Source organism: Callionymus lyra, chromosome 9 (genome assembly GCF_982586985.1).
Source record: "Callionymus lyra chromosome 9, fCalLyr1.hap1.1, whole genome shotgun sequence".
Classification (NCBI taxonomy): Eukaryota; Metazoa; Chordata; class Actinopteri; order Syngnathiformes; family Callionymidae; genus Callionymus; species Callionymus lyra.
The window spans coordinates 6385281-6457369 of record NC_141826.1 but is presented as its reverse complement, the minus strand read 5'-3'; the positions used below and the strand labels follow the sequence as shown (position 1 = coordinate 6457369).

At 38.1% G+C, this 72089-nt stretch overlaps 1 protein-coding gene and 1 non-coding gene across 2 annotated transcripts; one reads left to right on the top strand and one right to left on the bottom strand.

Moving 5' to 3' along the window:
* Positions 1-20927: 20927 nt before the first annotated feature.
* On the top strand, positions 20928-21009 carry trnas-cga (transfer RNA serine (anticodon CGA)). The gene has a single exon. It is a non-coding gene; the product is annotated as a tRNA-Ser (tRNA).
* An 8280-nt stretch (positions 21010-29289) lies between these two features.
* On the bottom strand, positions 29290-63754 carry gfra3 (GDNF family receptor alpha 3). Its single transcript, XM_087798924.1, has 8 exons — positions 63453-63754; positions 47322-47612; positions 44102-44173; positions 42185-42539; positions 41690-41799; positions 39645-39779; positions 38192-38328; positions 29290-30603 (listed from the first exon to the last, which is right to left on the bottom strand). Exons 1-8 carry the CDS (start codon positions 63490-63492, stop codon positions 30388-30390), a joined length of 1356 nt encoding a protein of 451 aa, XP_087655050.1. The 5' UTR covers positions 63493-63754; the 3' UTR covers positions 29290-30387.
* Positions 63755-72089: the final 8335 nt, after the last annotated feature.

Sequence of the window (72089 nt, the reverse complement as noted above, 5' to 3'; positions counted from 1 at the left end):
GATCTAGTTGCCTGTCGTAGAACCTGTCTGTGGATAGCAAGGTCTTTTAGCAGTATGATGGTAGAATGAGACAAAAAAAACCTCTAGATCCCATTTCAACTGGTTAGACTTTGGCCTTCTAGTGTCATTGTTACGCGTCTAATGCCAGTTCTGTGAAGCCCAATTTCTTGCACTGATAAGCCTCTTCGGTAAAACTTTCCCACGGGACTGTGAGTTCAATGAGGGAGGGAGGCCAGAGTACCAAGTCTGGCCTGAGAGTATTAGCTGCAATCTTAGGTGGAAAGATTAGTTGTTGGACGATATACACTTGCATCTCCCGATCTCAGGCCATGGCTAGCTGACCAGTTTCTGAATTGGTACTGGGCTTGTTTGGCTTTATCTGTCCCTCTCTGATAAAAATGGGTGTTGTAATGAAGTTGGCTGGTCTCAGGAGTTGTTGGTGTTCCTCTTGCTCTCAATTTTGCCTCCAGGTGTAGCGGCCTTGTGTGACGCTGCTGTTGACGCTGGAGTTCTCGCCATACCCCACTGGCAGGTTTTTGGAAGAAGGGAGCATATCATACGTAGCTCTGATGATGAAGCTGATGTTACGTGCCTCCATTTCCCAGAGCTGCATCCAGGTGAGCTTTCTCCTTTTCAGGCATTCCCACCTCATCCTTTGTCCCTGTTTGGCAAGAGAGACAGCCTTTGCGCTTCTTTCAGTCACCTCCTGATGGCGCACCTCTTCCACCACCATTGTCCTCCTCTCTGAAGTTGAGGCCTTACGCCAAGTTGCAAGTTGGATAGCTTTCTGTGAGGCCAGACCTCCTCTCCCCAGCTAGACATTCCCCAGAATATGCTTGAGCTTCAGAGCTGACGTGGCATGCTGGACCGCATCGGATGGTGTCCATTTGTGACAAGTTAAGATGGGTGGTGCAGCTTTGCAGATGGACTGGCCTTTGGAGTCCTACAACGTCATCAGGAGTCTCACTTTGTAGCACTTGAACGCTTCGGTGAGTCTCATGGTGGGTAGTTTAAGGAACCCTTTCCTGTATAGACTGATGTTAGTCATAGTCATAAAAGACTATTGAACCTCATGTTCTTTCTCTCATCTGGATTGGTATCCCCCAAGTCCCCGCTTGCATATGATACAATTTCTTTGTACCTTCTTTTTTATTGATTTTCAGGAATTAAGACAGACATTTTTAAGAAAAAAGTAAACTACAAAGAAAGATTCCACCCTCCACCCCTGTAAAAAAAACACTATGAAACAATTTTAACAAAAAAAGCACTATTTCAGTTCCTTTTTGAAATACACCAGAAAGATTAGTTCTGAAAGTGGTTTAACATTACAAGTCTAATCAGGACTATATTAGGGTAACATTTATTCCTTTAATTAGGACAAAGATTATACATTTAAATGAATTTATTCAATAGTATGCATTGACAGGAAATCAGTAGATTTATTTAACACAGAGCAAATAAATCAACAGAGATCAAGGGTCATATCAAGGACCAAAAACATTTTACTTCAGTAAGAAAGCACATGGAGACAGACTAATTCAAATGAATAACATAATAAATAATGCCAATGAACACATCCTAAACTAAATTACCTGGTATTCCAGGGTTAGTTCTGGGTCTGTTTATGATATAAACCCTACTCCATGAGATCTCCAAATCTGCCTCTGTGATGTTTCTGGTGGTTCTTGCTCCTATTGCGATGCCGCCACAAATAAAGTACCGTAAATACCATAAGAACCGTTCCAACCCTTCTGACAACTAAACCAAAAGTTTGTGCTTCTTGTGTTTGTCCAGCTAACTAGTTACGCGCTATCAACCACATTATCCTGGTAGGTGACTCTAATTTCTCTCACAGTGTTACGTATTATTAAATATTCCAATCCTGAAACACTCACGAATTGCTTGAATAAATATCAAAGGAAGATATTGCAGCCATGGATGAATAGTTACAAACTGTCAATTCAGTCCAGTCCTAGCTACCAATAGTTTGGAATATCCACTACACGCAACAGAAAATAGACTATCAGCTGCTGTGATATTTGTGAGTCTTTGAATTTGGGGAACCAGAAATTCTTTCAATGTCCATTGCTCTAAAGACAACTTCCCAATCATTTTGACAGCAATGGATCAATTATTGAGAAGTTCAAGAAATTCTTATAATCGTGGATTTGTTTTTCTTATAATTTCCCCCAAAACTAAAGAGTAGATGCTGGTAAAGATAACAGTTTTTAACTGAGCTACTAAGGTGGGATATGTTAGGAACACAGAGCAGTTAAGAGGACTTTTAAACTGCTCAGGAGTTTTCTAAGCAGCAGACAAAACAGTGGACTGAAGAGAGAGGAGCGATATTTTCCAAACACTGGATGACAGTGAATTAATGAAACGCTACTAATTGGATTGTGTATGAATTATATTTGTGGTTGAACTCATTAGAGATAGAGTAACCCAACCCCACTATGTAATACCTGGGGCAAATACAAAATCCCAAACTATTATCCATTATGAAACTGTAAATTATAATTTTGTGCAGTTACTATTGATTTAATATATATTTTAGTGCATTTTAATCATTATTTACAAGTACAGAGTCTTCAAAAGATCAGATGCTATGGTTTCATTTGTCAATTTATCTATCTTTTGCACATAATCACCAAAATTATGGCTTTTAGGATCAGCCAATCACAGCTTTAGAAATGAGGCATGACTAGCAACAGGGGTCAACCATTCTTCCTTCCTAATCTGCCTATCCCCTGCTCAGAGTTCTCTGAGATTGTTCTGGAATCACTTCCAAGATAAGACTTCTTGCTATGATTTTAAGGATAAGTAAGAAGCTCTCTAAGAGGTATCCCAATAATATTTAGCAATATGGCCTCAGGTGTTTTAGATGTTTTACATCAAGGGTGGGCCATCACGGCCATCAAGGCCTTCTCTGCTGACCTAAACATAATCAGAAATAAATGTATGTATTTAATATATATATATTTATTTTTATTTTTTATTTAATAATATTTGAGCAGCCGGTCATGTGTTACCCGTGGCCTTCAGTCGTTTCAGAGGTGGCCGTTGTCCATTGAAATCAATTGCATTTTTTTCTTAATGATATTGCGCTTTATGAGATCAATAGTGGTGCTTGTGTGTGTGTGTGTGTTGCCTCAGTTTGTGTGTGTTTGACGCTGAAGCGCATGTGTGTTTGTCGCTGAAGCGCGTAGTGTATGTGTGGGGGGGTTGGGGGGAGCAATGCAGGGCGTGTGTGTGGTGACCATGGAAACCACACAGACTGTAGTCGGAGTGATATTTTGATATTATGCACTGATGTTGTGTGATCGGATGATGATCTACACGTCTTGTTGAGGTGGATTCATTCAAACGTGCGCCAGTGAAGGCCTATGTGTGAAATGCACGGCCCGCCACTGCATCAAGGTGTATAAATAAATTCTCTTTTGTTAATTACCTCAGTCACATTCTTATTGTTTTCATTTAGGACACACACAGCCAATAACTTAAGTAAACATTTTTTTAAGAGAACATAGATGATGGAAACATAATGTACCAAATGTATATTTAAAAAGAGGCATGATCTGAAATTGAGCCTTCATTTATAATATGTGTTCCTCACGGCTTAATGCAGACACTACTGTCAAACATCTAATAAAGAGTTTATTGGAGGAAAAATGATTGCAATAAAGCTGAGGTAGCTGCATCAACAAGAAATCAAAAACCCATTGTGTCTTTGATAAGGTTTAAGGTCGCTGTCAGCTTGTGACAAAGACTCCACCTGCAGAGAAAACACTGCTAATGATGGATAGAAAACAGACTTAAAATTGCCTTTCCACCTGACTGACTCTTCCAGATGGTTTCTGTGTGTGCGCTGCAAATATAAAGCTCACTTTAATTGTCCATTTTGTTTCTAGACAACACATTTGCTGGCGTGGATTACATATTAATCGCTAGCTAAAACTTCCTCACAACTTTTCTTCTGGTGTATATCTCGGGGCTCACACACAGTAGGCCATCAGCCCTTTAATGATGGAAGACAAAACCCTCCACTGTGCACTTGAGCTACTGCTATATTGGTTCGAGACCGTAATGAGACTGAACGTGCAGTGAGTGAGTGTGTGTTGTATTAGCGTTGTGTAATGGTTAGACTTGAGGGCTCAGATGAAGATTCAATTACTGTGGCCTGTTGTTCACAGCCCATGGCTACGCACACACACACACAAATCTATACACCGTCACTTGATTGCCCACACACTTCAGATAGTACCCATAGTTCATTGACTCGGTGAAATTTGAATGCCCTCGACACGTAGATAAACAAGTGCAAGAGCTAGCATCCACACCCCTCTCAACAACAGTCTAGCGAGGACCCTGAAGGAGCAATATCCAAATCTGCCAAAGAGAAAAGAATGATAATTCTATTGAGAGTCAATCTCCGGGCGCTTTGTGATTATGGTTATTTATTTGGAGCCGCGCGGTACAGTCAGCGTCAGAATGAATGCAAATATCGATCTCTTTTAGGATATGAAAACACCTGCAGGCTCCAAATCATTTCTCTCTGTCTCTCTCCACAACACTCATCATTGGCTCTGTCTCAATGACCCCCCACCTCCCCCATCCCCAAACACCACCACTCTAGTTTCTGTTTAGTGCCTTCTCATCTCCTCTTGAGAGGCTAATCTTCAGAACAAAAGAATCCTTGGCACTTGCTTCCGAGGAGCTATTTGCAAAGTATGCATGCACTCTATAGAACCAGCTCTACATTTTCAATTTAATGCCAGGAAGGTGGAAAATTGTAAAAAATTACGATAGAAGGTTGTGGGTTGGATGCCCTTATAAGCCATGGATCCATATTTAATGTGATTTGCCAGATCCAGGTAACTTGCTTCCTCCCACTTCTGCTTATGCCGGTATTGTTTTCTATTCTTAAAGTCAAGCTGTACAATTATTGAAAGTTGTTCTATATTTCTCACAATAGTTACTACATTGAAGAACAAAAAACAGATGGTGAATCCCTTTTTCAGTCAAATGCTTACGTCGGTTTTCTTTACAATTTAAACCACACATCCTCGTTCTGGATGTTCCTGCATTCGATTCTTATCATTATTTAATGAAATATGTTCAAGAAAAATGCTGTGTTTCCTTATTTTTTGAACATTGAAGGGAAAAAAGGGCAGTAAGAATGTGGAGTGATAATATGAACTAAAGTCGTTTTTTTCTCACCACATTTCCTTTTTCTGTTTGTGACAGTTCGACACAATTGGAGTCGTAATTAAATCTACTTTTACCTTTGTCAAATATAAGTGTGTATGTAGTCTTGTCTTTCAACCCACAACAAATAAAGTTTTTTTTCATGACAGAAGAAGTTCAAAGATAAGATAATAAATGTAGCACAAAAGGAAGCTGTATTGCCAGTCGTGGAAGGCCTTTCCTGTAGTGATTATCTGATGAAGCTTCATGAAGCAGTGTCATTATTTTCAGACTCCACTAGATGGCGGTCTTAGCACTATTTTCCTTTGTTTTGAACAACTGTTCTAATGAACCACCACATTAAACTGATGGCACCACTTCTGACCTCTTAACAATAAGACACTGATTCACGAAGCTTTGTCAGCACATCACTAATTTTCACATTGATATATATTTTTTAAATTGGTATGAATCATAACCCTTATTCTACAAATGCTTGCAACACCCTTTGAAAGGGCTTTCTATTTTAACACGCTCAAGGGTTAATAAACATTTTGAAAACTGACTGTTTCAAAGTGTGGAGGCAGAAATATTTTAGTCCTGTCTGCCCTATTTCTGTAACTCTGCATCAATGCAGTCCTTTGCTGAATTTCACATAAATCACAGCCTCGTCACATCAAATGTAAACGACAAACCATCATCATTTTGATCTATCTGTGGCTGTATAATTGTTTTTTTTTTGTTTTTTTTAAAATAATTACCATACATTTATAAGATAGTATTTGAACATTATAATTGTATTTATATTTCTGTATATTTTCTTTTTATTATTTAAATATTAATTACATTGTTTTCTGGTCAGTTATTGTCTTATTTTTGTTTGCCTTCCTTCTTCTTTAGATGCGAAGTGCTGTCCCATTCCTATGTGAAGCATGTTAAACCTATGCAGCCTCGAACACTCAGTCACTTTCACAGGTGACGTCATTTTAATTGTCCGGGTCTCGCAGCTTAAGCCTACTGCTGATCCGAGATTTATGCATTCCCCGCCAAGCAGGGGTCAGTGTGCCGTTACCCCTTTCAAAATGGCTTCCACTTAAGCTCAGATTCTCATGCATCAGACTCAGCCTGCCAGCACTTTTATTTTTATTTCCACCTCCCTTGTGCTTCTCCTTCCAGCAGGCTTTGCTTTAGGGTTATATTAAGCAAAAGGCTTGTGGGATAGATGTACTTCCAGCTGACTGCGATATTGAGAAAACAGGCTCAAAGGGGCAACTGATCAACCTGTTGAATTTCCTGTCGACTCATTGCTAAGCATTGCAGTGTTAGCCTGCTTTAGCATGCTTCTCAGTTTGGCCAACATACGAATATAGGTACGTTTCTGCACCTGGCACATCACAGGAAGATGAGTCGTAGCCCCGGAGAATTATTACAACAGATCTTGACATCCAGCAACATACAGTGAAGGGTGGAGGGCAATCATGGCATTTTGGCCAGCAGGAGGGTCACCTTAAAAAACAACTTGTCAAATGTGGCCTGATCCAGGGGCTCATAATGGGGCCCCTTTGGTGTAGCTGGAGATCTATCTGGGGACAAACTGATCGGACAATTTCAAGTAGTAAAATTAACCTTAACAGCTGGAACTGACTAAATACTGGGTAAAACATGTACAAAATACACAAACACCTACTTATTTCGATATGTAATGATAGGTTACTTTGCAAACTGATCTCATTTGATTTCACTACTTCTACTCCCTATATCTTCACTAGACTTCCATCCTTCCTCTCTTTCAGGAACAACTATCCTCTCTTGTGGTTACTGATCCATATTCCTCTGCACACATCATGGTCCGCTAAGAATTCTCTCTAACTTCTTCAGCCTGTCCATCAAAACACAGCAACAGGAGCTGATTTAATTCCACTGTCACTTATGTGCTCTGCAACCCTCACTCTAGTTCTCGCGACTCTGTTATGGTTCAACTCCTTCTACACTTCAAGGAACGTCTCTATGAATACTTGGATCCTTTGCCTCGAGGCACTCGCTGATAGTGATCTCTCAGCCAAAGTAATGAAATAAAAGTGAATGAAACGTTTAATACTCGAATGTCTCGAAGAATTACTACTGATGTCTTGACTGCATGGAATGACTTGTTTTATCGTCATCTTCAAAATGTTTTGTTGTTCTAACTTAGATAAACGTGTCAGCATGAGTGAAGCAAACTAAACTTTTCATGTAACACCATTGTAAGTGATCAATCTGTTTCCTTTTTAATACTTTCTCTGAAGCCTGCTCTTAGTTTCTACGATGGTCAGAGATGGATCTTGATTAATGTAACTGGCGACTCGTCATGATGGCAGCGCAGTGAATGAGCTTTCTGCTGCAACTGAAAAAAACTAAAAAAAAAAGTTTCTGGTTAAGTTGACCCAGGGTGGCCAAGTTTCAGAAAATGACAAGAGTGTCATGAATCGCTTGTGCGTTTGGGGAATGTAAATTTAGCAAGAACACTCCAGATTGGCAGTGCGGCTCATGAGCACGAACTACGGATAACTTGACAGCAGAATGATGTCGGTGCTGTTGTTTTAAAGTGTTGTTAAGTTAAGCGTTAACATTGTGCAAGACCATTAATTTGAGCAGAAGTTTTCCTAATTGGCTTAAAGAGAGTTTAAGGAAGCAGAGTAAAGACAAAGAAAAATAAAGGTTTGGCGTTTTCGTACATAGGGTGTGTAAATATCTGGTATCAACTGCATAACTCAAGACCATCTTTGTTTAAAGCTCAGGCAGACAGTGAGTTGATGTTAGTAGTAAAATGAAAATAATTATGAGCATGGAAAGTGGTGTCTATGAATTATTTAGAGGTTGGAAGGATTTACAGTATCTGGCTGCTGACTTAGCTAAGGACCGGCTTCCTCCCTCCTCACCATCACGTTATTTACTCATTCCATCTTTCTCTCTATGGATCCAACTCTTTTACAAACACACTTTCTCTGAAAAGTCTTAGAGATAACTGGCCGATCCACAAGTGTCATCAGATTTACTTAAACCAAACTGAATAACACATTTGAGTAAAAGTAACTCTCAGATTTTCTTAAGGAATCCTTGAGAGTAAATTAAAAAAATATTTTAAATATTCATTTGTATATACGGTAGATGTTATATTATGTTTTGAATTCCATGAGGAAAGGAAGCAGCACATGGCATTTAATATTAATTTGATAATTATTTATTTATTGTCACTTGTGATGATGCAATGTTTCAGAACACTGCATTCGCCTCACCATTAGCTGCTTTACATGATATTAAATATGATAATCTATTTATTTACAGACCTTTAAATCAGCAGTGTAGGGCTCATTTAGATTTCCTATAGTTTAAAGGGGCCTTTAAGTTACAGAAGATCCTAATGGTCATCCGAACTACATAATGTTGATTTTCATATAACAGCTATAATCTTTATGACAGCTCAAGTTATCATAAAGAAATTTCACGTTTCTTGGAGCTGACGCCATCAGTTGCTGGCGTCCGTATACAAGAACAGGCTGCTTGTCCTACATTTCACCTTTTGTAGGGTGATGATTATTGTACACCTGGCTACACTTAAGGCAGACTTATCTTTAGACTTATCTTATTCCTTTTTTGTCTCTCAGCCTTGACAGGTTTGACTGATTGAAACCAGTTGTTAATTATCACCCCTGCAGCGGGTATTTAGGCTTAATGGTTCCAGTCTGGGGTGTCTGTTCACCCTTGTTCCTGTGCTGGTAAAATTAATCTCTCTATTGTTCTCCTTTTTTTTTTTAGATATATCTCCCTAGCGCTTTTGGGTTTTGTTAGTATTTTCTCCCTAATAGTTTTCCTTTCTGCCACACAATGCATTGACAGCTCATTACTTTTTGTTATTCTTGAGTGTTTTACTCTGCGACTATTCTAAATTTTTAAGGTGTCCTGGTTTATATTTTCCTGTCTTTGATTTATGTTTTTTTTCCCTATTTGATGAGTTTTGTTGTCATTTTCATAAAACATACTCAAAATAAAATTCTTACATTGTTTTTATTTAAGATAGATTTCTGTCTTTTCAAACAATCCAAATGCTAACCACAATGCTAATGTTAATTACAATTATTTATTTAAGTCATCATGAAAACACAAAACGAAACAGAAGTTGTGTTAGAATATAACTATAATACTTAATTTTAGGAAAACACCAAGCATTATAACAAAAGCAGACTTTTATCAGAGCAAACAAACAAAGCAATTATTAAGTAGCGAAGTGTTTCGTCTGTTGTGAGCTCAATCCCACAGTGATCCCGTCACACTGCTCCATGATTTAAGACGAAGCGAGTACACACCAGATGCTTTCCTGCAGGGAAAAAAATCCGCAGTGGGAGAGCTGTGGCATCAAAGGAATCAGCAAACTTGGGATTAAATAATACATTTCTGCATGTAACTTTAAACAATGACAATATGGCTGATATTGAATTTCTGTCCTCAGTTTGAGAGAAACTTCATTGCCTATCAGTTTGGGAAGAAGTTTGACTCAAACAACAAACTATCTGTACAAGTTGTAGACAGAAACAAGTTTTTTTTTGCTCTCTAAACCCTGTTGCTTTCCAATAATAGATCCAAATTACCTTAAATCATATGGAACATTTGTGCATCCTTTTTATTAGTACTCAAATACACCTTGTTTTTTCTGAGTAATCCATTCCTTCTTAAGAGTTATAGACAATAATGTACATTCATTTTCATGAAGGGACTGAGCGACCAGGGATGAACTTCCACCAAAGGCACTTAAAAACATTGATTTTCCCTCCACACCTCTCGTATGTAAAGTTTATCTTGTATTGAAGCCTTGGTAAGAAGAATTGTTCAGGAAAGAAAAAAATAACAAGTCCATATTTTATGCTTGTGATGTTTTGCAAATGTTAATCTCAAAAGCTTTTTCCTCGCATTTTATGCCCTCTCAAGGAAATGAAGCAGTTCCGCATAAAAGGTTTTTAAAACTTTTATTGATTTTGGAGTCTCGAAACACTTTTACAGGTGTGATTGTTTATCAGGAGTCTCAAGTGCCAAACGACTTTGACACGACTCAAGACACATCTGGCATATTTTTTTCTATCATTAATGCACTCACACTCAATTGTTTTTAAAGCCTGTAGCTACACAGAATTACATCCTGTAGATATATAAAACTGTAATTAGGAAGTAGCCAATGTGGTCAGAAGTATGTTTGTTAGCTGGAGTGTGTTGAATATCATAAAACTCCTTATATTGGCTCATTATACTCATGAGCTTACAATAGCTTACAGGCAACATGCCTACAGAAACTCCAGACACACACACACACACACACACACACACACACACACACACACACACGCACACACAAGGACAGTTTGCTGGTTAATGGAGCCGTCCCCATCTTTAATGAGCGTTTGAGTCGTTCTTCTCTCTGCTGTTCCCTTCATTAACTCTTCTCTATCACCCTCATCCTGCCTCTACCCTTTCTGGCCTTTTGTACCTGTGTCTCACTTCCTTTCCTTTTATTCAGATCTCTCAATCCTCTTTACTTTTACTGGCTTGCTTCCATCTGTCCCTATCTATGAAGAAGAAAATAGCTCCTTCTTTTGATCACCTGCTCCCAAACTTGTATCCCGTTGGATACTTTAAAAATAAATTGTATTTGGATCAAAACCTGCTGTAAACAATTTGTGGTATGATTTGTCATTTTTTTTACACAGTAAAGTCGCTCAGTAGTGTTTTCAGAGGAGAGCAGCTCGAGAAAATGTGATCTCGATGAACAATTTAAGAACGTGTTGATTTATTCATGAACTCAAGGTGTCAAAGAAAAAAGAAGCCAATGTGTTCCCTTCTCTGATATCACTCAAGAGTGTGAGTGAGCATACATCTTCGAATGTTTCAGCTGTGCTATGCGAGCGAATCTTAACTTTCCGAATGCAGTGTTTTTCATGGTTACACATTCAGCAGACATGCTGTGAATCAGCTTAATAACAATAACGTGTCCTTATAAATAATAATATATATATATATATATATATATATATATAATAAGTGTCATTTTCAAAGATCCTTTCCTAGATGCAGACCTCATATCCATATTATATTTGCAGGTTGGCTGTTCGGCCGGCCTTTTAAAAGCTGCAGATCAGCGCAATTGAGTTGCATCTCTGAAAATCTATTAGTTATGGAGAATTTCCACTGAATATGTGAATATAGGCGACACTATCAGCCGGCTGCACACCTGGAGAGAGAGGGGGTTGGAGTGAGCACACTGGGATGATGTCTAATGTGGTGTGTAATGTTGTTTTTCTATCTGTGATTGGCTCCATTTAACCCTGAGCAACCCACTGCATCGTCTTCACCCATCGTCTTCATATATATAAATATATATGAAGAATTGAGCTCTCTGCCTCTAACAAGCAATACATATGGAGGAAATTCCTCCTTATCTATCGCGGAAGACTTGCTTCCACCTGAGCGTGCTATCCTGCTAACATCTACAATGAATCAGCACATGATATAGTCACACAGAAGGGACAAGTAAAACGATGGAAATTGAGCAAGAACTGAGATTACCACCAAGATTCTGCTGCCACCAAGAAATCTTTATCAGACATATCTTTAGCCTTCGAGCATGGACTTGGATTTTACAGGAAAAAGCATAATGAGGTTTGATGCAAAGTCAGAAAGGCTGGTATTTTATGAAGAAATATAAAAAAGTCAGTCCAATTTTATTGTCATTACACTCAACGTCAATGACTGGAAATCAGTTCCCAGTACGAGGCCTGACAATGACAGAAGTACAACAGCACCAAAAACAATATAAAACATCAAAATAATGGAGTTGGGTGGTACATTAGAGACTCTTCTGTTTGACTCAAATGAACTCACTTTTTATTTCTAAACTACGACGGGCCACTAGTCCCCAGAACATTTTGTCTACCATATTGACCTCATAGCTACATAAACTTTTGTCTTAGAATATCTTTTCCACAAGAGTGGTCTTAAAGGTGGGAAACAATCAGGTGAATCATGGAAAGTTAAATGAGTCTGGTTATGCTCAAGGTTTCTGCCTGTTAAAAGGAAGGTTTCCTTCTCCACTGTTGCTCAATGTGGGCATTGGAACTGTTTCTGTCTTGTCTTATGCACTTATTTAATCTATTAAGGGATTAGACACTTTGAATACAATTGAACAAGATCATTAAAGGAAGTAACATGGCCGTCAGGTAACATCCAGAGTCATCTTAGCACTTTAAAACAAGTGAAGCCAATTAAAGTAAACGCAGAATGATTCTAGAAAATCCACAACAGCATTTCTTTATCATCGTCTCTATGCTACTTCTTGCTGTCTACTGTTCTCGACAAAATCTCTCATCTCCCTGGCCCTTCCCTCTTCCGAGTAGAGACCTCTAACCATCAGTGATTTGATTACTCTGCAGGGCCGCGGTACTTCTTTGTTATCAGCCTTCATAAATGTTTAAGGAGCATTAAGGAGACGCAAAGAGAGCGGACAGACCGAGTGGATATCTTAATGTCTTAATGACCATTACTCCTCTCCATTTACAGATTAAAAGCTTTACTTTGTTTCCCCCCCTTCTGCTGGGCCTGCCAGTGATTATTATTGTGATAAGTGCTACATCCAACAAAGAAGAACACTGTGACTATATTAGGAAATACAATGACATCATGATATAATTGTGTCTCTATTGATTTTAACATCAGTTACAATAAATGTTTAATTCACTTGTGATGTTTACCTGAAAGAAAAAAGCTTGAGAGCAGGATCCAATAATAATGTATGTACGTGCTACAACAGTTTTGCTTACACCTATTATTAAATGCTGTTATTAAAGAATGACACCAAGCAATATATCCGGACTTTATCATGTGACTTGATGCTTCAGCCTCACAGCAAGAAGGTACAGCTTCAATCAATTCTGTGTTTAACCTTTCTTAGTGGCTTTTGTTTATTTCCTCCCACGTTCCAAAAACATTTATAGACAGCACATGATTAACAATAAGGTGAATTGTCACAGAAATAAATTGATTTTGTTCCTGATTTGATAAATGAATATAAGTTTGATTTTTAATTAAAATCAACTATAATTGATGAGTTTTGCTGCTGAAAATACCTTGAATAGTTCATTCTGGAGCTCCTCCTCAGAGACAGCAGCACTTCAAACACAAATACACAAAAAACACACTCACAACCTTACAGACGCAGCAGTCGGCTGAGCAGCGGTCAATAGCTCCTGATTTTTGTCAGTGGGGGAGAAGCTGCTTTGATTATTTAGTCAGCCTCAAAATGGACCTCACATGGCTCTCTCTCTCCCCCTCTGTGTGTGTGTGTGTGCGCTCACACATATGTGCTTGGCATGTCACAGGTACCACTGTATGTTCGGATGCTGTAGATCAAAGCCATTCCAGACATAGTAAATAATCAGTGACATAAATGATCACACACACCTCCGGACCGCTGCGACTCGTGCATCGATAATTTATGGCAGACTACGCTCACCTGCGGCACCATCGCCTTGAATCAGTGGTGCACAGCACAAGATCATGGAGTGTGCCAAGTGATTTGTGGTAATTTTTGTGGCCTGAGGTGAAAAGTGTAACTGCATCAGCACGACCAACCAACGCTTTATTCAGAATATGTATTCTTTAGTGGAGCGAAGACCGACTGCGGTGATGCAGACTCAGCAATGGACAAGAGTTTTGATGTGGGCAGATAATTAGAATCTGAATAATTATATATTCTTTAAACATGGGAACCATCTTAGACTTGTGACTATAGTGTTTGTCTAATATCAAGACAGAAGTATTTTTACAAGGCATCACAAGCTGACATGAGTAATCTGGTTTGTAGTGCTAATTTAGGTTAAAGTTCAACTAATGTCTTGATATAAATTTCCCTTCATAGATCTTGGACCTCTATTGTACTTATCAGTATGTGTCTGTTTGCACAAAACTCTCTAAAAATGGATATATTTATATTAGAAAATGTGCTCAAGTCCCGCCCATTGAAAAAAAAAAAATCTGGAGATTAAATCTTGTTTACCATAACCACATCCACTCTGCTTTTATTGGTCAAGCATCAAGGATTGTCACCACGCTTCATGAATCCGGTGTATCTCCACCTTTAAGGGACTCATTGTATAAACAAAGTGGAGAATTATTATTATTATGTCATAATGTGAACATGACGGCTCAGGTAACCTCCCGTGACAGATTCAGGAAGACATCAACATTTGAAATATGTGAGTAAATCACGTGAGTAAGGTTTTCACATTAGTTTAGAACATTTAATAGCTTGTTCAACTATCAAAGTGTCACGTGTAGTCAGATATGTCAACTTTAGTTTTTTCCTCTTCATTTTTTAAATTTCTTTGTAGTTCAGATTTAAGATTCCTGAAACTTTCCAGTCGTCATTTGGTTGATTGTCATCAGGGCCTTAATTTACTGTATTATTTTTCTTGGAATTTGCCAAAAACGTCGTTTTTTTACATTGTATGGTTTTAGTTTTATTATATGCCTTATTGACTTTTTTGGACTGAAATGAAATATCCTTAATTAATGTGGCTTGTGTGCTAAACACTAAAACAAAGCTGCTAAACATCAAACAAGTATCTTAATTGACATATACAGGTGTCATCCATCAAAGCTACTGGAGACCAACATGGAACTCTTAGAATGATGCAGATAAGAAATATGTTGTTTTGTATTTTTTTGTTTTAACCATTTTCTTTTACAATACATGCTAACCATTTATGTTAGCATCTGCTTATTTATATCCCATAACTGTGTAATGATTTTTGCCCTTATGAAAAGGGTTTACTTTCAGAATAACTAAGTTCTGGTCGATTTAACTTTAAAATTGCCTATAGGTAAGAATACCTTAAGTGACCTATGAGTCTCCTATGAGAAACTATTAAATTTACCTGGATAATAATTAATTAATTGGCCTTATTAATTCATTATGGAACACTAGTTTGAATCAATTTCATTAACTGAAGTCACTACTTGTTGTCATGATTAATGATCTTTACTGAAAAAGAGGCTCTTAAATTGATAAAACAAAAATCCTAAAAATTGTAAAGGCAACTAACATTCTTTTTATAGGATTTATTGAAACGGACGTTGGGTCTTTTTAGGTCCGGTCCTGGCCCTTTGTTGCAGGCTAGCAAATGTCCCTTTTTCATCCAGAGTTCACTTTTTCAGGCCCATTTGCAATCGAATCTGTACTTGAAAAATGTCAATCTACTATTGTAATTTCGCTGTATGTATCATGTCTATGCATTCGTTTTACTATCACCTTGTTGCTGCAAACACTGTCAGACATGTAAAGGTACAACTGAAAGGTAACAACCCTTAGCTCACTTCAAAAAGGATTCTGTGCTTGAAGGTTTAAAGGATAATTGTTTTTTTTATTTAAGAGCGAGATTAACAAAGCAGGGAGGACATGAGATGATCAAACAGGTGAAGGGGTATATACAGAAATGTACTGTACATGATAGATAGCTAAGTTAATTGGATCTCTGATAGAACTAGCATATACATCTATCTTTAGAAAGAGTCGTTACAAAAATAGAGTCTAGAAAATAAGTAGAGAATTCTGCAACTCTATCGATTTACTAACTTTTAAAAAAATTATCTGGATGTCAAAAGTGTATATTTTTGAATGGGAACAAATACATTTTATTTCGAAGTAAATGTCAATCAAGATGATTGACACTTAGATGTTGATCAAGTCTAAACTACTATTAGCTTTGGTGGCAGCAGGACACAGCGTCTTGTTCAGACAGGTGTGTTTGTGTAAATTACAGAGTCGTTGCACCTGTAGAGTTCAGTCATCTGCACCACTGCATCCAAACATCCTCATCATCAGCCACCTTTCACTCCTCACGGTTTTGAAACACAAATTTCCCTTTTCGAACCAAACATTTTGCTGATTGAAAACATTTCTTGATTTGCCGGAAAAATAGTAACAAACACCCTACTGGTCTGCTTAATGTTATTTTTCGCTCTGGTGCTCCTTTATCCACTCCCACTGACATTGTAACTACACCACATTGTCTAGACACTGAACTTTGGTTATAAAGGGATAAACTAAATTTCACTATGGGGAGTACTGTAATTACCAGAAGAGTGAAGAGGAGTTGTGCTGTGCAGCAACTAACTCTTTCATCAATTGTGATTAAAATTTGGGGTAGCATACAATGCTACTCAAACATTTGAATGAACTTTGACCGCAATGCCTTCAGATCCAGTGTCAGGACACTAATAAGTAGTCGGTGATCATAACCAGAAAGATTTACAACCAGCAAGTTGACTTCATTTGGGTTACTTGTGGCGTTTGGCTCAACTGTGTCCTGTAGCGCAGTGGACCCCAACCTTTTTTGCACCACAGACCGGTTTGTTGTCATAAAATTTACCATAGACTGGTCTTTGGTGCTTCCAGACAATGAAAGCTCTTTAACTCAGACAAAGTTGTTATAGACTTGTTTTTCCATCTTAATGCTGTCATAGACATATCTTGACAGCAGTTTCAACTTGAATTTGACAATAGAACTTGGTGGAAGGGAATAATAATCCAACGTTATTTATAAATGGTGCCCACAGAACTGCAACCTCCCATGATGCATCCCTGCACATTAGCGAAAGCTTGATTGATCCCTACAACACTTTTAAGGGCACCGTCACTTACGATCTCCAGTAAATTGTGCACGCATAAAAAGACTGAAGCAATGAACTTGAATAATTTCGTTATATTATAAAAACATTCTAATTCCTTATATATATGTGTTTTGGTTTTTGATCAGTATTGTAGGTACAAATCAGCTTTTGGAGGTTGCAGTTCTGTGTGCACCATTAAAGGTTGGCTAATTATTGCCATCTTACAATAGACAGTGTTCTCTAGTCATGGTCTGACTTAGCTTCATGAAGCAGTGTCATTATTTTCAGAGTCCACTAGATGGTGGTCTCTGCACTATTTTCCTTTCTTTTCAACAACTGTTCTAATGAAACATCATTTTTAAACTGATGGCACCACCTACTGACCTCTAAACAACACGGTACTACTTCAAGAAGCTTCAACATGAACTCAAACCCACTCTCAAACCTCCTCGCTGTGTACAAGTTCTAATTGAAATTACTTTTAGGGCACTTTACAAATAGAAATGACTTTCCTACTTACTTACATGTCCCTTCATACACCCTTTAATTGAAGCCAAAATATTTGGCCTCATATGAGTTTTTGAAAAGCACATTTCTGATTAAAACAGTTTGAAAATGAAAAAAGGATCTGCAAGTGTACTTCAATACCTAGATGGTTAGGACAAAATGTTCTGTTTATATAAAGGAAGCAAGCCCTTGTCTAGAGTCACTGTAAATCCCAGCTGTGAAACCTAGAAAATCATAGAGTTGAAACATACAAAGCCAGTTCATTTCTTATCAAGGTAGGTCGCTACGGTGACTTTGAGCGGCCCCGGAGAAGGCTAATAAAGACAGATGATGGTGCCCAGACTAAAATATTGGATTCGTTAATTGTCCGCGCGAGTTGCAGGGATGGTGCACTGGCGGTCTCATAGACATCAATGTCCTTTTAACACCGGGTGGCGAACATCTGGAGGCATAAGCGCTATATAAATAAATATTACTTACTTACTTACTTACTTATAAGATGATCATATGGTGTTTCATGAGAATCACAGGTTTCACATTGAGGTATTGATAACCTATGCATTCACACAGTCAGCTGTTCGTTGCCAGGAATTTTGCCTGCGATTGGCTGCTGCCAAAGTGTTGCCCTTCTCTTTGATGATGGCTTTTGAGTTGCCATGTTAATAACACACATGTCATGCCACTTACTATCCATATTGCCAATGTTGTAGGTAGGTAAAAATTTGGCAAAAATAACATAGCAATGGCTTGAGGAAAAGTGTGTGAAAGTCGTAGTGTGGCCCTGTCTTGAACTGACTTGAACTCTATTGAGCATCTCTGGAAAGAACCTCAAAATCGTTATGTAGCGCTACCTCCATCCAACCTTGGAGATCAGGAGAGGATCTGCAGAGAAGAATGGGAAAAATACCCGAAATCTACGTATGCCAAGCTTGTGGCATCAAACAGCCCCAAATACAGACAAATGTGCCTTAACCAAGTACTAAATTAATAGTGTGAGTACTTACATACATACATTTTGTTTTGTTTTTTAATTATCAAAATAGGGCGAAAATCATTTTACATTATATTGTGTGTAGATTAATGAGGAAAAAAAGGCAAATGTAATACATTTTCTGTTGAATCTGTAGCAAAACTTATTGAGACATTTTATTTTTAAAAAGCCATTGTAACCATGTAATGGTGAGAATATTTGTTTTTAAATATGGTCAGGACTGGCACCTGCTCTTGGGCAACAGAATTATTCTATTATCCAGAATCATTTCTAACACCATTGTGTCTGACAATTCCTTTTGTCTGAACATTTGGTTTCATCACCAGACCTCAACTCTTGAAACCTCATCCAATTCTTTGTAAATACAGGCAAATAGCTAATATTCATATATCGTTTAAAAAAAAAAAGGAAATCCAGCTGCTACATTGACTGTTGAACAGAGGGGAGGTTTTCAGTGTTTGATCCCCCCTGTGAGAAACAATACAAACAAAATGTCAGCCAGCGATCAGAAATACAGCTCCTGCATGCTGGGACACATATATGCCTCCTGGAGATATTTTGTTCTGATTTTCTCTGAAAAATCTATGAGCAAATTCCATCAACTAATGTGAATGTTTATTAATTTGCATGAACCGTGATGGAAAGTGGAGTCTTGAAGCAGTCGGGATGGTATTGACAAAAAAAGTTAGATTGGGACTTTCATGTTAAATGTATGTGTTCCTTGACCACTATTTACCATCATAGAGGATTTGCTACAGTACTATTTGTTAACAGTAATATTCAAAGCTACATGTTCATTTGTTTGTCTCATATTATCTCTAGCTCATTAGATAATATGTGCGGAGCAAGAAAATCTTTCTTCTAATTTCAAATCCGGGGGTAAATAAAAGATCAATGCAGTGGTTCACAACCAATGCAGCATACAATTGTATTGACTAGAAATATTTCACATTAACATTTAAACATTCTATCGTAACTGTATACTAATACTATAAGTATTTTCTTGGATTAGAATTAGAGAAAAATAAGTGCTTTAACCAATGATTCCCAATTCCAACAGCAATCTAAGTGATGTATTCAACATTGCTAGAGGAGATTTTGATATGCAATGAAAAGTGTCCAACTTGCAAGTGAATCATATAAACAAGTTAGAAGTTAAACAAAGTTTGGTTTGGTTAAAGTACATCAACGCATATCAGCTCAGCAGCACAGATTAAAGTTGAGTTTTTTAGATTTCGAGAACATCTTTTTGCCATCAAAGTCCATCAGAACGTCTCTCATGAACTCAAGTTCCAACCGATGCTTTTCCAGAGAGCAGGTGATTGTATGGATCATATGAGAGAGGCTTTACTGGAACTCTTTGGCTGCTTGGGTTATGACCATTTCTGGTTTATCTTTGAAGTTGCTCGGACAGAAATGATGCAGTGACCATAACATCAAGATGTATAAGTTGTCTTGTTTTTTTGATGCATTTAAATAAAGAATTAAGAAATGAAAATGCATCAGAAAGTTTGGAATTTGGATTCTTGGTCACGACACGGTAACTCTACTGTTTGGATGCAGAGGTCCAGTATTTACCAGCTGCCGCCAGCAAAATTCATGAAATGAAAAACATAACAAAAATGTGTTTGCTAGGTGAGGTTGTGTGTGTGCAAGCACATGTGTTTTTGTGTATGTGTGCATGCATGTTTTTTGTTTCTTAAGAATTTGAACCTGGAGACATTGTTCAGATTAATTTACCTCATCCTGGGATCACCCAGGGTGCCACCTTGGGTTTCCATGACAACATGGTCTCCTTTAATATCCCGTAGCAAAACTAAATCATGGACCTGAATGCACAACATTTTTAGAATCCTTTTCTTCTACATGAATTCTCCTGTTCAGAGATATCCAGACTCCCTCCTGGTTCTCCAGTTTGAATCAACATTTGAAAGTTGGTTCTAATCATCAGTAAGATGTCAGACCTCCAACATACGTCACTGTGACTGATAATGCTAGATCGATGTGGAAGAAAGATCTTTCCAACACAAAACTTGTTCCCCATTTGGACAAGAATGTATTTTGCTGATTCAATAACGATTGTGAATCAAGACTGGACTCCCTCCAAACCACCATCTCATTTTAATCACCGCAACACCTGTAGACAAATTAAACCTCTTCTGCATGTTATTCTTCACCTGACTGATTTGGACAAATATAAGTTTGACTCAAAAGTCACTCAGTTATTATTGATGTGGAAGATCTGCTCAACTACCTCCTCTGTCTCTATCTTTAGTTGATGGTGATGGCAAAAACAAAAGCACAAAATCAGAAAGAAAACTGTAAAACAAAAAGAGACCAATATTAAAAACAAAATCACTACTAGAAGACAAGAGCTACAACTTTAAAGCCACATCAACTGCCTCAGACCAAAAAAGGGGTGTGTACCGATGAGTCAAGAATAATTTAAATGTTATTTTATTTCAGTGTTATGGAAGTTGCAGGTCTCAACGTTGTGGACAGCACGCATCACTCGCTTGTGACAACTCGGGTCTAGTTTCTTTTGCTCGCTGTTGTCGTGGCCGAGAGGTTAAGGCGATGGACTCGAAATCCATTGGGGTATCCCCGCGCAGGTTCGAATCCTGCCGACAACGCATTTTGTGCAATCATGAAGTTTAGTTCATGGGGTGTCAATGAAGAAGAATTTAAGCACATTCTAAAGAACCCTCTAATTTTGGCATAAGTAACGTTCTCAGCAGGATTCAAACCTGCACAAGGAGACTGCAATGGATTTCCATTCCATCGCCTTAACCACTCGGCCACGACAACTGTTTTTCTACAGCATATCTCGGATTATTTCTAACTTAACCTTCCAGCAAGATATTTAGCCGGCACAATGTCTGGAGTTGGCTAATAATAATAATACTAATAATAATAATCTCTATTTATATAGCGCCTTTCTAGACCAGGGTTACAAAGCTAATGGAAGTGTTAGTCAGAAAGTTCTCAGTCATGTTGCATCTTGTACTGTTGTTGTGGCCGAGCGGTTAAGGGACTTGATATCCATTGGGGTCTCCCCTTGCAGGTTCGATTATACCACATTATATCAGAATTAGCTTCATTTATTTTAGACAGATTCTTAAAACATAAAATTCATCCCAAAATGCACAGCACTCCGACCAAACATGTTTGTACAAATAGTTACTGTATTTTCCAGACTATAAGACACACTTAAAAGCATTTATAAAAACAACACAGTGTGTTTTATTACATTCGCAGCACTTTAAATATGGACGAGTGTCAGCTTTTTTTGTGTGAAAGACTCAAGAAGTAGACAGAGTTACAATGATTGTTCTTGGCTGTAGATCACCATCAAAACAAACCGAATCCGGAAGCTCAACTTTGACATCGCCATTCTCGTGATACAAACCATTAACAACGTGAACGTGAAACATTCTTGCCATCATTCTGGATGAATTAACTAAAGAGCTCCAGCTAATTTGCGAGACATGATGGATGCCATAATCGCCCAACTTTTATATTCACATAAGATGAAGAATTTGGATGAGGAATGAACTGAAAAAAAAAATAGTGTATTGGTTTGTATGTTATAACTGAACAATTTTGAAAGTTATTTTGATAACGCTATAACTTGAGTTAGCAGTATCAGACAGTTGTTGTTTTTTTTGTTACAAATGAACGAGGTTGAAAATAGTTAAAGTTTGTTGTAAAGTATGTTGTCAAAGTTCTTCTTTCAGTACGTTCACTACTTTATTGAAAATACATCCGCCCAGTGTTTGCAAAGATCCAGCTGATTCAACCATATACCCACGAGTTAAAAAACAAATCGATGGGCTTTCTTTGTCATAAAAAGTTAAATCACAATAATAGTTCCCTCGACTTATCGTGTGAGTTCTCTGCATTGGTTCTATTTTCGACCGCTTTTGAGTCCAGGGGGTAAGTGCTGTGTGACCTGTGGAATGGGGACCATCCAGGCACTGGAGAGTTTGGTGATGGATTTTCTCAAGTCCACCCTCACCTCTTATTTTCTGTGATGGATTTTCCTTCCGAGTTTTTTATGTAGGTTGATTACAAGAGCTTGCGGAGGATGAAAGAGCAAAAGGCAGCATCTTCTCTACAAAGTGCAGTTAATGTGTCTCTTAAATTGATCTTGTACTCATCAGTATGTGTCTGTTTGCACAAAGCTGTATTTTAATTGAAATATTTACATTAGAAGATGTTCTTAAGTCCCACCTACTTAGAACTGTTCATTTTCTTGTGGAGATGAAATCATGTTTATTATAACCACACCCACTCTGCTGTGATTGGTCAAACCTGGAAGTCTCCACCTCCAAGGGACTTATTGCATAAACAAAGCAAAGTGTGATTGCAGCTGGTTTGAGGAGGAGAGAAACCCATTATTACATCATAAAACACTTTCAGTTTAATAATGCTCTCGTAACCCCTGTTCGCTGAGATTTTTGACAGGGAAGAAATTTATAATGTAATAACTTCAAAACATCGTCATGATGAGGAACTTACTACATCTTGGAGAGGAAGACTTCAACATTTGAAACATGTGAATCAGGAGAGTTGGGTTCTCATGAGTTGCTCTTTAGAGAGACACATCTGATGCGTCTCTTTCCACCAATTCTAGCTCCTCTTCATCTCATGCAGGCTTGCACTCTATCGTTTAGAATTGATATCTCGGGATGAGGCTCTTCCTACTGTGCTGTTTGTTTTTCTCTCAGTGCAGCCTTTATCTTGTTTTTTGTTGGCATGGTTGTGCTGAGCCACAGAGACACATGAGCTGAGAGGAGAGAGAGAGAATCCTCATGTCAGGCCAATGATGGATTAGGATTCTAAAATAGTGGAAAGGAAAATACTCAAATCAGACAGTCTGTATGCCTTCATCTGTGTGGGTGTGTGTGTGTGGGTGTGTGGGTGGGTGTGTGTGGGTGTGTGTGTGTGTTTCCCCCAATCTAGATCTGTTTAGAATAAAAGCAAACACAATACCCCCCTCCTTCTAAGATCTCCCTCAATCTTGCTTTCTTTGTGTTTTCTTGATTTAATGCATTCCTTCTCTGTTTGTTTTTATTTCACTGTGTGTTCATGTAGATCACCCCCTGTAGATCACCCTCCACACACACTCTCTCTCTCTTGCACACAATCTGTCCATCTGTCTTGTCATCCTGCCACCAGGTGTCGAAGCCGGTGACAAACAGCCCAGATAACAATTAAAAAGAACAACAGGTCCAATAAAGGGGCTGTCACTCCGGCCTTGTTCTTCCCCGTCACTCAGACCACCATTCTTCCCTGCTGCTCTCAATTAACCCCGTAAGTGTCTGTGTGTGTGTGTGTAGGTTTTGACCTACCTAATTATTGGTGTGTAACATCCAATACTCCCCATTGTGTGCATGTTGTCTCCTGCAGAGCCAGGTTACATCATAGCTGCCTTCAGTAAATAAGTAAGTAAGTAAGTAAGTAAAGTAAGTAAAGGTTATTTGTAAAGTACCTTTCTAGACCAGGGTCACAAAGAGCTTTAACAATCACAAACAATACACAGTTAAAATATAAACTTGAAAAGGCCAAGACACATAATACAGACACAGGAGTCCCAGAAAAACATGAAAAAGGTGGAGACACAAAAGGGGAGGGATTTTCTAAGTCTGTAGACTTTCCTGACAGCAGTCTGGGTGAGGTGGCCTGAGAGCTGCATGTTTTTTATTGCATATTTGTTCGTATTTTCCTAGTGACTTTTTCCTTTTGAGTCACTGGGTTCCATAAAAACTGGTTGTCGTGTTATGTTAGTATGTGGATGTGAAGAACACAAAAGGGTTATAAACTGTGTGTGTGTGTGTGTGTGTGTGTGTGTGTGTGTGTGTGTGTGTGTGTGTGTGTGTGTGTGTGTGTGGGGGGGGGGGGGGTTTAGTTGCGAGGTCCACACAATCAGGTAAAGGGAATGGGGGCAAAAGGAAGTAGAAGACCAAAATAAACCTAAATATGTCCAACAATGTTTGATACATATTAAATAAAGGATGATTTATATAATACACTGTTTCTCCACCTCCTCCAGAGCCCCTGTGCTCCACCTTCTTTCAAAGTACCTCGGAGGCCGTCTACACTGAGTCTGGTTCTGTTCAAGGTTTCTGCCTGTTCAAAGGAAGATTATCCTTAGCAGTGTCACTCATTGTGATTCACTGGGACATGTTTTTCCTATTCTCTATTAAAATGTGTTATTTTAAATATAAAGTGTCTTTGTATTACTTTAAATAAAATTCAATTCAATTATAAATTCAATAATTACCATAATCCGCCAGAACTTACTCTCTTCTCTCCTCGCCCTCTTTTTTCAAATTAGTTTTTTAAAGCCAAGTATTTAAGCTAGCATTGTAGTCAAATTATAATTGATAAATAAATATGTTTTGACAGATAACAGATGGAATAAATGCTATGTATAGAGACAACAACACACACTATTGTGATGAGTTATTTTGTTGTTCTCTGTTATCGGTCAGTTCTGCGTTTATGCATAAATCTAAAGATATTAAATTTCTATTTTGGATAGATTTGAACCAGTCCAGGTACTGCTATTTTTGGCACAGATTGGCACACACAACTGAGATTTACAGCTGAAAGAAAGATTAAAAATAAAGGTTAGTTCAATAATAATAATATTAATCAATGGTGTGAAACATGTTCAGTTATACTGCTAAGGATGTAAATATTTTTTTGTCAAGCATTGGGGAGGGCTTTTGTCTGTTTTTTTCTTTTTGTTTTGCATATCTTTGGTCCAAACTTGATTTATACTTGGATGTTTTGTGGTTATGTATGTGAATAAGTCCTTAAACACCTGTCAGGATGGAGCCCCTTGCTGACCATACACTCATAGAAGCCGAGAAAACAAATCAAGGACTACAGACAATCATATTATTGGCTGCAGATGGCCCATGGGCCTCAAGTCAGTGACTCCAGATCTTCCCTGTACATTTAGAAGAACTGGCAATTATATCGTTTTATTTGAAATATTTAATCTAAATGTAATGATTTGTATTTTCAAGCGACGTAAAATGGGAGATCTACAATTTATCGTTTGACTGTTTTCATGTTTACTCAGACAACTCTAACCACTTTCTGCATTAATTAAATCGTAACAATTGCTTTTATTATAATTTATAAACATCAAAGAAGCTCCTCAGAAGAAGAAAAGGACTCGACTGCTGCAAAAACTTAATAACAATAAGAAAGTAAAAATGTTTTAAAGTGATATTGTTAATGGTTATCTTTGTTCTTCTAGACATGGAAAATATGGAAAAGAAGAAAAGAAAATATGTGCAGCGTCTGACTCAAAGTCTAAGACGATAAAACTCCAATGATTCAGTAATGTAAAAATTTTTTTATTATATTTAAGACCAGTTGGACTCTGATGAAACCATCCAAGAGACTCCAGCTCCCACAGACTCACAAGACCAGATGTCTGTTCTCAAGACAGAGTCTGATTGGAAACAAAAGGTATTTGATCTATATTTTATCTTCTATTTTATTAAAGTGGCACATCAAATTATGATTCTGACTTTCTTGGCAGAGTTTCAACACACTTTTGGTTCAGTGGTTTCTCTGGGACTTCTCGTGTTGTGTTTTTTTAAATTGAGAATGCTCCAACATCATAGTAAAATATATGTTTAGCTGTAAACAATGTAACATTTAAATGCTGCGAGGACCAGGTATTTATATTGACGTATCCTCCTTCTTTCTTTCCTTCCTCTCCTGATGCCCTCCACCGTCACCTCGTCCCCGTAGATGGAAGTTCATTTTACGCTCTGTGCAGCAATGTGGAGAAAAACGAGTGGAAAAATAGTGTCAGCGAAAGATTTATAAGATGTGAAAAATCAAGAACCTGCAATTCTCTCTGCTATTGTTCTGCTCCAGGCTCGGTTCAGTTCTCACTTTACACACAGACACACACACACACACACCAATAGTCTGTCAGATGATAAAGAGATGCTGTCAGGAACTGATTATCAGTCTCCCAAATAAAAACAAGTAAAACATCAAACACACAAAGACCACAAAGGGACTTGGCCTTATTTTTACCCCATTTTTCCTCTTCTCTGCTTCTCTCAGACTCAAACTTTTAATTTTATCTATGTCTCTGTCAGAAGTGCTGTGTGTTTCGCGCCTGCTGGGGAGCTATTTGATTTGTTCTGTCGTTTTAGAGCTCATTTTTCTGCTGTGTTGTTTTTATTATGACAGCTTTATTCATATCAGCGCCACTGGCAGCCCAGAGTCAGACCGGAGAGGAGGGAGGAAGAAGGACATGGGGATGGAGACCATATGTAAGAAAGCAATGCTGTTCAATGCGCAGCAGTCAACACTGAGTGAAACATCAATCGCAGAATTCCCTTCATAGTGACGAGGTGAACAACACCCTTTTGTAACATCTCTGTCAGCTCATGTTTGAACACACAACACCAAGACATAAATTATCGTAACATTCATTGAACAATGACAGATGTGTGTGTTGTTCTTCTTGTCTCACAATGGCGTCTGCATTTGTCACTGTGATTAAGCTCAGAGCCTTTACTTGTCGCTGGTGGAGTGATGACACAATCAACACCTACATGGTAACAAATTCATGTTATTCCTACTGTAAACAATTACAGTAGCTTCTTGTTCTGGGATTTTTCAAAGTGTTATTGTATGTTGCAGTGTATTATGGGCACAAATATACAATTTAAAGAAACTTGAAGTAATATATCATATAGGATGTTTATGTTTTCACTTGGATTTAACTGTACAACTGTACATTACTGTTAAACACTGATTATTTATTTGGTGATTAAGTATGACATTAATGGTAGATGCAGATGAGTGCAAGTAAATTATTAACCTAAAACCTTAAAATCTGATTCAAGTAATAACCGCATGGAACATAATTTGACCATGACAGGGATGAGCGGGGGGGAAAAGAAAGCTGCCAAACAAGCATTTAGAGTAACGTTTGTTTTTCTTGTATTCGACTTTTTTATTCATCTAAATTGTGTTTTATACAAATAGTTATGTGCTCAACTGCTTTGCTAATGTAAGTAATGCTAGCAGTTAAGTTTTGTTAACGGCAGCGATCTTTATTAGCTTTCCCTCTAAATGATTTTCTGTAAAACGACACGGCTAAAAAGTTGCCAATAAAGTGCTGTAAAAGTACTGAAAATAAAAGTTCACATTTCATTAAAATGAATTGCTTGTTAAAATAACCATACATAGCTGGAAAAAATGCAGTTAACTGTAATACATGTTTTTAATTACTATACTTATATATACACGACTTTATTTGCCACTTTTTATTTTGCATGGTATTTTCTGTAACTTTCATCTTCTGTAACTATAACTGGAAATGTATTAGCATGTGAGTTACAAAGCCTTTTCTATCACATTGGAATTCTTACTGTAGTTGCTGTTAGTTATAGTTGCCATTTTTCTAACTTTGGCCACGACCAACCATTGATAAAAATAATTATTGATTGATCGTTTGTTGCTTCAATCGTATGTCACTTGGCTTTTAAAGTCATTTAAATGTATAATTAGCAGGACATAATTACTAGAAGTGAACTCAAAGAAAGTGACTAATAAATAGTGATGTCTAAGCAACATATTCCAACTAGTTTTTTTTTCCAAAAATTCAGATTTAAAATATTAAATATCATGTTGACCTAACTTTTTTTTAACTGTTGCAAGCGATCGTGATCTAACGTTATCTTGAATCCAATCATCTGTGCTCACAGGGTCGACAATTGTAAGGTTTCCATGGAAGGTGCAACAGTGAAATAAGTGCGATTTGTTGTATGTATAATTTAAAACAGAGGGGAAAGAGACAGGGAAGGACAAACACCCGTGAAACCACCTGGTACAAACAGACGACCAGGGAGATTTGACAAGGAGTTTTTAACAAAACTTCCATGTAAAGCTTTATGATGCATCCCAAAGTCGGACAGTCATTATAGGCAGATAATTGAATTCGACTCAGTTCATTGAATCATAATGATCAAAAATAAGTCATTTTGGTGATTTCAGTCATCAATCATGTTTTTCTAATAAACAATTATTAAAAATGGTTCTACGTTTTGCATTCTCTGACATAGACAAATCATTAATTTCTGTAAATGAGTTATGGAACATGACACCTGAACAGAATTTTATAATGAGTCTGAACAAATGAACATCTAAACCAATATTTTTCCCATTTTTATGAAAAGAGAAAAAAACAACAGAGCAATCGATTCTCAGGAATCAATTAATGTTTCACTGACAATGTCTCTTTTATCGGCCAAATTAAAAATATATATACATATCCTAAATCATAAACATTCATACTTACTTTTCAGCTTGTGTATGTTGAGATGACAAGTCTATTAAATCATTGCAAGACACAAATCACATGTGCTAAACCAGTTAGCAGATGTTTCTTTGCCTTTTCTATCCTGCTTCTTTCATACACGTTTTTTCTCCATCGCGACTTGCTCATGTGGGTAGATACCCTGAGATACTTTCCACAAAAATATCTCTAAGCTCTTTTGGAAGATTCCTGAGGTGCAACAGATTGTACCTCAAATACAACTGTCAAATGCCTTCTCCAAGTACGAAAGACACATGAAAACATTCTGCTGATTGTAAAGAGGCTGGTCTACTGTTTCAAGACCAGGAAGAAACAGCTCAAACACAATCAGAGTTTTCGGAGGGTCAGTAGTTTGGAACACATGCACATCACAACTTTGTTCATGTTGGTAAAGCTGATCACAAACCCAATTTAAAAGAAGGCATGAACAAGAGGATAAAGGGATTCTCAAACCTTATTGTTTCAGATTTCATTTTTTATTGCTGATAATCGGCAGAAGAAGATACATTTTCTGTTCCAGTAAAAGGCTGCCAGTCATGAAATTAATTCAATTGTGTGCAGTTGAGCAATAGTTGCCTTTCTATTTGAAAAGAAGCACTTTCAGCTGAATATCTCTATCCATTTTGTTTACCAACCACTGGGATTGCTTTCATGCCCTAAAGCACCGTCTGCTGTTGATATAGGGATTGGATTCTGGCCACAGCACAAGAATAAGAGATACAAACAAGAAGCATGTTTATAGAGAATTGTCCGCCAACGTTTATGATGATTGCTCTTCCTGCCCTTTCTTCTAGCTCCGACCCCTCCTGCTGAGGCAGCTCCAGAGGTTCCTTTCGGGACGTTGATGTCCAGATGCTTCGCTCTGGCGCTTCAGACAACATATTCCAGAGTGTTCTGTTGATTCCAAAGATTCTCACCAGCGACATGTGAACCATAATCCATGCCTTGTGTAAATACATCAAGACTTAATTGACCAAAGATACGAGAGTAGAACCACATTGTATTTCAGCTGGACTTTAATGTTGACTGTTATGTTGAGGAATGATATTCTAGCAGATGAACAGGATCTGCCTTATTTTATTACATCAGTGTGTAGAGTTCAATCACTGCTTCAATTTTGCACAATTCCAATGTTGAAATTGGTAAATAAAAACATTTTGAAGGAATTCAGTTTGACCGTAAACAAAGAGGTCCAAAATAAATGCATTTATAATGAGAGGGCTGTAAATCAGATGTTTAATACTTCCAGTTACCATATGTACAGAATGACATGAACCACACAATCAGCCACAAACCATTATAGTACAGTAACATCGGTGTGTGCTAGTATTAATGTACTGACCAAGCAAGCCACTCAGACGAACACGGGTCTCTTGATGAATAACAGGAGCAGCGACATCACTCACTGGTCGATGGTGGATTCACACCACAGTGACTGCAGTAAGCATCGACAAAGTGCTGTTTGAAAAAGAGAAGGGACGGACATAGCGATGGGCATTCAGGGGACGTCACTGACAAAAGACGAAGTCCATTTCTTCTCATTTTTACATCAGTCTGTCCACAGGTGAGGCAGGTCCAGTTTGTGTGTGCATGTGTGTGTGTGAGTGTGTGCAGATTTGTGAGTCCTCCCATAATCTTTGCTCTATCCCCGGGTGAGCGCCGCAGATAGGAGCAGCAGGAGGAGCAGGAGGGCAGGTACAGGGGCGGCAGTGATAAGGGCGGTCGCCCCTCCGGCCACAGAGGAGCCCAAGTTGGAGACGGTGGCTTTCTCCGAGTACAGAGGGATGACGTCGAACTGGTCGGTTTCTTCCGTGTCCACCTCCGTTTGCATGAGCCTCTCCTCTTCCTCACTCACCACCTGGGAAGGAGTCGACAAGAAGAAATTACATTTCTTTCATTAAGTTTCTCACTTCAACTTGACCCTTTGGTTATAACAATACCACAGTTATTGACAAAAGAATATGTTATAAACAACAACAAAAAAAGTCTAATAATAGAAATGTAATGTGCCAGAGGTGACTGAGGATCTTTCTACACAAGCAAAGATGATTCCCGGAGCAAAGAAGCACCATTTCTGTGACTCTGTTCTGCACTTCTTTCAACTGTCAACTGAGTTTATTTTGGTGACGGGGAAGCCGGGGCTGCCAGAAGATCCACTGGTTTGTCCTCGGGGGTTTAATTAACATCTGGAGACGCCCGAGGCCTTCACAATGTGATCACAGCTACTCTGGTGATAATGACATGCCAATCTTTCTGATTAGTTTTATGCAGCATTAAATCTTCTACTCTGACAGATAGACAGAAGGTAAAAACAAAGCAATTATCCAGATTTGCTTTGGTCACGTAAGAAGCAGTCACACTGAACACTGCTCTGACGTTTGTCTCGAGTTGTTTCATTCAAACACACAAGATGTGTCACTTTTATTTCAGTGTTTTCAAGCTTAAGGTTAGAATCAACCTAATTTTCATTCTGTAGCATCAGATGTTGCAGTACAGCCAACTATTATGACATTATTTATTAATATTTACAGCCATTTTGATTAACAAAGTGTTAGCTTTTAATGCCTACAAATCTAGAACTGAATGCATTTAAATGTGTGATTATGAAACACAATTTTCAGAAATTCCATCTGGAAACATCTTGCATTTCTGCAGCTCTGTAGAAAAACAAACTTGTTATTGCAATCATTTCAACGTAGAGCATATAGTCATCTTAGATGAGCCCCCACTGTATATTGTGTGTGGCCGGAGTTATTATAGTCCCAAACATACTGATTTAAATGCTAAATACTATTTCTATTCATCTCTTGTGCACAAAACAAGTTTTTTTTTGTTTTTTTTTATTGTAATTACTAATAGTAATTTGATTTTTTTTTTTTCCATGAGTATTTAATGTGTATATTTACATTCTTATTTGATTTGATCTGTCTGGTTTATTTTCAACGATATCATGCTGCTCTGGGAGAGGGATACCACAAACACATTCAGTCCGTGTAGGTTGAATGGATAAGGGGCTCCGGGAGATTTTATTTTGATATCGATTTTTTTTTTAAATTCTAATATCTCTTTATGTCGAATTAAAGTTGTATTGAAAATATATATATATATATATATATATATATATATATATATATATATATATATATATATATATATATACTGTATATATATATGTAGTAATGTAGTATATTGAACATTATGTTCATGTTTCTGTGTACAAATAAAAAGGTACTGTCTCAAGGAGTGCTGTTATTAGTACGAGTACAACAATATATTCATACCAGATAATGACATCAGATTTCGCAGAGACTGATCCAATTTCCAAAGGGATGAATAATTGAACTAATTGTTTCTGTCAATAAACCATGCTAATGTTATCAAATATACATTGCCTGGGTGTGTAGCAGTGCGGCTATGTTTTGTATACACAAGGACAAAACAATGAGTGAAGTTAACTTTTACACCACATCTACCAGCGTCAAACAAACTTACGACTCCAGAAGAATGTTATTCATGTACCAAAGAAACCTTGCTGCTTTCTTCTTGTTCAAATTCGTCCATTATTAGGAATTTAAACATGGAAACAACAGCCCGAGGCAAATCACATATACAAACTCTTCCAGGTAACGTTAATAGCAACAGTGTTGAATGATCCCAAAACTTTGTTTTAGCTTGCGGCATTTTTTGCTACAATCTTTCTTTTTTCGGCTGTTTTCTGGTTGTGATGACTCACACACAAAGCAATGATGTCACCAACTAATAACACTTTGTTATTTCACAATAGACCTTACAATAAGTATGTGTGTCTTGGTGAATCACAACAAGATCTGTATTTGTTTGGCCCATGGATCCATTTGAGACAGTGAGTGGGACAGTTGCAAGCTGTAGAAATGCTTTGACTCTAGAGATCAGTTACAAAATGTGAATCTTAATCTTAATGTACCTAAATTCTGGACACATTAATTAGCAAAAAGAAAAGTATACAGCAGTCTGCTTTTGTCCACACACGTGAATCTACTTCAGAATCTCTATAATCTTGACAAAACCTTTTGGGACATATTTAGTGTGAAGCTTGGAACACTCGTGGAGAATAAGGAGGTGAGCGTGAACGAAAAAGAATTGAACGACTCCTGCAAACTGGGGAAAAAGGATTAACTGTGACTCTACAGCCAGCGAGCAATCACAACTTTTACTTTTCACTACAAATAAATGTTTGATGCTCCATCTCCTTGTTTCTACAAATATATATATCTATATATATATATAGATATATATAGATATATATATATAGTTAACCGTAGGTATGAGTGTGTTTGAAAAGTTGTTTGTCTTTGTGTGTCATGCGATGGACCAGAGTCCTGTCCAGTGTGTCCCCCCGCCCCACGCCCGATGAAACTGGGATAGGACCCAAAATTTGTTTTGTCTAAAATATTTTTGATATCGTGGTACTTTGTATTTTTTATGGGGTTGCAAAAATGTCCATGCTTTTTAGTTACAAAGGTTTCCAAACATTAACCTTTGTGTTATCTTAGGGTCAAGGTGACCCAAAGGTCAGAAAAAAATGTGTTTGTGGTATCCCTTGTGTTGTCCCTGGGTTACGGTGAATGACCTCCACTACTTCATATGTATATAGATATTTATATATATATATAGACATCTGTTTTCAGGCCTTCAGGTCACCTTGACCCAGAGATTATACAAGGGTTATAAAACATAATATAACATTTAACTCATGTGAGAGAAATATAAAAAAAATACAAAACTCTCCTGCACGAGTGACGTGTCATTTATTTATTTTAAAGGTTTAATATCCAAATGAATTATCTGGTTCATAAATATAAAGTGATCTTAAGCCCCACTAGAATCCTTGTTTTTAAACAGCATTTCCACCATTAGAGCATGCGTCTAAATATTCCCTCTTCTGTACAGATCATACAGTCCCAGGATGAATCTTTTTATTTTTAACAAGCAGAAAATCTCATTGAACCAGACAGCAGTGTTGGATGGTTGAGGAAAAGGTCTGAAGAGAGAGGATTAAGCAAGAGAAAGCACAAGTGCTCACAGGAGAAAAGAATAAAGTGAGCAGAACCCTAAAGGAAGGAAGCACGGAGTAAGAAAAGAAGGAAGTAAGGGATTTGTTTGAAAGAGAAAGAGTGAGAGGCATATGGGCATGAATAAATTCATGTTAATGAAGCCTGACTGATGCTCTGCATCCAACCAACACCTCATCTAATCCACTCACTGGAAGAGACTCGCACAGGGGGACAGAGGAAGAGAAAGCTGGAATCCCCTCTCGGCCAGCAGACCAGAACATTTCTGGCACTCAGGCATGCCGGATCCCGGGACTGTGGCCTGCTGAGGTGTCTGCCGCCAGAACCGTGATTGGATTGGACCATACTTAATAGTCAGGAGTTTACAGGGCCAGCAGAGAGCAGGACTATTCTCTTAGCATATCTCATCTCTGAACATCGCTGCAGAGTTTGCGGAGGCTTCAGCGCTGGGACAAAAAACAAACTGGTCTAGAAATCTCTTTATGTTTGGCTGCGGTGACCCAACTGTACTGTGTCCTTGTCCTGTTAATTTTTTTTAACAATAAAACTGTAAAACTGAACAGATTATTTTGTCTTTTTCCCTAACAGGACTGAGATCTTCTCCATTGGGTTTGATTCTCAATAACAGAAAGCAGGTCGGCTGTAAAGACAAACAGTAACTTCTGACAAACAACATGTCAGATCTGAACAATCCTTTCACTCTAAGCTTTTTCATTTAGTTTTTCAGAAGATGCAGATATAGAGGGGTCATCAAGTTGATGCTTCATAATGGACGTGAGATTCTCTGGTACAATGACTCAAAACTTCCATCTGCGGCTTGTTTTCAGGCTTGTTTTCACAACTTCCAGAGTACGAGTTTTGCAGTCAGTGACTGGTAAAATCTGTGGCTAAGTTGGGAAATCAACAAAAGAACAAGGCAGCTGGTCAATCCTTCTACATGCATTATCATAGTCGTGGAAAACGGAGATTATAACCAGCATTTTACAAACCATGTGATTATCAATCTGATTTTCATTCAAATCAGACCTTCACTCCACATGCAACACTTGAAGTTTCTCTCTTTTATATTTACTCAATCAACACTGTTTTTATTTTTTTAAGGATAATAAAATGTGTTCCTTTTTGCTTAAATCTGGCCAACCACAAAAGGCACCACACAACATCAACCAATCAGTAGGAACATAAGGTTGTCTTGTCGTCGCTACCAATTTTTCATTTAACACAACACCAATCGGAATTTTAACTAAACAGCACCAACATCGTACTGGGCTCAAGCTATAAGTCGTTCGGGTTTCTGCTGTCATTAGCTGAATAATCTGGAGATTTCCGCTTAACTTTGCGTGAAATTCCCCAAACGCCATTCAGAAGGAGGAATTAAACTTCTGGCTTTGAAACTACGAGCTTTGAATCAGATGGATCTGCCATGTAATCCTTTATTATCACAGATATACTCGTGCTGTTTAAAATGCACGTTTGTTATTCATTCATTGTTTTTGTTGTTATTCATTATTTTGTGTCATATCTGTTGATTGTTTGGAACAGATTTAGATTTTCACTAGCTTATAGGTTCAGACCATTAAAAAATGGCAAGTTTAAGATGCGAAATAATAACATTTAATAGCATTTAAATGTAGTATTCACTAGAGATTAATCATTAAAACAATTTGTTCTATATGTTCAATATGTATCTTTGTGAGTTGTGACAGGTTTATGATGCTTTAAATCGATCATTATCCCACAAGATGTAGACTGCTATCTCACAAAATATCTAAATTTGAATGTAAACTTTTGGATAAATTAATCATTTAATCATCATGTTTGAATCATTTTAGTCAAATGACATTGTCACGCATGACGCAAAAGCTGTCATGAAGGGAAGGACTCCAGCCTTATTAATCGTATACATCCACTTTAAAAGAGGTTGTTTTTTTTTGCCAAGCACGTTATGACACTCAATTCTCAATTTTGTCATTTAGTGAAACTTGGCAGCCCTGTTAACATAATAACATTAAAACATATTTTTATAATTTTGCCTTTTTTTGTAAGTCTGTAAAGGAGAAAACACTGAAAAGCAGATGTAACCTTGAGCTAGAGCCCAGTCATTGCGGACACAAGTGAAGTGTGGAACAGCATGCTCGGTGTTTGTGTTGTGCAGACATTGATTCATTCTCCTCATAACTGGCAGCAACTGTTGAGTTGACTTGCCCACATGCCAGGATCCAAAGTGCTGTCTCAGCTCCAACTTTTAGCAGAACTTTTTGTGGATGGATGTGGACGAGACACTCACCATGTGCTTGGTTTGGTCACACTCCAGAGCAATCGCTGGGTTTTACATTTGCGCCAACTCATCAAGATCAGAAAAGAAAAGAAATGATTCCAGCAACAACATAGCTCAGGTCTGACGATGAATGATGTTGGCGTCCTACTGCGATCACTTGGCCAGACTTCATTTTAGACTCTAATCCTTAAAGTCACCGCAATAACAAAACTACTTTCAGCTAGTGAGCTCATCTTAGTTTTCCAACTGCTTCTTAATTTGTCACTTAAAGAAAAACATTTTTTTTGTGTACTTTAGTCATTGAAAATAATTCTAATTATATGTTGAGGACGACTCTATACAGGGGTTCGGTTTATTTATATATACAATTTCGAAAAGTATATTCACCCCAAAAACATTTCCTGAGTTGCTATATAGTCAATAGATGGTTGTAATGGAGGAGCAGAAGCCAGGGACTCTAAACATTGAGTCGGTAAATGGAATCCTTGTTCATTAGCATAACACCAAGCTGTCTCAGTACACACAGGTACCCACTCTCCCCTCACCTGAACTCAGCCCTCGAGGCCCCTTTGTCAATGCTCACGCTGAACGACACACATTCAATTTCACACCTACTGTCGGTAACAAAGGAAACTGATTCAAAGCACAGTGGATCAAAACAGTTTCCAAAAACCTTTAGAAATAAAATAAATCAAACATATTTGTGCAATGAAAAATGTTCCCACAATTCCATGTCAGTGCCAGCTTGAACACTCTAGTATACATAGGAGTGTGTTTCAACTACAGGTGAATAAAACGACCCCAGTCAGGTCAGTTCAGAGGAACTCTCGAGTAGTTCTATTTATATAGACAGAATCTGGTGTGGTTGTAAGGCGGGGGGGAATCTACCATTAAATGTGAAGTGGCCAGGATGAGTATCAGCAACTCTTAATCTAAGACCATGGTCCTTGGTCTGCAAAAAGGTTTTATGTCCAGGTTGGAGGAAGGAGTGCATCAGCGTTCCTCAGTCATGAGGTCTCTGTGTCAGTCTGCTGTAGTGAAGAAAGAGCTGAGCCAAGAGGTGAAGTTCTCAATGTACCAGTCGATATATTTTCCAACTCCCATCTAATATCTGTCTATGATTTTAGTAGTGACCGAAATAACAATACTGTGCATATAAGTAGTCGTGACAAGCTCGGTCATTCAGAAAAAAATTGTCTTTTACATAAAAGTGGAAGAACAAGAGGTGAGTCTTTTTGTTTAAATTCTGCAGATCACAACAACAAGGGATATCGACAACGGAGCAGCTTTGACTCGGAATGTTGTACTTGCGATGACCTAAAGACTTAAAGCTTCTTGCATTAGAATAGTATGTACTCTAGTGGATCGTCAACAGCAGGTGTGGGAAGTTCAATATCCACATTATATACTGTGACTGTTTTAAGAAATCTTTAAAACAATTAAAAAGAAGACATCATTGTGCCTTTTATTCTATGCTTAAAAGCTAAACAAACTGAAATATTAAGTAAGCAGTTCGTTTTCTAAACTTCTATTTTTTTTCAATTTACTACAAAATTATTTTTAGGAAAAACAAAATACTCAAAAAAAGCACTAATAAAGAGAGTGAAAAGAAACGAAAAACAAGTTGTGGTGTTGTTATATGGTGAAAATAAATACAAAATTAAATTGTTAGTTAGTTCTTAAAGGAATTGTAATGTGATAATAATTAACCTCATGAGGGCTGCATAAATACATCTGCTCAAAGCAGTTTCAAACAATACAGCCTTGCCGATTGTAGGAGGACCCTCAGCTGTGAGTAGACGTGAGCAGCACTTTAAAAGAGCATCCCTACTGTCAAACATGATCACCACTACCAGAGGGTTAAAACACGAGAAGATGAAGACTCTCAGAGAAACGAGCCAGTGTTCCTCAGAGCGTGACGTACTAACATCAAGATGAACAGCCTTATTGCACACACAATGCATTAGCTATTTAAAACATGCTTGTAATTGTTATCTATGTGTAATGATGTCATCAGTGAGGAAGTGGTCCGGGGTCAGCAGCTAATGAAATCTCTGTATCTGACGTTAAGATAAGATATAGTCGGGAGGATTAATGAGCACGAAGGAGGCGCTCACCATGTTGTTGTGCTCGGGAAGATGGTTGTTGCTCAGCAGCTCATCCTCCTGGACCAGTGCGGAGGGTCTGGGCGCTGGGGGGGGCTCCACATCTGCGCCCAGCAACCCAGGATCCCCCATCCAACTGATAGAGTTGCCTGCACAGAAGCAAATCCCCATAACTCCAGGTGTAAGTGTGAGTGTGTCACTGTGGGTGTGAACCAACATATCTGTTAGGCAGCTTTATTGTTTAAGCTGTCGGTGCCTTGATAAATCCTGGAGCTTTATGGGAAGTGTATTGATTAGTCGATCCTGGCTTTAGTGTTTGGACATGTGGGCTCACTGTGTATTGATAGTCTTATTGACAGCTGCTGTGATGAACTGACAGCTGGAAGGCTCTGTCCTCCGGCACTTCTCGCTTCACTTGGCCCAGCAGCTGATGTCAAGGCCTGAGATGTTCCTGCTGTGAACATCAACGTGGGAGCCAAACACAAAGAGTCCTACAGCACACAAGTGCGCAGGCATTTGCTTTAAATTGGTGGGGATTAAATTGGCCGCATCAAGATAATTCGCCTGTCATCTTGCAATTTCACTAAGACTTTCTCTAAAACACCTTCAAAACATTTTCTAAGTACTTGTACATAAATGGTTGTTTTTGCAATTTCGCAGGGCACTTTTGGTACTTCATTAAAGTGCAACTAATGTGTTGATTTACTGATTTTAATGTGTCTCTTAAACTGATCTTGGACCTCAATTGTACTCATCAGCATGTGTCTGTTATTGTCATTAGTTAAGGCACATAAGCCCCGCCCACTGAAAACAGTTGTTTATTCTGGACAAGAAATCTTGTTTACCATAATCACACCCACTCTGCTGTTATTGGTCAAGGTTTGTCACTGCACATAATCATTCCCATGGGGCTCCATCTCCAAGGATTTGTTGTATAAACAAAGCGGCCCGAGATTAAAGCTGGCTGGAGGAGTAGTAAAGCCACTGTTACGCCATAATGGTCTTCGCTCTCGTAACCTCTTGTTCCCTGAGATTTCAGACGCCGGAGAACTTTATGAATATCATCATGATCAGGGACTTGCTTCTCAGAGAGGAAGACTTCCCTCAGTCATGAGGTCAATATATCTGAACTTGGCCAAAAGGCCCCACTCACCTCTATGCCCACCAACTTTGGATAGTGACTGATAAAAGTGGGCCAACGGTTTTCTTTTCTTTTCACAGGGTGTCTTAACTTACCCTTAGAGACAAGCATTTAGGAGAGACTCAAAGTAGAACCTCTGTTCCTCACAAAAAGTGACCATTAACTGTAACCATCACCAGAGTTGGTGGTTCGACTATATTGATAAGTGTTAATACACAGACAGAGGAAAATGCTTCAAAATGCTCTATATCTTATTATTGCTGTTGTTGTCATTATTAAAATAACTGCCGACATGAAGTTGAGAGTGTTTTGTTGTCAACTTACGTAGGCAGCTGTTCTGGGTGAACATGCGTTGCAGTCTCAGGCACTCCTGCCACTGGTTGCCACTTCCTTCACAGTTGCACCAAAGCGAAACATCCGACGAGCTGTTGCTGATGTAGTTCGGTGTCATGATGGTTCCTGCCGGAGAATAAAGTATTTTAGCCAGCAGAACACAATCTTAGGACATGAGAAAAAAAACACATTTTACACACATTTTACATCTGCAGCAGCAAACATTGGAATTTAACTACGATGCTTTAGAATATATTGCTGTTGATTCTGTTGCAGTTGCTCGTTGAAGTGCTGATCCAACTGCTTTTACTGCACTTAGAAGGATCAAGACATGCTTTGTTCTGTTGGTTTTACGCGTGTGTGTTTCTAAGTTGCGGTTTGGGTTTTCCAAGGGGGGTGGATGTGTGTTATTTTGTGTAGAGGTAGAGTGTATTTCTATGTTGAGGTGTGTGTGTTTCTGTTTTGAGGTGTGTGCTACCGTTCTTAGGTGGAGTGTGTCTGTGTTAAAGGGATGTTTGTGTTTCTGTCTCAAGGTATGTGTGTGTGGAGGTTTGATTGTGTGTGGGTATAAGTTGGGGTGTGTGTTGAGGTGTTTTTTTCTATGTCGGGGTTGGGATGTTTTCTTATCAGGAGACAATTTCATTTCCTCAGAAAGTCACTTTTAGAGCGAGCAGACAAACAAAAATGTTAATAAAATGGAATCATTCACAGAGAGAGTCCCTCGTGTAGAGAGCCATAAATAAATACTACTAGAAACACTGCAAGCACTGAACTTGAACTTGTTTCTGATGATGCAGAATCATAGAAGAGCAAACATCTACTAGTATTTTTTACTACTACACCTAAACAAATAAATACACCAAAATGGTAGTAGAAATGTGGAATTAAATGTCAACTTAAACGATCAACCTGACGGAAAAATGTTCCTGACACAAAACTACAAGCCAACCGGAGATCATCAAGAGGATCTTAAAAAATATAAAATAATCATATGAGGAAGAAATAAATATGATCTGATTTCAATCAAAACGAAAGGGGACCTGTCTGACAAGTGATGTGGAACAATAGATGAGTCACTTTAGGAGAAACTTATTTCGATGCTGTTGTTTATTTTTGTTACCTATTGTTACATTTGTAATATCTAAAATATCTTTTGCTCAAAATTTCATGGAGGTTGTACAAACCTATTTACTACTGATTGTGTAATGTATACCTATTGAAAAATTCTAGACCCAACCCCTGGTCTATGAACCTCTAACCAATTATTTGGCAAATATATGGGATTTAGGTACTAAAAAAAAAAACCCAACCATTGTTGGCTGATCTACCACCTGTGTAGTTTGTCCTTCAAGTCAACTTGACTAGTTTGTCTGTTAACATGCTACTTTCCCATTTCACTTGCTAACTAGTTATTTACAAACTGGAGTTAGTTGGTTGGTAAGTTAGTTAGTGAATAACCCTCATGTCATTCTTTACTTGTTTGACAGAAGGAAACATGGCGTGTTTTCATGAAGTGTTCAAGACTACTGCTCTACTGTACGACCTGAGACTGGGAAATGATTACCAACATCATGGTAGACAGGCGATGGAACATGATGACACTTTATTACTATTAGTGAAATACAAATCATATTAATTTAATAACTCTTGTTGTTTATCTGTTTGTGTATTACATTATATATGCTTTGAATGAAAAACTAAATGATATATTTTTATATTTGCGTTTCTTATGAACATGAAATATGTTTTTAAACTAACTAGTGACAAGAAGTCTACTGCTTAAATGTATTGTCATTAAACTAGTCAACCGGGTCCCAAAGTCTGCTCTTCAAGTTGTCTTCAAGAAAAATGTATACATATAAAATTGATCCAAAAATGGCCATCTATTTTAGCTCAATGCATAAATAAAAATACAACAAAAGCAATATAGGGGAGAAATACAATAGTATTTAAAAAGGTGCTCAATAAAAGCTTTTGTGATGGCAGTAACACAGAGCCCTGGAAACAGATCCAACACCCGCTCCCTAAGCTCGTACCTATGAGCCCAGCATACGCTCGGAGGCAGAGGCCTGCTGAGTCTCTCAAACAGCCGCTGGGAGAAGCAGGAGAAGGCTGGCAATTCTGAAGGAAATCAGCCAGTCTGGACCTGGCAACGACATAGAACAACACAACATCAAAGACGGGAAGTGGGCCGACAGGGAGGATGGCTTGGTTTGTGAGGAGGTGTTGAGATGAAGAGGATCTTTTATGTCTGACTGATACATTTCAGAGAATATGTACATATTCATTAGTGTGAGTGACACCCTCCCCTCTATTATTCCTTTGTATTACCGCTTCTGCTCACTTCATCTTTTTTGGAGAAAACTCTTCACCCTTACCTTGTGGGAAGAGCGAAAAGCCACAAGCTTAATAAAGCCATTTGAAGGCAATAACTCTGCTTCGATATTTACAATGTCCTTAAATCTCATAGACCTATATTCTGAATGGAGAAAAATGTATATAAATTCAAAAAACAAGAACGAAAGCATCACCTGCACAGGTCATCACGGCGACAGAAGCTCTGCTGATGTAGGCAGTTGGGCTGCAGACCCTCCATATCCTGGTAGGAGCAGGAAGGTACGATAGTTTTCCTCCTCCTCTCCCCACACAGAGTGTTAGTACAGGGACAGAACAGGACTCCTAAGCTGTACTCCTCTGGAACCCTCTCCAGGAAGCGGCGGAGGGCACGATAACACTTGTGCTGGTTGCACCGGCTGGTCCCTGGTACCCTCTTGGTGCAGGCCAGGACGTACTCAGACCTCAAGGCGCCACATTTTTCAAAGAGGCCACAGTCCTGAGCGGCCTTTAAACACTGGTTTTCCCCGTCATGCTGCATGAAGGCGGAGGCTGGAGTGACAGGATGGAGATTCAGACGAGTTACAAGAGGCCAACTTCATTGGCTTCACATCCTCTCCTCCATGAATTTAACTAGTCCACTCATCAGCTTTTTGATATTCAACTTTAAAAAACTCTAGGTTATGTTCTGGATCAATGAATGACAATTATTTCGATTCAACAGTGAATGCAACTTATGATTTATGAATCAAAACTACATAAACGTTTAGCAAAACCAACTCATGCTGAAGTTAAAAGGCAGAAACAATAAGCAGTTGAGATGGAATAAATTAAAGTAAACAAAGAGAAAAAAAGTTTATTTTTAACTAGCACACTAGTTTGTGCTTTCAAATAGGTGTTCATGTAGGATTCACTATTCAATTATTTTCCAAAATATAGAGTCCAAATGTGTTCATGATGCTTTCAAATGACATTTGATCCGTAGCAACAGATAGATCAATCTGTATATGTTTTATGACAAGTAGGAATGCACTGATCTGACTTTCGTGGTCCCGATTAGATGAGTTGTTATTTAGTTATATAAAGTATTCAAATGTTTACCAGAAACTTGTAAACTTATTATACCTTATTATCTATAATAACCAAAGATGGCCTGTGTAACAATAAACAATAAACAAATTGACAATTTTGTCAGGAACACATTGCAAACAACCCTGTAAGCCATGACAAAATAATTAACCCTTTTGTAGAATAATGGTTCATTATTTTATTATTAACATAAACAAATATTTATGGGAGGGCAGACTGTAGTGTGGTTATAAGTATTCAATAAGTAAACCAAAGACACAATTTGGAAGCACTTGAAGGACTGTTGATCTAAATAAATTGAATCACTTTTTTTTTCATACGGTCGACTGAAAGCTTCTCTAGTCTTGGCAGAATAGCCGGCAAAGTAAACTGCTTTCTTTCGTTTGCCTTCCTTGTTTTTTCAAACTGCTCATAGTCTTTGGCGTAATGCTTCTTTAGACACACATCCACACCGGAGAGCCTCTGCTGTTAGCAGCAGCTGCGCAAACATAACTTTTAAGTTGCCTAGATCGCTCCAGCTAACCAAAACTTTTTCATCGATACCTCAGACTTAAAGGGGCTGGATCGGACAAATAACCAATACCAGGATCGGATTGGTGCATCACTATTAACAAGCGAGAGTGAGTTGAATAAACATAACAATTGTTTTTGGGGATGTATGATTCGTTTATAGCAAGTGTTGACAAACCAATGCGTTGGAGCTCAGTCGTATAAGATATTGATTGTTTCTCTACCATTATTCGTAGTTTACTGTAGACATAAATTCATGATCATCTCATCACTTTTGACAAAACAAATGAGTATAGTGACCACTGTAGTTTATCTACCAATGAACATAAAAGATGCTGACTGTCCAAGCATTACAGCGGTGGAATTCACAGCAAAGCACATAAAATGGGTCGACGCACAAGTGACTATTGATCAACATTTGAGAGGTTTTACCGATTTACTGTCAAGAATATGGAACACCGCAGAGCACTGCCATGGCAGTGTGTCCGTGTGTGTGTTGTCGTGTGTGTCCTTACCTGCCACCAAAGACGCCATACGCGTGTCTGTGAGTGTGTCGTCATAGGGAGACATTTCCAGCTCCTCATTGGCTGCAGAGTAGACAAGACAATGGTTGGTTTTAGTCAGATTCTAGACCACATATGTCAAATCAGTGTAGATTGATGTTCATGTTGATATTGTGACCTATTGAGTTTCACGTTTTTAAGATAAAATAAGGATATATAAGCTATTCATGCCAAACAATTATGCAGAGGCTTCCAAAAATTGTGAAAATTATGTTGAAAGTAATGAATTTTCTTGGTGAGTGTTTGATAGAAGAGTACAAACACAGAGATAGTTTCATATTGAGCCTCCAAGGATAAAGATGAACAAAGATTTTTATAGAAAATATTTTTATTTGATTCAGTTTGACACTGCTGTTCTAGGTGATAATATGACTTATAAAGATGTACATGGTCGAGCTAATCTACAGTAAGTACAGTGACTTTTCATAAATGTAATTTTGAAGGAAAGGAATTTGAAGCAAATGTTTGGTCATTGAGATAAAAGCACAGAGATATTAACAACCAATAAGAAAAACATGAAAACTTCATGTTAAATATACTTTGTAAACATACATTTGGCCCCTTGTGTGATTGAGTTTGATGCCCCTGGTCTACACTATCCCATCCAGGCATTGGTCTTGGTAAACCTTCAACAGGCTTACTTACTCTTCTGTCAGTAATACTTTGCATGATAGGGTGTGCAAGAGGAACTTTTCCATGCCAGTTATGATGTAGAGTGAAGATGCAAATAATCACCATCAGGACCATCCTTCTCAAATAAATGTTGAAGGTATTTTAGAAAAAAAACGTCAAACTGAAGTAAACCCTCAAAATCTGCTGTTTATGTCAAAAACGCTGCCATTTTCGCATTAAGAACCAGTACTTATCTAAAGTCATTTGTGAATAATTAATATGCAGATCGTGTTTCAGATTCTTATCTTCTTTATGGATATGTGGAAGTGCTGGCTCAGATACTTTCATCTTAATAGTCATTACAGTCATCCAAGTGTGCGACTCTGATTTTTTTTTTGGTGACTTGAGCAGTGTGAAATGATATACAATCGGTATGTGTGTGTGGGTATAGGTGTGTATGTAGGTGTGTGTGTGTGAGTACACACTATCAGACCTCATCACTTAACCTCAGCAAACATTATTTAAAAAAAAAAATCACTTGATATCACAGGTAGATGAAAGAAAAGAAAAAAAAAATCAAAAATCCATTTTTGAAGAGAATGCAATCTGGAATATATTGTACCCAAAGATGAAAGGAGACCACCCTCCATGTGTCCGCTCCACATTTCTACATGAGTGTTAATCACTAACACGATTGTCTCGCTTCTTGACATCAAAAAGGCTCTAGCAGCACAACCCTGCATGAGTCGAACCAGATGACCACCCCTCACTTTATAACAATGGATTCTGTTGTTGTCATAGTAACACCTTTTTTTTTTAAACATGAGATGTATAGAATAGTTGATTGTTTAATTTTTATGTGACTGTGAAAGCTTGGTGGCAGGTAAGAGGAGCTGACGGACACATCGGATTATTCGTCCGGTGTTGAGTTATATGTATCTTCCCTTACGTCCTCTTTTATTGTAATTTAATATATACGTATGTATGTGTTGCAGTGGTAATGATTAGGTTTGTGTCGCTGGATCTTGTTGTACCAACAAGAAAATGTGTAAACTGTTATTTCCAGTGTTTTATGTACAGCTCGAACCTATTAATCCCACATTGTTCTGGTTTAAGTTTTTTGTCTGTTTCCGATTTTTTTTTCTCACGTTTTCCCCCTTTCCCCAAACTTCTTTTGTTCTTAGTCTTGTGTTTTATATTTTACTTCTTTCATCTTATTGTTTATTCTGTTGCTCCAGTCTACAAATGCATTTGTGTCCAGGTTTGCAACGCGAACGTTAAGGTCACCCAAAATAAAAAAATGTACTCATTTTCTACTCACCCTCATGTAAACTAAGGGTTATGTCTGTTCCTTTTTAGAGTTGTAGACACAAATGTAAGCAAATGGAGCTCAGTTGTCTTCATCATATCGAGGCTTCAATACAAGATGGACTTTACAAGGAGCACCATTGGGTGTTTTTAAGTGTCTTTTCGGATGAAGATTAAGACAACGACAACCGAGCATTAGTTACTACATTATAATTAACTTACATTTTTGCTTATAACTTAATAAAAACGGATTTCTCTGAAAATAATCCTTGTTCGACATGAGGGTGAGATAACCTATAATTGTGATATTGTTCTTTAACATCTAAACCCAAAAAAGTAAAGTACAAACCTCTGTATATTGAAATTAATGATGAATAAATATCAGGGAACTTTATATTATATGTGAATAAAAGCTCTGGTAGAGATCTAAAAGCTAAATGATCCTCCTGTTGATTAGTTTCATTTAAATACACAGTAAGAGTCGGCATGAAATGATTTGTGCATTTCAATGTCCAGATGTGATCAGCAATGTAATGTTTTGTTAAGAGTTGGCGTGTATAATTCCTAGCCAGGCTATATATTTATGCTAATGACCATCTAGAACAGCTAGCAGCATCAGAAATTGAAGAGTGCGTAATTACACTAATGCTTCGCTGGCTAATAGGCCACAGGGGAGGAGGAGTCTGATAACTACTGTTAGCTACTCATTCAGACACACACACCGGCACTGCTGTGTGTGTGTGGGTCTGTGAGAGAGTTCTGATGGAACTAAAAACACCAAGGCAATATATGACATCATCTGCTAATCATTTAGTATAATTGTGAGATTCTTCTTATACACTGTTATTACAGTAGTCATCATGTTTTATCGCTTTAGTGATGCATCACAATTCAAAAGCTGATTGTCTGATGAGTAGAGTAGTTAGAACGTAACCTCTGCCAAACTGTCCGCTTAGTGTAGCAAAGATTCACTCTGTACCTCAGAATCAAATAAATCTGTCTTGCTTCCTGAACAAGTCTTATTACACCGACACTCAACAACTGGAGTCCCCAGTTCAACCCACTTCCTCTTATCTTTGAGTATTGGACATATGAATAAACAATCCACTTGAAAATGTCTCATTGAGAAGTTTATGCCTGCTCTCAAAAAGATTCTGGACCACCTGGATTTGCTTTTTCTTTCTTTTTTTCCACTGTAGCATCTGTTGTGAAAGTGCAGGTTAATGTACTGAAGTGCAGAGAGTGAACTGACCTGGCAGCAGTCGCACCCTCCAGTAGATGTGCAGACACTGCTCCTCCTTACGGTAACCGCGCTGGCACTTGCAGGTCAGCAGAGAAGGGTGTTTGGCGAGCAGAGCTTCCTGCCCTTCCAAGCACTCGGTTGCGGCCTGTTCGCCCAGTGGGAGGACTGCGGCGTCGGCAGCGCAGAGCTCCAGCCCTCGATAGAGCGCCTCACACTGAGGATCAGTGGAGCAGATGCGGTGGGCTTCAAAGCAGTCGGTGGAGGATGGAAAAGGTAAGTATGAAGCTAATGGCAGTACACCTAAAACAGAGATGAACAAATCGTGAGGATGACACATCAACGTATCTGATATTGAGCCTAAAGTGGTAAATAAAACTTAAAAGTTACGAATAATTCATTCACACCCAGCATCTCTGGAGCCTCTCTGGCATCAGGTAGATGAGACAGTTGCCAGAAATGATGTCCACAGGAACATAACAATACAATGTATGCAACGTACTATATATTATTCTGGAGAAAACCAAAGCATTTTGACAAAATGCCTCATAGGTGTGTGGCTATGGACTGTTCCAACACACAGTAAAAAGACAAGAAACATCATGCTTGGATGAAGATATAGAATCAGTTCATGGGACTCATATAGCTCCACACTGCTAGTAATGACATCTGTTCAATATAATCATCATTATTATATAAATTCGTTTTATTTGTACATAATTTCTAAATAATGTGTGATTAATTAAACATTCAAAACAGGAAGAGGACTGTATGGAAAATAAAGTAAGTTGTCAAGGACTGCTCAACTACAATCTCCACCTGAATTCGAGCAACTTGGTTATTAATTTGTTTAAATGGATAATATACGGATATGAAACATTGATAACATTCAGACCCATAAACGATCTAAAGAATCAGAATTGTATAAGGTAAGAACGGATATGAGGACAGCTCCACTGCATAACTCTCATGACATTAGAAGTCACCATTTATATTAGTCATACATTTTCTTCCACATCATGTTGTTCCTGTTTAGGGGTTAAGAAGACTCTTACCTCCGCTTTATTCTCTGCTTTAATAATCAACTGGAGGTTCAATGGAACTTTCTATGTTCACTCTCAATGTGATTAAATATATTTTCTTACCAATAAATGATCCAAACCCTAGGTAAAAATTCACAAAATGAAAGCTTAAAAGCTTCCATGTCAGTGGGTATTGTTTATCACTTTAATAAAGCCTTGCATCAATTGACATCAGATTGTTTCTGCTACAACCAACAAAGCAAATGTATTCCCACAGTGACTGTATCAGCATATTCAATGAAATCAATGCACCAAATTGACAAGTTGATAAATCTAATCAAGCAGCTCATGTAAATAGATGTCCATGGTTGAGAAATGTAGGATTCGATGTGTTTAATGTTGGTGTTGTTGACTAAAGTTCACTAACCTCTGCAGCCATTTAAGGATTATGTTCTATTTATCATCATTTCAGTTGTAGATAAAAAAAAAAAAATATGAGGCAATAAGGGAATTTGAAAAGGAAAAATATTCCAAAAAAGAAAGGAAAAGACATCAGTTTTAGCTCCACTACAGTAGCGTAATGAAAGTGTGGACCACTTATGAGCCAGTCAAGACTTAGGTCCAGACTTGAACGTTAAACTCTTCAACAAAAAAAACGTAATTTAAAACCTCAATTCTACTTTTACAAGACGCACAAGTCACTTCTGTGTAACGTTGTCTTTCCTCAAGATAGAAATGAGCCAGGACGGATTATTAGATTTGTTTGATGGTGTTACAAATCACTGTCTGGATGAATGAAGGTTTTTACAGAATAAGAATTGACTATTATGAATGCTGTCGAAAAAAATGATTTCTATGTTTATTTTTATTTTGATGTCTTTCGTTTAGCATTCCACACTTATGGAAGTTGGATTTATTTGTTTTAGTTCAGCAGAGGATGGATGATGTGGTGAACTCAGCTGCCACGCAATATGAGTGTTTGTTTTAGTTATCAGTAATGTATTTTTATTGTACTTTAACTATAACCATATAATTCTTTACACATTCCTTCACTCCTCTTATCACGCGCACACAAACTCTTAATAATTTTTTGAACTGTGGGAGGAAACCAGATTAAACAAACACAAGCATGTCAAGAACATACAAATACCACATCTATCAGATGCAGTTGCCTCAAGCTGGAAGTGAGCCTGCAACCTTCTACATTGAGAGGGTTGCGTTAAATGCTATCCAGAATTGATGAAACTAAATTATGCAAATGCAGGTGAATTTAGTAGAAGCCAGCAGCACACACTGATGCACAACCTAAGCCAGGGTACTAAATATTCTGGGTTACTTAGAGGTGCACTCACTATTGGAAACATTTAACATTTTTTTGGCAATTGTTATTTGTCTCTTTTTTTCATTCCATTGCCTGTAATATTTTCAAGCTGTACAACTGTATGTGGCCAAGATTGTGGTGTGTGTAGAACAATATTTTGAACAGAAATACTTAAAATCTGTAAATGAAAACATGCTAAAGATGAACATCTTCCAGGTCAAGCAAGAACTCTGCGCAGTGCATAATATAAATGTTGTTCTTTTGCATTCTAAGACAAAATTGCCATGGGTTCACTGCATTTCTTTCCTGTATGTTCTTCTCCTATGATTCAACCGAAACTTCTCTGTGGCCTCACTTTATGATCAAACTTAAATAAGTTTACATTACCTCCTTGGCAGAGGAAAATAATCATTTAGTTCAGGCTGACCCTGATGAGCCCCTGAAGTTGTGTGCTGCTAAAGATCGAAACTTTATTTGAAGTGAAACCTTTTTTTTTAATATTCTTGTTGTGAAAGTTTCTTTCCAGAAGTTGTTTCCTGAAGTCAAACGGCTTCGATCCGAGCTGCTTCCAAGAAAGAAAAAATGTCCTGTGGTCAAATCCAATACATGAAAATGAAGGATGGAGTTTGTGAGGACAGAGATGTGCAACATGAGGAAGAGCATGTCAGGATGGAGAGGTGGCCGAGTGACACCAGCGGTCCTGAGAGAGAGCAAGGATACCATTGTGAGCACTGATGGTTTGGACACGGGCACAGCATGTGGCGCAATCAAGTGTGCACTTCGGAAAACGATGTTGCTCGAATGACACACATTCACACACACACACGCCTGGCTTCCCCGGAGAAGGACCCTTTTATAAGTGTGTCCTGCTGAGAGTGAGACTGGAGGCACAGAACCCATCATTATAACCAGAACACAATACTGCTCAACCGCCTTGCAGAGGGAGGATGGGACAAGGCAATCTAAGTCGCACACAACCCCATTCCTGCACACACACACTCACGCACGGATCACACTGTCGAACTAAAGTAGCTGAGAGCAAAAACAGCTTAACATTCAGTGCCGGATCAGTAGACAGTATGTAAATTGAATATTGAGTGTTCTGATGAAAGACTAAGCACATACATAAAACATTGTTACAGGAACAAATTCTCTCTCCCTCTGAGCGCATGGTGAGCGTGAGGTGAGTAAATAAGTGTCAAGAACAGGAGACTGCAACCTTTTATTTTATTTTCTAACCAAATAGTTTGAAATGATTATAAATCAAATCAAACATGTCCACGTCTTTTAAATGGTTTAAGGCAACATGAAACAAACAGGAGAACAAAAGAAACAAAAAGCCAAAGCCGAGAAAATGGTTCGTGATCAATTATATTGTCATCAGTGTTTTGAAAAACATTTGTCTGTTACTAAACTTCTAGATATAAGAAAATCGTGCAGTTATGACGGACCTCGTCTAGGATTTGACAGAATAATAAACATTTGGTCCCGGGTTGATGAAAGCTGATCAGTGCCACATTGTGTTTTTTCCATGGTTTTTCTCATAGACTCATAGCCTTTACATCAGAACTTCTAGGTGATGTTAAAGTTTCTGGTTTCTGAGCAAGAAAAAAGTTGACCTTGGTCCAAGGAAATCAGATATTTCACAGATCACTTTGAGCCACTAATCTGAAAATAAGCTTTTCTTTTGAGAACTATAAACGTGTTAAATAACACCATCCAGCCCATTCTGCTGCAGGACAAACTGACAAAGATGCATGTGGACCATTGTCTGGTCTCCTGAATCTCTCCTGACTATCTTACTGATCAGGCGGAATGACATCACATCTGACACTGTGGTTTGCAGTACAGGAGCACCTCAGCGGACAGTACTGGCCCCTCTCCTCTTCCCCATATATACTTCAGACTTCTGCTATAACTCGTCCAGAAGTATTTTGACAACACTACCATTTTTGGATGCATCAGGGACAACAGCGAAGACGAGGATAGGACGAGTCTGATACGTGACTTTGTGGACTGGAGTGAGGGGAACCACTTGCAGCTGAACACCTCAAAGACCAAGGAGCTGGTCTTGGACTTCGGGAGGTCCAGGACAAAGCCACGTCCAGTGTCCATCAGAGACGACGAGGTGGAGATAGTTCACAACTACAAGTACCTCGGCGTGTGGCTGGACAGTAAACTGGTCCTGCAACACAGACCATGTGTATAAGAAGGTTCAGAGTAGACTGTACTTTCTGAGGAGGCTCCGATCATTTAACATCTGCAGGAAGCTCCTCTGCATGTTCTACCAGTCTGTGGTGGCCAGTGTCCTGTTCTATGCTGTAGTGTGTTGGGGTGGGAATGTGTCCAAGAGGAGTGTCAACAGGTTGGACAGGTTGATCAGAAGGACTGTCTCTGTGGTTGGCATGAAGCTGGACTCACTGGTGACAGTTGCTGAGAGGAGATCACTGGACAAACTACTGTCCATCATGGATGATGACAGTCATCCTCTGAATACTGTCATCAATGAGCAGAGAAGAAGATGGAGCATGAATGCTCCTTCCCAGATGCAACACTAGGAGACTCAGGGACTCATTCATTCCTCGTGCTATTAGGCTGTTTAATTCTGAGTTTGGGGGCAGGAGTGTAGTGAAAAGATGATTCTATTCCATGTTAATCATTGTATCCTTTTTCTTTGTTATTTTTCTTTGATCTATGTTCTTTATCTTTAGATTTAGATTGTGTCATCTTGTTCTTTCTTTTTATTTCACTTTGTTATTGTTCTTGTTTTATGAATCTATTGTCTGTGTTGCTGTGTGCTTGAAAAACAACTTCCCGAAGGAGACCTCTAGAGGGATCAATAAAGTTGGTCTAATCTAATCTAACGTGTTCAACACATCAAAATAAAATTTGCATCTTACACTTCATGATACCTCTCTCACTCTAAGAAGATCATCATTCTAAAGTCCCGCCTCTGTTAAAATACCTATTTCTTTCACAATAATATTTATGTTTTCCTTGCCGTCCTGAAATGCTATTACAAAGACATTTCTTTTTAACTAAGCAAGACTATGTACCTTCTAATAAAAGGGAAATTTATCAGATTAGGTCTTTTTTAATTTCAATTTTAATCATAATTATTCAGATACAGAAATATTCAGAAAAATATCAAGCCTATAAGATCTATTGGGAAATTGCCGGATTTGGATGATATGAAAACATCTAATGTTAATATTATGTCTCAAATGTTTTGCATATTGTTTGTTTAGGGCTTTTTAAATAATTGATTCAGACATAAAATCTGAATCTGAAAAATCACATTAAAGAGGAATATTTTGATAGAGATTTAGAATGAGGTCATGCGTGTTTTACATAATGCCTGCGGTATTGTAGAATGACCCACGTACGTATTTACCGATGCTAGGAGCATGTGTTGCTGTGACCCACAGCTGCAGGTTGACCTGCCAATGATCACCAGACAATGTGGAGCTAAGGCCACCTATGTATGCCAGAGCCTGTCCTGATGGTCATTTGACCTTTTATTTACATGTGAAGAAGTGATTGAGGAGGAATATATATATATATATTTTTACCCTAAATGCTACTTCACTTTCATTAAAAGTAGTTTGTATTGCACGTTGCAGAGAATAGACAAATCCTTTTGAGTGGAACTGAAGCATCGTGCCACACTTGCAAAGCTTTCTGTGGGATTATATGGAATATGATTTATTTGCTGCTATTATTTAAAACAACCACTGACATGGCATTTTTCATATAACTAAATGTTATTTTTATGTAGGTGAGGTTGTGGTGAAGGCATTGTTTGCCAGCCACAGTAGATGTCCCATCATTCTTGTCTTACTTTTGACATGTGTTTTACTTGATCTTTAAAAAAGACAAATCCTGCTTAAATAAACTGCATTCTCTGAAAAAGCAATGAGACAAGGGTACTTTTGTCTGCAGTTTCCTACAGTTTAAAAACTTTCCCTCTGTGATTGCTGTTGTAAATTGGAGCTTTTTCATGAAAAATGCTCAGATCATAAATATAAATTGATTCACAAACCAATACCAAAATAAAACTTTATTTAAAAAAGTGTTAAGAAAATGAGCTACTGAGTGAACCTTGTTGGCGCTTAAATCGGCTCGAGAGAATTCAGTCATCTGTGTTAAGTGATGCCTAATAGTATATTGTAAACATATCTTCCAACAGATGGACAACTGTTGCACTCTTTGATACACGCTTCTGCTTCTGAGTTTATTTGGATGACTTGCATTAAAATATCAAAGAAATGATTTTCATTTGCAATAGACTCACGATATTTACATCCTGGTTTTAATTGGAAGACACGACATCTTTGGAAATGAACCAGATAAAAGTGACAAACCTAAGATAAAACATTTTCAGAGAATCAAGAAGTTTTAGAATAAAATATCTATCTAAAATATCTCGATTAGGTTATGTGATCTGGATGTGGGTAAAATCTGAGTTCTCACTTAAATATCGAGTTTTATAAATAAATAGAAAAACAGTCTTGTACTAACAGTTGTCCCTTTTGAAAACTGTTGCCAATGAAGGAAAGCTTCTCTAATTCATGATTTTCGGTTAAAGTAAGAGATAAATAATTGAGCGTGTCTGCATTTGGTCCCATAACAAATACCTAAAGCCTGCCCGTGCTGTGGACCACAGAGGACCAGAAGGGAAGATTAATGTTTGTTGTCAAAGACTGTATAAGGCTGTTCAATGGTTGTGACTGAACATTGGCCTTATTTCTATCAAAGAAGACGAATTATTCAATGGTTTGCTTCAAGGCAGGCTGCTACCAAATACTTTTACAAAATTATGTTTGTACTAAAACAGGTCAATCATACATCCTTCGGTTCTTTTCTTTTGAGGTTACTGAAATAAACAATTTAATTAATGCATTTACTATTGTTGTACGTCCTCCAAATCTGTAGGTTGCAACTGGAAGAGTAAATTCAATAACAACCTTGCTGTGGTACCATGGGGTTTATGATCATTGAGTTGGAACAGTGAGAAAAATTATCAATGAGATTTTGAGGCGACACATTTCAGAGCTGGAGACAGACACATCAGCCTCTCTCACCAGGATATGAGCAATCATTTTGGAACACCTATGGAGTGCCAAACCGTTCAGCACCATCACCCAAGACAGAGTCTGGTGCTTAGCCAATAAAAGAGCAAGTGTTTGAGAGAGGACTGTGTCTTCGGGGGTTTGGACAATAGCGGAGGCTTCATTGCCCGGCAACAGATCAGCCTCATTCACAACAAAGTGCTTTAAACATTTGTGTCCTCTCTTTATTTGCAAGTGGAGCCTAGACTTTTATTATTATTTTTGTATTACTTTACACTTTTTCGTACACAATGTGTGACCAATGGGAACAATATCTCAGCAGATGGACAAAGTGTGGCCCTTTGATTATATTTATTTGGCCCTTAATTAGGACAGAGTGCAACCTTAGAACATCATGTAGCTATTGATTTATTTGATACTTATTTCACTCTGTTTATTGTGTTTTAAACTGGTCACGGTTAACACAACATTGTGAATGATTGCGCATTGACTGTATTTATTATATGTAAATAAAACCTAAATATGTAACTTGTACTTATCTGACCAACCCAGCACATTGTTTCTCTACCTTATGTTCAACGTAGAGAGTGCCATCTGGTGGGCTCTGAAATAAAATATAAAATTCATGAAGCTTTATCAATACATTTGAGTTCAATGCAGGGAGATGCAAGAAGTTAAGAACAAGTTTAGTGTCTCTGGAGTCAGTTGGACAATCAGTGAGGACTTTCCCACCGGTATAGTTCTTGTTCTAGAAACAGTTTTGTGCGTCATATTCGGAAATGTGTTGCTTTCTATCGAACCTGCTCATGTTCACACAGGTTCAACGGTTTCTCACTGGAAGTAACACTACCTCTGCGACTTCCTGCTCATTTTGTCAACCCTTAATATGGATTACAAGCTTGAACAAACTTTTACGGGCTCCAGCTGAGAACCAACTTTTCAGGTTCAATACCAGTTTTTCTTTTTTTCAAAAGCGCCGGTTCAAAATTACCCTCAGGATGTCGAATCAGAGCAGAGGCATGCCAGTGTGAAAGCCCTCAAAGTCACTGTATAGGAACTACACACATTTCAATAAAGCATATTCACTATGCGCTCCATTTGGTAACACAGTTCTCAGACATGCTTGTTTTAGCCTTTAAAACCACCACAATAAAGCACCAGTACTTCCTGTGTATCTGTGCATCTGTGTTGACCGGAGTGGACATATTGCAATAGTGACACATTTTTACATTCATTTTAATGACTCAAGCACAATGTTTTGGCCATGGTTGGTCTCCTGAGCTTGTCTCTTGAACTTGTCAAAATGTATTGTCCCCATTTATATTAACAGAACTATATATAATCTGTGGAATACTGAATCCTTCGTGTTACGGTCTATGAAAGTTTTTCTGGACATGTTATGATTGACAAAAATACTGATCATGAAATAATGTTAAAAAACTAATAACAAGTGAAGAAAAATATCAAATAAAATCATATTTAGAAGAAAAATCTGAATCAGCTTTTTTGCCAGTGATGTAAGAACAAAACAGGGATTTGCATCTTTTCAATTTAAGCTTAAAAAAACACAATAATAAAAATTATCCTTGCATATGTAAGCTTGGCAGAAATCCTATGAATGAATGAATCTTTCATTCCACAACACATTGAGTGCACATACTGCATGTTGTCAACACAAAATTAGAATTATATCTGCTTGTCATACATTTACAAGTACAAGCCCTTCTTTAAAACTTCCGCTAGAATCACCACAGTTTTCAAAGACTTGAGTCAGAACTGTTACTCGTTTCTTTTCTAGTGTTTTCTTTTGTGGCTTCATGCTTCCCATTAATTCCTCAAAAACTGGAATCATTTTAATCACATATGCAAGCAGCAAACAACTCGTTTTCCAGCCATGATCCTCTGGATCCTTTGTTATCACAAGAAGAGGAGAGAAAGACAGCATCATTACTATAATTACGATCAAAGAAAGCAATAATAGATGATATCTGCACGCGGGTGAGGGTATCTGGCTGCGAAGAATGTTTCTCTCTTTTCCTCTGCAGGAGAACCCCTGCTGCGGTGCTCCTTCTGTGAAATCTGCTCTCAAATTATATTTAATAGCATACGTGAAACAAAACCCAAACAGCTAGTTTAAATATTGGCAAAAATACTATGTATGAGACATTTGAAATGGCAAGTTCCATTTTTTTTTTTTCTTCTTGGCACAATCTGACCATCAATAAATCTCTTTCGTTCTGAAGGGAGCAGACACCATTACTGGGGTATAGCTAGAACTCCTGGACGGTTTCAATGATCTAAAACCAAGATTAGACACGACTGTTCCTGATCCTGAAAATGAACCTTGAAACAAGAGTAAAAAGAATATTTTTCTGGTCGGTTCAGATCAGATCCACACGAGAGGAGCATTGAAAGAAGGGAGTCAGCAATGAGGCAGAATTTAAGGGAAAATAAAAGACAAAATAACCATTTACAAGAAGTAGGAAAAACATTATTATTGAAACTGAAGCATGGTTGACAGTAAACTCAGATCAAATGGAAGACATGGCACAGATGAAGATGTATTTAAGGAAAGAAGTGAAGAAATGAAGAGGAAGAAGTGGCCAAAACAAAGGCAGAAATGAACACACTGTATGCAAAACTTAAAAGAAGAACTTCAACCAAAAACCTGAACTGAAAATCAGGCAACAGACGGTAAAGACAGAGACTAGATTTGCATGATTAGAAGCGATAGCTTGAGCAAAGAATGTGATGATATATTCTGTGCCAGACAAAAATGGAAACTGATTAGATCAGGTTTTTGTCAAAAGTAAAGAATAATCAAAGACAAGCTGGGATGCCAAGAAAAGATTTTTATACACTGAGTGGGTAGGACCAGAAATCTGACATTCCACAATCCTTGATGAAATACAAGGGTCACAGAGCAGCTTGTTAGGTGAGGAACATCATGTTAGACGTCCAGACCAGCCTCATATTTGATCATCACCCACATCACCCACTATAAGAAAGAAAAGGAATAAAGTCGTAAAATAAAAGAGAAATTCAGGAATTACATGACAGAGGAGACAGAGGACCAGAAAATGTCCCTCAAATCAAAAGTAGCTCAATACAGTCATTCTGAAGTCATTGTAAAATACAACCAACTGTGATCAACCCATTCAAAATCATCTTGTTTCTTATGGCGTCATGTTTATGACATTACCTAAATGACACGGAACCTAAGGACAAGTCTCAACTTGAACACGGAAGTAGTACGTTAAAAATACAATTTAACAAAACAACAGTCCAATATCTCAACATTTAATCAAAAGTCCAATCTCTCACCACTCAAACAATAGTGGAATACCTCGTCACAAACAAGAGAGTGTAAAAAGTAATTGGGCAACAAAGGAACACTGCAGGGTATTTATTTTTCACTAAACTTAGTTTATGTTGAAATTCATCAAGGTCACAGTAACCAACTGGACTATGTAAAGAAAAAAAACTCCTATATATACCTATATCGGAAAATGTGCATAAGTTTCACTTGGTGTAGCAGCACCTGAAATCTTGTTTTCTGCAATCACACTAACTCTGCTCTGTTCTGTGTTAATTCAACGGTAGATTCTGCCTACAAACCTCCATTCAGTCTAAGCCGAAAGGAGGCTGAGCTTTATTGAATATTTTAGCGATCCTACCCAAATGGCCGCCATTACGAGCACAAAGGCATTGCCACAGATTGCTGTCCCGGTTCTGATATCATCTTGGGCGTCGCGGGGGAAAGTAAGCGAAGGGCAATTAAGGAGGTCACTGAGCATCAGCAGAGGTTCACTCACGGTGGCTGTGGTTGTATGTTGTATTATTTCTGCCTAAAACTTTCTTAGAAAAATAACAGATTATCATAAGCGGGTGACTCTTGACTAAAATGAGTGAAACATAAACTCTAGAAACAAGACTCCTTATTCCATTTAAACAATGCTTAAACACAAACATGCTCATAAATTGGCACAAAGTCTCTAAAAGCTAGAAGACACATATATGCAGAACACCATCGTGGTGATACAATCAAATATACAAAGATGGAAATACACAATCATCTTGTTGTAACCAGTCCAGAGCTTTTGCTGATTCAGCGTTATTGGTCAGATGTTTTTTCCAGCACTAAGTTGTATTTTTTTTTTCAGAATATGCTTTTCTATTTTTACTTTTTCTGAACGTTGGTCCGAGAACATAATCCTGACATTTAACCGGTCCGTTGTCCAAAAAAGGTTGAAGACCCCTGCTCTTAAGAGAACTAAAGAGGTGGGGCTCATAGCTGGACAGGAAGCAGATTTTGTGATATCTCAATGTTTGTCACTCTTGTAATTGATAAAACCATATCTTCAGAATTGAGCTTCTTCATGATGTGAGTTAAACATTCAGGATCATTTAACAAGTTCCTGATCACACTCCATATCTATCACCTTTCAGTTCAGCAAACAAGTCTTTGGAATGAACGCAGGTTCAACTGAGAGACTAGGAGATTGGAAGCGTCATGTCTGAAAGTTGTGAATATACCGAGCTCCTCCTGCCAGCAGACTCTGGGTCAGTCCGGCACATCTGCCACCGGGGAAGCAGATGGGAGTCAGGTCAGACCGGGATAACCCTGGATCAGCCTGGACTTTCACCACAAATCAGTCGGACCTCAGGGAGCTGTTGAATCATGGCTAAGTTTCAGTGAGGACACACCAATTCACACACTCTATTTGTACACAACAGATGCACATGGACCCACACGCACACAACACACAGCCAAGACAACAGAAGCCAACATACCATCTGCTGCCTGTGTGTTTGAGTTCCAATTCCCAGTTATCAACAAAACGAACAGAAGACCTCCAGTCTTAACCATTGGATACTCCATTCCGACTCACACGCACACACACACTCCAAGCATATCAGGTGAAGGCAAACGAGTGCAGAGCAGGAAAGTTTCTTACTTTTCATTAAATGTGACAGAAGAAGGATTTGCTCACTTCTCTGGCCCAGTTCATTCACCTCACACACTTCTAATCCTCTTCATCACTCTCGGGCCGTCCTCCTCCCTCCCTCCTCATTCTCCCCTTCTTTTCACGCAACATCATGGCTGCCCCCCCCACCACCCCACCATCCCTCGCTTCACTTGCTTACACACATATAACCAGCGCAGGAGAGTACGATGTTCATTCCTCCAGAAACGTTTCTCTTCGTCCACGTTATCGCCTGTCACTCAGAATCAATACAAACACCGCTTACTACCAGCATCTGTCTGTCACCATCTTTCTTTTGATTCCACCAAATAAAATAAACAAACAGCAATTCAACCACACCTTTATAGCCCCGGGGGCTAAATCTTCCACTTATTTTAAGTGGCTCAGTTAAAGTATAATATCATTTATGTTGCTGTTTTTAAGATAAGGAACACAGATGATCTTGTTGTCAATGATTATTCAAGACATAATAACAAATAAAACTGATGTTTAAGGAAATGTTTTAGGATTGAAAGGAAAACAAACACTGAGATGACTGAATTCGGATTTAAAACAAGAAATAATGAATGTTACAATAAAATGAACAATATTACGTTACATGTTTTTTATGTGATTGTTTAGATAGATGCAAAGTAAGCACACATTGAAATCAAATGGATTTATTAAATTACTTCAACTACATTCGTAAACAACCATATTTTAAAACTTGGTCTCGTGTAAACAATTCCTGCCAATGCCTTGTCTCGTTCGCCATGTTTTTATTAGTATTTGGATCAGTACAAAACTTTCATTAAACAACTGATAATGTAATGTTACATTGGGTCTTGGCATCAGTTTTGGAAAAGATAATGAAAAAATGACAAACATCATTATCGAAACTATCATGAACACCAACAGTTCAAATATTCTTAAGAGTCGATGAACTCAAGATCGGACCGTGACACCAAGAACCATCAAAAATCCACGTCTGGTCTAAAGTAACTAAACAAAGAGATACAAAAATCTATAGTCTCAACAACACGGCCACTGAATCAGAGACAGAGAGGATCTCGAACACATGTCACAGTCTCCCACACCCTGAACACACACACACACACCTCTACACACAAGCAGTGCACAAATACACACACCTGCCGTTGCAGTGATAAGACATCAGCCCTGCTGCTCCAAATGTGTCTGCCAACGGGCGACGCTTGACTGCACTTCCTCATTGAACGACTTGAACAATTTATTCTGACGTGTGCTGAATCCGATAGGGAATTTAGATTGAGATTGAAGAAAAAGCTGAATTAGACACGACCTGGAACCCAGGATGTGAAATGGGTGGTTGGGATGCAAGACTGGGACATGTGGGCTTGTCATTCAACAAGGCAACTAAAAGCTGGACAGTTATTATAAAGGATTATAAAAGCTCGGAGAGACATCCAGTAGTACTTGGCTGCCTTATTGCACAGCAGATTCAATATTTTGCCAACAGACAAGCAAGATTTTTTGGCTTCACTCCTGATATCTGATGTATTAAAGACTGACAGGAGACTCCTCTGCTTTGCTTTCTGATGAGAAAATTGGCAGATATCTTTTCATAAGGAACTCGTAGGGGGTTGTTTATTCAAACTGTTGATATTTCAGATGCAAAAGCCCCCAAAAAGGAATGTGATGATATAAAAAAAATGTCGAAAAATGTATTTAAAAGATGCACTTTGTTTTAATTTTCTGATTTCTAAAATAAACTGAATGACCTCAATACAGCAGTAAATATTTGTCATTGAAAAATATAAACCAACTGAACGTTAAGTTAAGTTAAAGTCGATGATTGACAGTCTAATCACCTTCGCAACGTCACTTTAAATGTTATTGTTCTGTCAACACGCTTTTTTGTAACACGCTGACTTTGCAATAAACACAGTGGTGCTTCTGTTAGTCATAAATGTTAATTATTCATTAGTCATTTTTTGCACACTTGCTGCTAAGAACAAAAGTTGACAGTTGAGTTCTCTAGACAGTTTTAACAAAGTGTGTGTGTGTGTGTGTGTGTGTGTGTGTGTGTGTGTGTGTGTGTGTGTGTGTGTGTGTGTGTGTGTGGGGGGGGGGTGTGGGGGGGTGTGTGTGTGTGTGTGTGTGTGTGTATGTGCTCTTAAGGGCTGCTACTTAAACATTCCTTTGAAATGTATGACTCTGTTTATAAAACTTTACGAAATAGTGAGTGATAACACCACACTTTACACACACACACTGTCCTGCAATAGTAATATGACTTAAATTTGTTTTATTCAGAAGACGATCAATAATTACATTGTAGTCATTTTTATTGTTTACATTGTGGTTAAACAAAACTTCAGTCATATCAAAAGTCTCACAGCCATAGAAACTCAAGGCTGCAGACTCAAGCGCAGAGAAATATGATACACACACACTTACATGCATAACCGAGGCTTGACCCAGACGGACGGAGCAGGCCTGCTTTGGTACGAGATTTGAAAGATTGCTTCAGTTCTACACTGAGGTCCAATATTGTTTTAATGGCTACTGAACTGAGCGCGAAGGGATTACGCCAACGTTAAAGAGATTTGAAAAACTGATTAAATAATTTCAATCTGTAATCAATTTAGCTTATTTAATCTCACCTGTCGTACATTAACGATTCAAAATGAAACAATTTCAACTTTATTTTCCTCCAGACAGTTTTAATTGCATAATATTTTCACTATCCTAATGTAATCTGCATTGTATGAACTGGGCGACCCTAAAGTGCCGTTAGAGATTTAGTGTTAAGGATAAGTTTTGTATTCACAATTCAACTAAGACATTTTTTTTAAGTTATAAATGTGCAGGCATAATGACACAAACATTTCAGAAGAACAATAAGTGCATGTTTGTATAATATGTGCATAATAATTGGGTTTAGGTCTGAAAAAAAAAAACATATTCAAACATAAGCGTGACCTTTTGTAAGTCCAAGAATATGTATGTCTTTTTAATTATTTATCTTTAAGGTTCCGTACAGCAATTATTATCAATTTAGCTCTGTATATATAGGCATCATAGCACTTTTGCGTCAGGACCTTATTCACCTCGATATAAGGCACCGCTATCTCCACCCTATCAGCACAGCTTATAACAAGGCTGGAAGGACCGTGTGATAAAACTTGGGCCAAGGTCATAGTCCAATATCCTCTTCCCAGCAACAAGAACACCAGCCCACACACTCACAAATACAGCTGTACATACATATTATTATATAAGGTAATTGGTGTGCTTTCACAAATGTGTTTGTTGAAAGGAAATCATGATTTTTTTCATTTCTGGTCTCACATCAGCTCAAAAGCGGACGCTCTTTTTCTTCTACATGCCACATTTGACAAATTCGCTCCTTGTGCATATTCTGCTGATGTCGTGAACCCTTTTTCTCACTATCATTTGACAGTAATCTAATTTAAAACTAATTAAAAATCATCTTATAAGGAAAATATATTGAGTGTAGTCAGAATTATAAATATGAACTGTTTTAGATATGAATGCAATTAAATCCACAATCATATTTTAAAAATATTGGCATATTTTATTTAAACATATTACAAATATTTGTGGAAAATAAGTCTTTTTTTTTATTGTTTTTTCTCAGTTATATTTGTCATGCTTTCCTTGTGTTTATTAATGGAGTTGTTGATAAAGTCAAATGTTCTCGCAGCTTGAAGTTTCGCGGGGGAAAACGCGTGCGCGCGTGGATGTGGTGTCCATACCTGTGAGGGTCAGGAGGACGAGGATCCCGGGTACAAACATGCTTGTGGTGTTCCGGGACAGACGTCGGAGGTCTGGATGCAGGACGGGACTCTTCTCTGGCTGCTCCGGCAGCGGTGCCCCCGCAGTCAGACCCCTGTTGTCCGCTACATTCACTGGTGTTCCCCCGCTGTTCACCTCTCACCGGCGAGGGTTTTTCTCAAAGTTTTCCTTGGTCTGGATGGAAAGATTGTAGCGTCCGAAGTTCCCAGGTGTGTTTGAAGTAGCAAACTATTCCCGAAGACGCGTTCTCTCGACTGAGTGTGTGTGAGAGTGAGAGAGGGGTGAGAGAGAGAGAGAGTGTGTGTGTCAGAGACGGTGTGTGTGAGAGAGAAAGAGACTCAAAGCTGCAGAAAATCGGCTCCTGTGGGAAACAGCTGCAGATTTTTCGAACCGTCGATCATTAGTTCAGCGATCCTCCTGCTGTTGGTACTAAGATGCAGATAAACGAGAGAACACCCGCCAACAATTATACAGAATAACTTTTTTATTTTTCTCTCCATTTGCATTCTTTTGTTTAAAGATTTCCACTAAAATTGAGGGGCTTAGAACGAGCCTCTTGGACCCCTGAGTGTGTGTCTGTAAGTGGCTTTAAATAAATTGATACATCCATCAATCCTTACAACAGATACAACTAAAGCAATGACATTGTTGGATGCCATCATTTTAACTCAAAAACAAAAATAATCATCTGTTTTTCAAGCCCAAAAACTGATGATTGCTTTTGGCAATGATATCTAGACATAACTCTGTTAACTGAGTTTCTAGAGATTTTTATAGGTGGAAATGTAAGAATTGTAGGGAGACATAATGCTAGCCACATTAGAAATAAATATCCAAATTTCCACTTGTTTATTTGCTTAAATCTGTTGCATACTCTTCGGCTACTTCATCCGTCCAAATGTGTTCTTGGCAACTTGTAAAGTATTATCATTTAGAATATTTGCTTCAAATAAATGATTTAGGATTTAGTCAAACAAGCCTTGTACCCATGATGCTCATTTTTTAAATGCACTTTTTATTAATTCAAATGTATGCTCATTAAGAATTTAGATCAAACACGTTTTTGCAGGAATCAAAAATGTTGAAGGTTATCGTCATTATTATTTCATTCACTAGGAACCAAAGTGCAAAAAAACATATTCCTCATCCCGAAAAAAAAGCGTTATGTCATTTCAGGGTCAAGATGATCCGGAGGCCCGAAAACTAATGTGTTTGAGGTATCCCTTGTGTTGCCTCAGGGTCAAGGTGAAGGACATCCCTTGTTTCCAGAAATACATATGCAGTGCAATTTCTGTAAATGTCTTCTTCTCGCCAACAATTACAAATTCATATATGCACACCCGTTTCTATTTCACACTGAACAATAGACAATTGTGAAATAGAACATAATTAATAACTCAGTTGGGTTTGCACGCTCTTTTCAATATGCAAGAAGCCAGTGCTGTAAAGAGTATTTCTGCATTTAAAGTGATAGTTCACCCAAAATTCAAACTTCTCTCGTTTTCTATTCACCCTCCAACACTTTGAGCAACTGGTTCTTCACTCTGTGTTACAAGTGAATAGCAGATGTTAGGCAAACATATATTTTAGTTAAGTCAGCTGAAGTGCCACTTCTAAAGACTTCATATCATCCAGACTGCTTTAGGGTTCAGCTGATCTTGTTGATAAGTGACTAAAGACTCCATCCTGAGCTGACAAACTCAAGAACTAATCAGAACATCAGTCTAAATCTTACTGAGAGATAGGTGGGATATCCCAGGTCGGGATAACTTGTGTTCTGCGAACAATACAAATTCACTGCCCTTGAAAAAAATGCTGAACACCTTAATGTCTCATCCATTAACTGCTTAATCAAATCAGGCTTAGAAGAAAGATGTTAATCTGCCTTTACTCTCCTTCCTTTATCTCTGCAGTCTCCTGGAAGGAGAGAGGTCAGAGCATCGACCTTAAGTGCCAAAACTGAATTAATAGAAAGCGTACCAGTGCAACATTAGAACCATTCAGGACCCATTTTTTATTTTTGTGTGAAGTGAACTAAAAATGTGCAAGTAAATCTGAGTAAAATTACAATATTGACATCAATAACAGAAAGTAATCCATAAGGGGAATCTCCAAAACATCAGAAGCCTGATCCAAAAACAGAAACAAGAGGCTGGGTGAGGACTCACCTCATGCGCCGGTGTGTACTGGTGGTTGCCTCCAGCAGTTACGCACCAACCTCTGTCAAGACAACAACACAAGGGCAGGAAATAGAGAAGAAGCACAACAATAAAAAGAACCCCTCAGCTCCCCCAGGGGCACAACCTGGTGACTCACCAGGCATATGGGAAAATGTCCTGTAGATGACAAAAGATGTGTGGAGTTCAGAATGAGGTAACCTGGAGCCAACCAAACTAGGTCCCAATCCCTCCCTGTCGAATGGAAAGTGGTATCCTTTTTGACTCTGCATGTGGAGTGACTGCCAATGAGCAGTGGTTCAGTAGAAGAAAGGAGGTGGCTGGTGGCAACTGGCTTTAGTAGGATGATATGGAATTTTGAATGGACTCCAGAATAAGGCGTACAGCCTCAAAGGACTGCAGTGGGTATGACCACCTCATATAATTGCAAATTGTGTCAATGGATTTCAACAAGGAATCTCAGTCAGGAACAGGGCAGCTCTGGTGTAATGTAAAATGGATCAGCATCGCAGGCTCATTTCTCTTGAGAGGTAATAAGTGAAAGTTTAAACCATAACGTACGATGAACAGAAACATACCAGTAGCTGTGGAGATGAGGGAGTAATAACAGGAGTTACTACTAGGGCTGTGTGAACAATACTGCGCGATGGCCAAGTTTTCTTGAACAATTAAAATTATGAATGGAAACTTAGAACTTTCAATTTTAATTTTATTTTAAGTGTATTATCATAACAAAGTTGTCTCAAGACACTTTACAGTTTAAGTAAGATTATATAGGAGAAAAGAAGAATCAGATCCCAGAAACTTAAAAATGAGTGAATCACAACATGGTGGTGAGGAAAAACTTTTTGAGAAGGCAGAAACCTCGAGCAGAACCACACTCAGTGTGGAGGGTGGATGGAGAAAAGAGTGAGGGTGAATACAGTGAGAGAAAAGCGGGAAGTACAGAGTAGGGCAGCAAAGTCCAGGGAGGGTTGTGGAGAGAAATCTGGATCGTTGACATGGTTGCTGATGAAGGGATTCCTCAGATTCACCGACAGAAGTGTCTTAGAGTGGAAGAGGATTATGGTTCTTAACTGTTATTTTGTTTAGTCTGAGGTGGTCAATGGAGGTCTGAAGAGGTTTTTCCTTTTTGAGGACAGACAAAATCCTGCCTTGGAGGCGATGACCAGAGCCGAATAAGCCTGTTGGCCAAGGACTCATGCATGTATGATACAACTGCTTTTTTTTAGAATGTGAGCAATTTTCCTACTGCTGCTTCTCAACAACAATCAGGTTCCAATTGCATGAAGTGGTTCATGACTGAGGATGGGTAAAATGACTACATAGGGTTAGCAAATGACAGATAAGTGTAAATAAATAAATGAATTTCCCTGAATAAGCTGTAGCTTTAAGACCAAAGAACTGGTGAGAAGGAAGAGTGAAGGTAGGGCAAGAAAACAGTGTCATTTCAGGCGGGAAAACCTCATGACAATAGTCAGTTTCCCAAAGGGAAGTAAGCACGCCCACTTTTCCTCTGAAGAGATTGACTTGTTTTGCTACCTGAAGTGTAGGAGTGCTTGTGAGGTTGAAATCTGGAACATTTCTGAATCTCTCGGGCGTAACTGTCAGGTAACGTTAGGGATGTTTACAAACATTGGAAGCAGCCACTAAAGAATTGGATGAAGCAGCCACAGAAAACAGGCGCGGTGAGCATTCAGTGCAAAGGGATGGATGCTCTATCTAAGTTTTAAGTGATTAGACTATAAAACATAGGTCCTGAGTGAGCTTCTCTAGTGTCTTCTATAAGTGCAGAACCCTTGAAGCGTTTAAACACACTTCATCAATTCTAACCAGTTTATAGTGTGGCGTAATAAAGATAAGATGATCCGAAATGAGTTAATGTCTGTCATATAATAAAAACGGTTTAAAAACAGTGTAAAGGTAATCTGGGAGATGAAGTTCTTAGGACACATCCGTCTCCAAGGATTAACGGAGACAATCGTAAATTACCGGCTTCGGAAGATGATGACGATGGAGAAATGAATGCAGAGGACTAGCAGAGAGCTCATTGAGTTTCTGGATGACAAGACCTTGTCATTGGTAATGCACAACGTGACAGACGACAGACACGCCACTCTGAAGATTGTTCGTAGATACTAAGATGGAAAACAGGCCTTAAGGGTGAGACATTTGTATTCCCTGCTAGAATCCTTGCAGAAATGACCCACTGGATATGTAATTATAGCATTGACTGCAATGACTGCCTCGAGAAGAGCTCAGTGACGGAGTATTGATCGCCATGATTCTAAAAGGGCTGCTCAAAGACATTTAAACCCTTTGAGTTATAAAGTTATGAAGATATTGGTAGTATGCGTGCAACAGCGTTTTAAGGACAATGTGATTCAAGAAAGAGTGTATGGAAAGCCAAGTGAGGATTTATTAGTGCATGTTGGCACAAAGCATGCAGGTGAAGGTGCAAACAGTGTCACTGCAAAATAATAATAATAAAGGATAAGCGACGCTGAGAGGCTAGTGTCAAGAGGAGTGGTCCAATGGTCGATGCAGGAGCCACGACACAAATCATAACAAACAAAACAAAGATAAACATATGTGTAGATGATTTGATAAATGCTGCCAGTGATGAAAATGTCTTTAAATGTGTGAAATGAATGTTAAAGTCCAAGTTTAGGATTAAGATCAAAACTACAGTGATAATGGTGAAGAAATTGGTGAAATCACAAAATAAAGGAAGCAGCTGAAAGCTTAATTTGCCAGGTAACCTGTACCAGCCCAGACTCAATTTTTTAAGTGAGGAAACTGTCGCAAAATTTTACCAAACCAACTGTTGAACAACTGCCAACATGCCTTTAGGTATTTCAAAGGAACAAATGTAAAGAACAACATTTTAGAAAATAGAAATATTATTGTCATGCTTCCATTTTATTGTAGTTTTGTTGCATCCGTGCATCATATGAACCCCCTCCTTTTAGACCAGCAAGTCTGATCAAATAATTTTGTGTGTATGGTAATTGGCTGCAGTTCTTCTGGTTGTTGAACGTTTTTCTTTGCCTTGCTGCCTCAGTGCCATAATATTTGAGTTATTGTCATCTTTCCAAGCAAGTGTTTTGACCTCTGTGTTTTCTTGTCTGTTTATTTTCTATCCTGTTTTATTTCCCAGTTTGGTGTTTGTTTTGGCATTTGGATATTTTGTGAGATTAGTGTGAGTGTTTGCGTTGGATTACTTGTTTATTGTTCATGAGATTGTGGCCTTTGATTGTTATTGTGTTAGAATGGTTTTGTTGGTGTGTTCCGCTTCATACAAACCTTGACAATGATAATATTCTACATGCTTACAGTGATGGGCTAATGATGAAAGTGATCGAAAAAGTACTACAGGGTACTGCGTCAGCTTAAACAAAAATATAACTTTTATCTAATGGAAAAGTAAGGCAACCCACCATTGTCCAACTGTGAGGTGAATATAAGGCATTAGCAGAAACTACCCAAGAGTGTCTGTACTTGCAACAAACGTTAAACTAGTTTAATGGGAAGATGTAACCATCATTGAGATGGTGACTTCCTACAAGTTCCTGGGTGTTCACCTCAATAATTGACTGGACTGGATGGACAACAATGCTGCTCTTTACAAAAAAGGCCAGAGCAGACTCTACTTTCTCCGGAGGCTGAGATCCTTTGGAGTTCAGGGGCCACCCGTGAAGTCTTTTTATGACTCAGTTGTGGCTTCTGCCATCTTCTATGGCGTGGTCTGTTGGGGGAGCAGCATCACAACAGCTGACAGACTCATAGGAAAGGCCAGCTATGTCCTGGGGCGCCCCCTGGAGTCCGTGGAGGAAGTGTTTAGGGGAAGGGAACCTTACAAGCTGGCCTCTCACACCCTCTCCAACACTGAGGAGCTCCATCAGTGCCAGGATGATCCACCCCAGGTGTGTGAGGGAGAGGTACCGCAGGTCCTTCCTGCTGCCTTGAGACAAAAATTGCAACAGGAAATAACAACAGCGACTTTTGTAAATATTGTATATTTGTGAATGTAACAAGTCTTTAAATCTAGAAGTTATTTATATTGTATTGTTATTTAAGTATTTTATTCAATCTTTATTTCTATTTTTGTATGGCTTTGCTTTTTGTATTCTTGTTTTCCACTGATGCTGCTGTAACTAAAATTTCCCCTTGTGAGACTAATAAATGAAAATCTAAATCTAACATCTATGAAAGACAATTATTTAGTACTCTGTTGGGTCTCATCTGGTAGATGAAAGGAATCCTGAAATAATGTCCAACAAACGACATGGTCATAGTAGATATACTGCTACTAAACTAGATGGATTTTGAAATGTGAGTTTGGTTTATGACTAATTAAATATGTGAATTATACAAAGTGTATTCTTTTATTCTCATTACTCTTGTTTCAAATATGATAATTAAGGTAACAATTTTGTGGTTATTGTATGCCAAATGCTTGTTTTTGTTGTGACGTTAAACGTGTATTATTAAAAGTGTGTTCCCGTTCATTGGAGCTGTGGTTATGTCATAACATTGCAGCAAAAAACATGTGCGAATATTCATGATGTATCTGTTTAGACTGTACTGTTTATTTCTACTCTTACATAACTACATATATACAGTTGAATGAAAAGAAAGTGAGCATCTGCAAAATGCTAATGCGGGGTCACCACAGATTAGCCTAAGTAACAACCAGAAGAGCAGGATAATAGAATTAGAACCTGGTGGTGCTCCAGTGGCACAAAGCCTCCTTTTCTGGGGTTTCTTTTCACTGCTTAAAAGCTCTAGTTATAATTTGTCCAGGTCACAATATTCCTGATTAAAGGCACATATGTACACACACTCACATCCTCACTCACTCTCAAGAGTTATAACCTTGTCCCATCTAGCAAATTACACGGCTCTCTGTGCACCCCCAGAGGTCGTTCAACCTCATGGCTGTTGGGCAACAAGCTGTTCAGCTAATCAGAGGAGAGCTTTGCTTCTCCAGGGAGAGACATATGGTGACATCTCCGCCGACAACAGCTACGCTCACAACACACTATGGCTGTCTTTGATAGCACATCTGGTCCCACCATGGAGCTCCACAGCCTACGCCTATACAGTGACCCTGTGGGTCAGAAGTCTCCAGGGTTGTCTAAAAAGATAGTTATGCCTCTTTTAAATAATTGCACTTGTTTCAAATAATCTGTTGCAGGATCAGTGTGATTTTATTATCATCTATAATTGCTTTATCAAGATAAAGCACAACATTTCTGGTGTTCAAATGTGTTTATCTTATGATAGGAGAAACTGGCGTGAGTGTGTGTGCAATACACTCACAAGATGTGTGTCTAATGACTATGTGACCCTTAGTTGTGACAGGGATCAGCATTGATTTGACCCTATATTTATATATGAAGCACTTATAAATATCTGACTTGTACTGGTTAAAATGTATTTCTTTTTTTTCCTTTTTTTTCTACTATCGTTCCATTCTTAAAGTATTATTTATTCCCATGCAGCATAACTCTGTTCGAAAAATGATTTATTGATTACAAATTGTATTTACGTTCATTTCATGTATCAATAATGGAACTTTTTTAAGCGTGAACAATTTATTTATTTATACCAGCTGATTTCTCATTAAAATTGAAATGTTTTTTTTAAATCATATTTTCTGGTTTATCTTATCACGTTTAGCTGTATTCTTTTTTAATCTCAAATGAAAATGCAATAATACAATAAAGTTGTAGCATAATCACGTAATAATGTTGGAAAGTCATACCAAGTACCATACAACACAAATAGTTTGTATTATACTGGTTATTAGAGGAACTTAATTATACATCTGTATGTGAGTAATATATTAAAATATAGAACTGCAGCTAACAGGAACATATGGAACTAATGTTACTTAAGATTGTTATAAGAAGGAGTAGCAGTGGTTTATTATTTTAACCTCATTAATTGTAATTTATGTATTCCCTTTCACACTTGTAGTATTCAAAGCATTAGTTTTAATGTATTAATACAGATAATGTTCATGTTTTATACACTTACATAGGAATATATATTGAATTGTATGACTTATCAAGGTCTAATGAGTGTTACCAGCTCCTATGAAGTATGGTACTCTCCAATTTAACTTGCTATCAAAGATTTGTTGTGGGAACTTAAGATAAATGAGACTTTGGCCCACCTGAGATACTGGACTTGAGCTTATCTTCTTACAGTGGGGTTGTGAATACTTCTGCCACAGGTGCCTCTGAGCCAAATCTGACCAGACTGAGGTAATAACGCATCACTAATGAAGCAGCAAAGAATAAAAACAATCACAGTCGTTCAACTTTGTACACAACAATAACGTCCTGAGCGATTTGTTTTACTAAAGACATCTACAAATGTTGATGAGCTTTACTAGCTTACTACATCGGT

Coding starts and splice junctions, on each gene's coding strand:
- gfra3 (XM_087798924.1), bottom strand. CDS start 63,492: ATGTTTGTACCCGGGATCCTCGTCCTCCTGACCCTCACAG. Junction 39,780..41,689: donor AGCGTATGCTGGGCTCATAG/GTACGAGCTTAG, acceptor ATTCTCCGGCAG/GAACCATCATGACACCGAAC. Junction 30,604..38,191: donor TTCCCGAGCACAACAACATG/GTGAGCGCCTCC, acceptor ACTCCTTCCCAG/GTGGTGAGTGAGGAAGAGGA.